The following is a 72089-nucleotide window of genomic DNA, read 5'->3' on the forward strand; positions in this document are numbered from 1 at the left end:
GAGTGGGGCTGAGAGACTTCAGAGAAGTGTGACTAGCCCAAGGTCACCCAGCAGCTGCATGTGGAGGAGTGGAGATGCGAACCCGGTTCACCAGATTACGAGTCCACCGCTCTTAACCACCACACTGTGTTGGCTCTCAGATAACTGACTTTACATGCAAATTCTGGTGAGGACTAGTTTGCAAACTCCTAAAATAGAATTTTGAGCCTTTTAAACTAGAAGCTGCTCATGTCAAGTCTGCCAAACCTTACCTATCGTGCTTAATATAAATCAGTTTATCGCAGCAACAATAAAACAGACCTGTCATAATGAAGTTAATAGCAGGAGATAGCAGTAAAAAATAGCTGACAGCTGGCCTGACTTCAAAGTACTCATTTATACCTATTTCGAACATACAGTCATGATTTTATACTTTATTTAGCTCCTCTGGAAATATATTTCTAGCCTAAATGTAGGTTCTCATGAGAAAACCCAGTGGTTGTACAATAATGTTCCATATTGCATAGCTGTCAACTGATTGAACAATTTTAGCTGATTAATCACCTGCCATTTGACCCATTAACTGAACACTTAATTACATTTAAGAATATTTGCATATTGCCCAACAATGTCCTTTTGAGACAATGAAGGTATGAGAGAACTTTCAGTATAATAAGCAAAAACTACTAGCTGCTTGTAAGAACAGAACCAACGTTCAATACTTTTGATTCATTCCATATTATAGTAATAACACCAGTACCAAAAGTAGGTACAAAAATACCCTCAGCTCTCTGCCTTGCTGATGAAAATTGCCCCTTCCAATTAATCAACTTCACTGATTAAATTGATTAAAACTTGCAGACATAATAAACACAATGCAAGGTGCAAATCTGCTGTTTAATTAAAAGCAAAAGAGAGAGTCTTGAAACAAGCAAAGACTCTTTCTTTGCCGCAACTGTTAAATAAAAGTAGCAAGAACTGTAAATTCTATGTTGCAAACCAGATGGAGAAGATTGGGATGAAAGGGTAGAGGACACGATCTCTAGATCAGTGGTACGGGACCTCTTTGCTGGCCTGTCCAAGGAAATTGCCTCATACAGCTAAAGAGCCCTTTTGTTCCACACCAATGAAAAGAAAGACCAGGTGCCCAGGTCCAATAGCGGACAAGGTCCTGACTACCATTTTTTGGCAGGCAGCAAATATTTGGATGAAAGAAGGAAAGCCCAGCGGCTTCCTGCAGCAACTGAGCACAGGAGATCTTGGAGCTTTATTGTGGGGTTAGTGCTACCCTTTCATACCATTTCACCCCATCATCTTCAAACCATCATCATCATCAAAACAACAACCTTTTACTTCTTATTTTTACATTTATTCCAGATTTTCTCTTATGGTAGAAAGATACCGTACTTAAAAACTACCTGCTATGCATCTGCAGTCATCACTTGGTGTGCAAACTTGTCACAGACATGGGTGTGGTGATTTCTGTACTACCCCATTCCCAGATTCTATTTGCCCTTCATCGGAACACAACCTCGCCATTTTGTTTCTGCCAACCAAAATAATACAAGTGTGCTAATTTCCATTACCTCCAGCATTTTGAAAGCATGCTGGAAGTTCAGCAACACAGTTTGGAGGTGCTATCCTGTCAAGACCATAACACATCTGGAGGGAAGGTATCTTGGTGAATTTAAATGCAGCACCTACATCAAGACTTTTTTCTTTTATATTATTTATTGAAAAATAAAAAGTACAAAATTACAAGTGCTTAGAGTAAAAAAAAAGAACAAGAAATAGTACCCATGTAGAAAACAAAACAGAACCCCCCCAAAAATAAAGAAAGAAAAAAGGTATTGTGTACATTATAAAAGGGAGACATGTTATTGTAGTTAAGCAGACCTTAACCGAATACAGTATTTTTCAAAAACAAACATATTTTTAATATCGAGATCTTGCATGAAACCTCTTTATCAGAATTACAGTATTGCCACTCTGAGACATAGTGAAAAGCTGGGTATAAAATGACTAAGATGAATAAATAACCAATAGCTATATATCAGTCTTGCACAATATCTAATTATTATTTGTTTGTTTTGTTTAAAATAAATAAATAAATGGAATGGAATGGTTGTTGACCTTTCTCCTAAAAAGCACAAGACTCTATTGTGCCCAAAGCTTATAACATTTGCTCTTTGAAACATCCTCATTTTTTAATTTATTTTTTAGTGTGTGAGCACAAGTACAGAAATACCGGCATACATCTCCAGTACAGGAAATGGTTGTAGGGCAGAGGAGAGGTCAGAACACGCATTGTGGTAACATTCCATTAAGGACTGCCCAGTGATATGGTCCAGAAACAGTGTTATAGCTAAAGAATTAAACACAATACTCTAACCACATAGTGTGTCAATCTTGCACACAGTGATTGGGGGATGATGGAAGATCAGGCCACCAGATGTTGATGGGCTTCCCTGGTATAGACATATGATCCCAGGGTTTCCGATTTGAGACCAATCATGTATTGAAACCTTGGTGCTGCGGCAAATTCATTATCTGATGTGCTACTGTTACTTAGGGCTAAGCTAGAAATGTGATGTAAATGTGTCAATCCATCACTTTAACATTTTTTTTTTTTTTTTGCATATGCCAACTGCAGAGGCAGGTGTGAAATGGACTAGGTCTTCCTCCATGTTTTCCAGATAAAATTCTGTTGCACCCAGCCACTATAGATGCACAATCATTTTATACGGGCCTTTTCACACTTGACATTTCTAGTATAATTGCTGGGTTTCCCCCAGATATAGATAGATAGATAGATAGATAGATAGATAGATAGATAGCGTGCTGCCACACAACACCGTCTATATTCAGTGTTCCAGAATAATGAAATCAATAACCAAACATTTTCCCGTCTACTGCAAAAGGAAAGAAACAAAGAAAGAGCCTGACATGTGTACAAGCATCAACCTTGTTTTTGTGTGGATGGCGTAGGGATTGATTTGGGAGATGACTGTTTCATTCCACTTCCTTCTGACCGGTTTGAGCTGTCATTCTGCAAACTCAGTTCAGAGGAGTGATCTGACAGATAGAGACACTGGTGCTGAGTCAAAGTACTGCCCATGGCAGCAATCATTAGCTGCTGACAAAATGTCATCACAATAACGAGGTTCACCATAGCTCAGGCAGACTTGTAGTTCCTCTCCTCATCATCTATATGCCCATGAGATTAGAATTACAGAAGACTAGGTATTAAGGGGGTGGGGGAACCCTGCAAAAGAGCTGTCCCCATCTGCATGCTCATAATTCTGACATGTACAGTGGTACCTCAGGTTAAGTACTTAATTCGTTCCAGAGGGCCGTACTTAACCTGAAACTGTTCTTAACCTGAAGCACCACTTTAGCTAATGGGGCCTCCTGCTGCTGCCACGCCGCCAGAGCCCAATTTCTGTTCTCATCCTGAAGCAAAGTTCTTAACCTGAAGCACTATTTCTGGGTTGGCGGAGTCTGTAACCTGAAGCGTATGTAACCTGAAGCGTATGTAACCTGAGGTACCACTGTACTGGCTGAGAGGAACATAAGGGTGCATTAGGAGTGTAGCTACAGCCATAGCACTTTTCTCAATTCAGGCCCAACCTACCAGTGCAGCAAGGAAAGCGCTGCATTCACTCTCTAATTATGGTGACATTTGACCCAAAGTGCAGACAACCAGCTACAAATCTGTTCTTAAAAATGCTGCATCAAACAACAACTATACCACTATAAATGGGGAAAGCCGCTTGAAGAATTGTTGTGTGAATGAGCTTGTAGTGGATGCCTTTAAACTATCTGAGAAGCCTGATTTGGAGGGTTTGAGGCACAAGCTTGCTGGTGCTCAACATTCCCTCCGTATACATCTCATCACAAGGTAATTGCAAATTCATGTTGTCTAAATGCAGCTCTCATTTTCAGAGGCAAAGAAAATATTCTGAATTCCATTTTATAATAATTTATTCCGTCCCTTCATAAACGCTTGACTTTTCTATTTGCTTTATTTGTACACTTTACAATATAGTTCGAGTTACTGTCACCATGGAAATTCTGCATTGTCTTTTGTAATATCTTTTTCCCTTGGTAATTGCTTTTAGCTGATGGTTGTGCATAAAGCACACTAGTATGGAAAAACCACAACAGTTTCCCTGCCTTTTCTTCACTTTCTTACTACAAAACACTCCAGCTCCTGATACTATGAACACTTAGTTCTATTTTCTAATAACTGAAGTAAAATATATAAACAACCCCCCCTTTTTAACATAATTTTCTAAATTTGATCTATATCTCTGTCCTGATTTTAGTAAGTTCCACGAAGGCTTGTAATTTTCTGTCTCATTTTGCGCACCGGTGTCTAATGCATCATATTAGTGCCTACATCAGCAATACCTCTGGCTGGAATATTGTATTAAATCGTGTCACACTTCAGAGTCTTTGAAATCCCTCATTAACCTTTTGGTAATGCAGCTCATTAGATTTAAAAGTAAACTTGTCCTTTCTGACTTTCATCACATGTCATCAGAAACCATGGCTTTAGGCCACCCTAAGGAAGACAGTTTTGGGAGGTTTTTTATAGCATTTTTATAGCATTATTTTCCAGCATTCAGGATCTTCTGAGTTTCTGCTCTGGTAACTTGCATTGCATTTAGTTTCTAGCACTATTTTTCAGTTCCCTGCCCCAATGAGTATGGAGTAAGTGTCCAAGCACAATTCAAAGTGTTGGTGCTGACCTTTAAAGCCCTAAACAGCCTTGGCCATGTATACCTGAAGGATTGTCTCCACACCCATCGTTCAGCCCAGACACTGAGGCCCAGCTCCGATGGCCTTCTGGCAGTTCCCTCACTGTGAGAAATAAAGTTACAGGGAGCCAGGCAGAGGGCCTTCTCAGTAGTGGCGCCCCGGCCGTGGAATGCCTTCCTATCAGATGCCAAGGAGATGAGTAACTACATAACCTTTAGAAGACATCTGAAGGCAGCCCTGTATAGGGAAGCTTTTTAATGTTGGAAGGCACCAAGAGTGGCTGGGGCAACACAATCACATGGGCAGGATCCAAATAATAATGGGGAGAATTAGAGGATATGCACACATAACAGTCATCTTTTTCACTGATGAGTCTTCTATCTGTTCACAAAAACAGATCCTGTACTCAGTGGCAGAGTCTTAAATATTCAGATGCTTGCTCTTGAATATATTTAAGATCACTTTAAAAATAATAATCAGTTTATGTTCAGAGTATTTGACATGGTTTACTTTAGCTGTATCAATGCAGGTCAAACACACACACACACCCCATTTGTGTTCAGTAAAGCAATTTGCATCTTTGTCATGTCCGGTGAGTACCAAGTCCAACACTCCCATTTGGCCAATTTGAGGCAACTGCCTCAGGCAGCAGACTTTTGGAGGGCAGCCCCCAGCTGCTGCTCTTGAGCCACCCAGTTATTATCCCCTCTGTCGCCACATGGCCTGTCTTAATGCCCCTAATCTGGCCAGCTGCCTCAGGTGTGCTAGAGGACACAATTCCATCACTGGTGTTGAAGTAAGATGCAGCTGTTAGTCCAATTGACTTCCACATACAGAATGGGATGCATGCCACCTTGTCCTTTGCCTCAAGAAATAAAACATCTTGGTCTGCCCCTGGTTACTGCACAGGCCAGTAACCTGTAATTATTTAGAAAACACTAATAACCAAGGCTGCAACACTTACTCAGGAATAGGTCCTGATGAACTCAGTGGAACTTACTGTTGAGTACACACAACTGAGATAATTGTGCTGATGTCTATAAGTAGCAAACTGGGTAGAAAGGTTGTTGAGAATTAATCAAAGACAATCTAAGAAGGAGGGTTATATTCCACCCCCTTTGTCTTCTTAACTACCGGTAAGTCCCTGCTTTTATAACTTGAATAAACTAGATTGATTCCTTATAGCCTTCCATTCATGAAAATGAAAAACCCTGCTCATAATATTCTTGTGCTAGCCACATGCAAGGCAGTCTATCAAATATTCCAATGCAGATACCCTAGATTATTTTTCTTGTCTCTCGTATGTTCATAACCCCCGTGGGATAAACTGAGAAATAAATGTGCACAAAAGCAGGTTAACATTATTGAGCTGTGAAATACAGTTGATTTTTTTTTACTTGACATCTTAATTATATAACTTCAGAGTTCATGCATCTGAAATACAAATGGCCTATACAGGTCACATAGGCTAGTCCCAGAGATCTAGTAAATGCTTCAGATCTTGTAAATGATCACTGTTGAACGTCCAAAGCTGAGAGAAGCATCTGATTTATCATATAGCTATGGTGAAAACATCAGAATTTATACACAGGCCAATAATACATTTAACCATTGGATGCCACTGTTACTGCTTAGGAGAGATAAAGTTGAAAGAGAGCTGTCTTGGATGAAAAATGTTCTTCTTCAGCAAGAAGATTTGCAAATCATTTTCTGGGATTCATATTCATTTTACCTACTACTGCTACACCTATTCCTCCCCCCCCCCCATAAGAGCAGTAGAAAAATGAGGGGGGAATCAAAGGAGATTGGAGAGTAATTAATCTAAGTAAAGGGAAGGAAAACACTGTGGATAATATGCACTTCATATCCAGATTAATCATTAATCTAACCCCCCAAACCTGTTAAATGCTTTTAGTTAAGAATTTATTGAACATATTTTTGATGCATTTTTCTATTATGAGACCAATTGTCACACAAGCATTTCAAAGTTGGCTCGATTTTAAAGGCAATGAATGGTTACATTTTGGTCTAAGACCTCCTGAAGAGAAGGCAGGGGTTTTTTTTGCAAGAGGCATGTGGATAGATGGAGATTCAAAAATATTGATTTTTTTTTTGATTTGGAGAAGAAAATGTTTCCTAGTCTAACAACAATAACAAAGTTGCCAAATAAAGGCAGTAATACTAGAAATTTAATGTGTGTGCATCCTACTAGCTTTCCCCTGCATGAGCTTCCCACAATCTACCGCAGGGGGGCCAACTTGAAAAAAATATTGGGATGGAGCAGGTAAGTCCAACCCCACATAATGCTGATCATATTATGTGATGCATGTACACTATTTGAATGGCAATGCCTATCAACTTTTTTTGGGGGGGGGTCCAACCCCCTCAAATATTTTATTAGGGAGGCCAAAGACACCTTGGTGTGGGAAGGTTTACTTTAGCAGAGTTAAACAATCCCTTTTATAAGTTTATGCAGCGATCAGCTTCTTGCTAACTCTTCTGAGTTCTACTAATAAGGATTCCTTCCTGGTTAAAAATATATTTGGATCCCTCTTAAAGAGTACACACACAAATCTGATTCATGTTAATATAAAACTATTTTACTCTCAGATTCATTCAGGTTTACAGAACTGTACCTGAAGGCAGGCTTAGGTTACATAACAAGCAAATAAACTATACCAGAGGGAAGTTGGTCCTGAGGTGACTGCAGCTGAGCAGTTATCTTTTAAAATTATCAGCAACTGACAAACTGGTTGTCACAGCAGCCGATTAGAACATGGAGGCCGTTAGTCCTCTGTTGGAATGTTGCGCCTTTACATCCCACACTTTGGAGTTGGCTCCTATGATCTGCAGAGAAGAAGAAGAAGAAGAAGAAGAAGAAGAAGAAGAAGAAGAAGAGGAGAAGAAGAGGAGGAGGAGGAGGAGGAGGAGGAGGAGGAGGAGGAGGAGGAGAAGTTTGGACTTGATACTCCGCCTTTCACTCCCCTTAAGGAGTCTCAAAATGGCTAACAATCTCCTTTCCCTTCGTCCCCCACAACAAACACTCTGTGAGGTGAGTAAGGCTGATGAACTGAAATCAGAATGGGCCTCAAAAGCCCATATGCTTTGGTAGGGGTCAGACAGTCCTCCTTCCCTCTTTCCCTGGAAAATGGATTGACTCTTCATTGTTGTTGCAGTTGCTACATCATTGGAATCAATAGCAAGTAGGTTGCCTGGAGATGTTCCATGGCACAATGGATTCTGCAGTCAAGGCTTGATGGAATGAAGCTCCTCTTACCTTATGACATGCTCAGCTTAACTACTGTTGGAAAAGACACTGCATTTCACACACTCCTGTCCCCAACCGTTAAAGGCGAGCTCTCCCGCGTGCCTCGCCCGGAGACTATGGATCAGCTGATTAAAGCTGCGTTAGCGATAGGCGCTCGCCAGGAAACGCGCGCTTTGAAAAGGCGGGAAGGGAGAGGAGAGCGTTGCCCTGACTACCACATTCCTGAGATGCCAAAGCAGCCTCACGATGACGTGGTGCCAATGGAAATCGATGGGGCGCGTGCGCGCGAGGTGCTGAGCGCCCACCAAGGAGTCAAAAGGGAGGGAAAGGCTGGGAAAAGCACCAAGAAATGTTTCCTCTGCCAACGGCCAGGACACTTTGCCAGGGTCTGCCCACAAAGAAAGGCATGGCAGGGAATGGTGGGAGCCGCTGGAAACGAGGGGGGGGGGCAGAGGAAAAGGTGCAGGGAAACAACAGCGCTTGACTGCCCACAGGGGGGTGCAGCAGCCAAGCGAACAACTAAAAGGAGTGCCCCAACCGGACCCACCCAAGGTTTCTATAGCGATAGTGGTGGTGCTAGAACTGCCAAATGGACACCCAGTCAAGGTGAAGGCAATGCTGGACTCAGGCAGCTCCTGTAATTTTTTTAGTCAGGAGTTTGCACTGGAGCACCAGATCCACCTGCTGCCACTTGATTTCCCACCCCAAGTGACCACGATAGATGGCAGGGAACTGCTGGGGGGGGGAGGTGACGCATCAAACCCCGCCAATGAGGATGAGTGTGTCCAGGCACACAGAGACCATTGCCTTTCACGTGGCCACACTGGCGGGACCCCCGATAATACTGGGCATGAGCTGGTTAGTGCTTCATGACCCTGTGGTGGCTTGGCACCAATGGACAGTCACCCTCGGGTCAGCGCACTGTTTGGAACACTGTCTAGGGGGGGAGAAGCCCAGAGTGAGGTTGGCCAGAGTGGCAGCAACTACAGTGAAGCAAGGAGCGGGGGTGCCGCCACAGTACGCGGACTTACAAGAGGTCTTCAGCGAGAGGGAAGCGGACAGGCTGCCGCCACATAGGCCCTTCGACTGCCAAATCAACCTGCTCCCTGGGGCGCAGCTATCGGTGGGTAAGCTGTATGCCATGTCAGACCGAGAGATGCAGGAGTTGCAAGACTTTATAGACAAGAACCTGAAGAGGGGGTTTATAAGAGAATCTAAGGCAGTGGGGGGCAGCCCTGTGTTTTTTGTGGATTAAAAAAACACGGATCAGCCGAGACTCGTCATAGACTATCGAAAATTGAACCTCGTGTCGGAACCTGTGACCTTCCCTATGCCCAGAATCGATGATATTCTAACTAGGGTAAGGAAGGGTAAGATTTTTACCAAGCTGGACCTACGGGGAGCATACAATTTGATTAGAATGAGAGAGGGGGACGAATGGAAAACCACCATGTTCACCCCCCTAGGGGCCTTTGAGTACTTAGTTATGCCATTTGGATTACAGTCGGGCTCAGCCTGTTTTCAAAGCTTCATGCATCATGTGCTGGGTCCCCTACTGTACAAGAACTGCGTAGCATTTCTGGACGACGTCCTGTTCTATTCGGACAATGAAAAACAGCATGTCCAGGACGTCAGGGAAGTGCTGAAGAGGTTACAAGAGCACCAGCTGTGGGTCAAGCTGGAAAAGTGCCAATTTCATGCCAAAGAAGTGGAATTTCTGGGATACAGGTTGTCAGACAGAGGCCTAGCCATGGACCCCAGCAAGGTGCAGGCGGTGCTGGAATGGAAGGCCCCCAAAACCCGGAAGGATGTGCAGAGGTTCCTCGGGTTCAGCAACTTCTACCAGAAGTTCATCAAGAATTTCGCCCACTTGACCGCACCCATCACGGATTGTCTCAGTAGCAAAAAGAAGTTCGTCTGGACGGAAAGTGCCCAACGGTCCTTCAAAAGGGTAAAGAAGGCGTTCGCCTCGGAGGAACAACTCCTGCACGTGGATCTGCAGAAGCCGATGAGGCTAGAGACCGACGCATCGGGCAGAGCGGTGGGAGCGGTGTTACTCCAGCCGGGACGGGGCCAACACACCTGGAGGCCGTGCGCCTTCTTCTCAAGGAAGTTGAACAAATCGGAACAGAACTACACGGTGTATGATCGCGAACTGTTAGCTATTTATGCAGCATTTCGCCAGTGGAGACATCTCCTAATAGGGGCTCAGCACAAGATTCAGGTTTGCACTGACCACAAGAACCTGGAATACTGGAGAACAGCGTGAGTCCTCAACCAGAGACAGATTCGGTGGGCACAGGAGTTCTCCAAGTTCTTCTTTGAGATCAAGTATGTGCCAGGAGAAGAGAACGTGAGAGCAGACGCGCTTTTCCGGAAGCCGGAGTACACGGAAGGAGAAGGACCACCGGAAGCTCGACATGTGTTCCCTGAGGAACGATGGGTTTGTGGGGGGGGCGTTGGTTGGGAAACGAGAACTAACCGAGCTGATTCGCCAGGATGAATTTGCCCAAACCAGAATCAGGGAACTAAGGGAAGATGGGAGAGACCGTGGGGACTTCGAGGAAAGGGAAGGGTTACTGTATTACAAGGGAGCTATGTATGTGCCGGGGGGGGGGGGCTATGGGAAAGGGTGCTCAAACAACTTCACGACAACCCTACAGCGGGGCACTTTGGGCAACACAAGACTATGTTACTGGTCACTAGGGAGTTTTGGTGGCCAAAGGTGAGGGAGGATGTACGAGAGTATGTACGGGGGTGTGATCGCTGCCAAAGAGCCAAGGGGGAGCGGGCAGCCCCGGCAGGGCTACTAGAACCCTTACCCACGCCGGGAAAACCCTGGGAGGTGGTGTTGATAGATTTCATGACAGATTTACCCAAATCCAGAGGTAAAACAGCAGTCATGGTAGTAGTAGATCTGCTAACCAAAATGTGCCATTTTATAGCATGCTCTCACGCGGTGACAGCAGAGGAAACCGCACAGCTGTTCGTCAACCACATATTCAGGTTGCATGGGGTCCTTCGAGGGTTATCTCAGATCGAGGGAAACAATTTACCTCGAGGTTCTGGAGGAGGCTTATGAACTTATTGCAGGTGGAGGTGGGATTCTCGACGGCAAGACACCCGGAGACTAACGGGCAAGCAGAGAGAGCGAACAGCATATTACAGCAATATCTCCGCTGTTACGTCAACGAGAGACAGAACGATTGGGTAGATAAACTAGCTCTGGCCGAGTTTGCATATAACAATGCGGAGCATGTGTCCACGGGGATGAGCCCGTTCTTGGCTAATTATGGGTGTCACCCCAGGGCATTTCCTGGGAGGGGGTAGGAAGGGTGGAGTGTGCCCGCAGCAGAGCAATTCGTGGAAGAAATGGAAGCACGGCACCAGCAACTTAAGATGAATCTGGACAGGGCCAAGGAGGAGTACAAGAGGCAAGCAGATAAGCGTCGCCGGGAAGGGGAGACCATTAGGGTGGGGGACCGGGTGTGGTTATCTACTCAAGGATTGCCCTTCAAGGGGGGATGTAAGAAACTCAGGCCGAAGCGGCTGGGACCATTTGAGGTGACACACCAAGTCAACCCGGTGGCATTCAGGCTCAAGTTGCCGGACAGCATGAAAATCCACCCGGTATTTCATAGGTCACTGCTCTCGCCGTACAGAGGGGAGCAGGGGATCCGGGGGGTAGGAGGAGAAGGACTCACACACCCACCACTGGAAGAGAGGGAACACCACCACCAGGTAATGGAGATCCTGGACTCGCGATGGCGGGGACGGCAGGTGGAGTACCTAGTGGCTTGGGAGGGTGAACCCGAGTCAGAAAACACATGGGTTCCAGAAGGGGTAATAGATGATGAGTATCTGGTGGGAGAGTTCCACAACAGGTATCCGAGGAAGCCCAAACCCCTGGGGAGGTTCTGGGAGGAACAATTTGCCACCACCGATGAGGAGGAGGAGGACTTTGTGGGTTTTCCAGCGTCCCAAGAGGAAGGAAGAGAATCGTCAGGGGAGGAGGAATCAGATTGGGAAGCCCCTCCCGTTAGAAATTGGAGCGGGTGGGAAGCGGGGTTTGAGTCCTCGGACGATGACGGCAGCTCCTTTCGAGGTTTCCCTGCATCGTCGGCTGAAGATGGGGACAAGGTCACGTCTCCGGGTCAGGCCGGGGGTGGAGGGGGGCCTGGGGGGGAGGTGGATGTCAGGGAACTGACATCAAAGGGAGAAACGGAGGCAGGGCACCAGAGCGATGCCGGGGAGGGAACCAGCAGAGGGGAAGGATTTCAGCATGACACCAATAGAGAGGATAGGGAGATGGAGGAGGCGGTGTCAGGGCTCCAAGACCCTTCAAGCGAAACTAGCGGAGAGAGTGCTGGCACGCCCCTGCCTTCCCCTTACTTGCGCAGACGCGTTCTGCGCAGAGAACATAGGAGGAGACTTGGGGTCAAACAGCTTTTATGCTGGAAGAGATTCAAGAAACGCCCATTGACGGATTCTGCAAGTGACTAACAGGTCACGGAGGGTGAGCTCTAACCCTAAACCAAGTCGAGCAAACGATCTAATTGAACTGAAGGCAATTTACACACAAGTAACCTCTTACAACCATTACAGTCCCTCACACCTTAATTAGAAATACCGTAAATAGGGAACAAGGCATTTGCCTTTTCCATAACTGGCAAGAGACACTCTTGTAGCTACAGGATTACAGCAGGAGATCAGCCCCAGCTAACAAAGTATCTTGACTTCAGTGACAAAGTGTAAAGGGAAAAGAGAGTTAGGCAGTTGTGTGAGGAGAGATTGAAGCATAATGGTATTTCTTTAAAATATTACAAAAACCCCTATCTTTCTTGCAAACTGCTTTGAGCTTTTCTCTACAATCAAGCAGTATATAAATTTTATGAAGTAAATAAATAAAATGTCACCTAAGATACATATCAAAGGCATTGGGTGCTAGGATGTAAAACTTGAAAATCCCTTAACCTAAATCCAGTGGGTGATAAGATGGCAGAAACCCAGTTTTCAGTTGTATCCTAGCAGGGCAGCCTTGAGGAACCACAGTAAAACGGAACCAGAAACCTAGATTAAATTCCGTTTTTAAAGAAGGGGTTAATGGATGCAGAGTTTGAGAATTAAGGACATAGGTAGTTGGATTTCCAGATTGCATGTTGACCTGCCTTTCTGGAATGAGGGCTGCAGATGGTAGACAAGGCTAGTGAGGAGTTAGTGGTCATAATGCATGTTGGCACCAATGAAGCAGGGAAACATTATGGAAGCAAAATTTAGCTTGCCAGGTAGGAGGTTGTAAGCCAAGGCCTTTCTCTGTAATGCTATCGGTTCTGCGCACAAGGCTGGCTAGATGGGGAAAGCTGAATGCATAGCTGAGACAGTAGTTTCAGGAGGTGGAATCTGCATTTGTTAGGCAGTGGGGAATGTTTGGGAATAAGAGAAACCTGCTGGGTCAGGCCAATGGCCCAAATTGTCCAGCATACTGATCTCATACCCCTAGCCAGTTCATATTCCCGATAAATAATTTCTTACTTCCGTCTCTGAGCTTAGTGTTGTCTACACGGATGATTGGCAGTGGCTGTTCAGGGTTTCAGGCAGGGGACATTATCAACCCTACTTGGAGATACCAGGGGTCAAACCTGGACCTTCTGCATGCTAGGAAGATGCGCTGCCACTGAGCTATGAACTATGATTGCACCTTAAGACAATAAAACAAAAACCATGCTGTATAGCAACAATGTGCATTGACATCTGAGATCTGCAAGACAAAAGAAAAGAATAATATTGGTAATTGTGTTTCTTGTTTGTAGCAAAGAGAGGCAGCAAGCATACTGTGTAACTCTCCTTTTTCCTATCCTATAAACAGCAATTACATGGCCTGTGAACAGCTATGCCTAATGGCTGTAAAATAAATCTTGAACAACAAACTATTGAAGTTTTCTGTTCCCTTACCAAGCTAAGAGGAACTGTTAATGGTTGCTTGTAATTCAAGGGAATGGCTTAATGTATGCCCGGGAGCTGGAAATATTGGCAAAAGATCTCAGTGTCATATGTTGAAATATAAATCAAGGGCAGGACCTTAGCTCAGTAGAGAACACCGAGCGCCAAGTGTGGTGTAGTGGAGTAAAGGTAAAGGTAAAGGGACCTCTGACCATTAGGTCCAGTTGTGACCGACACTGGGGTTGCAGCACTCATCTCGCTTTATTGGCTGAGGGAGCTGGCGTACAGCTTCCGGGTCATGTGGCCAGCATGACTAAGCCACTTCTGGCGAACCAGAGCAGTGCACGGAAACGCCATTTACCTTCCCACTGGAGCGGTACCTATTTATCTACTTGCACTTTGATGTGCTTTCGAACTGCTAGGTTGGCAGGAGCAGGGACCGAGCAACGGGCGCTCACCCCGTCACGGGGATTCGAACCACCAACCTTCTGATCGGCAAGTCCTAGGCTCTGTGGTTTAACCCACAGCGCCACCCATGTCCCGACCAGGGTTCAAATCCTCACTTGGTGACCTTGGGCCACACACTGCCTCTCAGCCTAACCTACCTCACAGGGTTGTCATGGGGATTAAACAAGGAGGGCGAGAATCATGTATGCCACCTTGAGCTCATTTTAAGAAACAGGTGGGATATGGATGCTAAAATAAATAAGTACAAGGTTCAGTCCCTGATAAAAGGTAAAGGTAAAGGTACCCCTGGCCGTACGGGCCAGTCTTGACAGACTCTGGGGTTGTGCGCCCATCTCACTTAAGAGGCCAGGGGCCAGCGCTGTCCGGAGACACTTCCGGGTCACGTGGCCAGCGTGACATCGCTGCTCTGGCCAGAGCCAGAGCCAGAGCCAGAGCCGCACACGGAAACGCCGTTTACCTTCCCGCTGGTAAGCGGTCCCTATTTATCTACTTGCACCCGGAGGTGCTTTTGAACTGCTAGGTTGGCAGGCGCTGGGACCGAGCAGCGGGAGCGCACCCCGCCGCAGGGATTCGAACCGCCGACCTTTCAATTGGCAAGCCCTAGGCGCTGAGGCTTTAACCCACAGCGCCACCTGCGTCCCCTCAGTCCCTGATAGGTCCATTTAAAAAATGTGTTAGCTTTTGACCCAATAACTTTCAGAATGGAGATAAGGGATTTTGTGCCTATTCTCCTCCCAGAGCTAAAATTATCAGGGTTGTGTAACAAATCAATCCCTCTTCTCAGAGAAGTCTGAGAACTGTAGCTCTGGGAAGGGCTACAGGAATAGGCATCTGGAAATAGGCATCTCCTAGCAACTCTCAGCACCCCAAGCAGGCTACAGTTCTCAGGAATCTTTTAGGCATTGGAATGTGTTGTTGGTGTGTGGAAGGGCTAGGTGTGGCCATCGCCTACCCCTTCAAATATGGGTATTCCGTTAAAGGAATCTGGTGGTCGTGGATCCTGTACGATGCCTGTGTGGCGGGGGCCCATGGCACGACCCTCGGTGACATCAGGGAAGAGCTTATAGTTTTATTAGCACCAACAGGCTCCACCTTCTGGTGAATAAACCCCTTTTTGGGCTCACCCCTCTTCGAGTGGGTGGAGTCAATCTGTCGTGGTCCAGTGCCTAAGCCAATACCTTCTCACTTGCTGTAATCAATAAAGTTGTGGCCTTTTCTTGCCCATTAACCTTATACACTGTGTCTGTGTGCCTTCATTCCACAAAGCGGGGACCGGGTCCTCGAACCACAACCATGACTGCTTAAAGTGATATCATAGTGCTTTAAATGTAGAATTTGCACTGAGGATGACAGAAATATTTCTTCTAGAGATTTAAGAATGCGTTCTTTTAGCTCTGCTTCCCCTCTTAACATTCCTCAAAATCTTATTATCCTAATGTATTTTTGGTCACAGGGAGAGGGACACTCTCTAGCTTTCCTCAGTTCAGCATTTGCTTGATCCAAAATTTCCCCTCTGTCATTGCATGAGCTTTCTGATTTATAGTTTATTTTCACGTAGCCCTCTCAAGAGATCCCTTAATAAGATGGTAATAAATTCAGAGGCCCTCAAATGGTGATTGAGGTTCATTGCAGATTTCAAGAGATAGCTGGTATAGAGAGAAGATGACTGTGCTTTTCTTATTTACAATTGTACAGAAGCAGCGACAACTGGCAGCTAGTCAAAATTAATTTCATAATCCTGTTCTTATGGGACCCAGGAGACCTAATGAAAAAGAAATGAATTGCAAATCAAATGTAAATAAATGTTTCTAATGAGTTGGTAAATTGCTTGCTTTTCTCTCGGATATCAGACCACCAGCACTTTGTCTTTTAAGAACTCACTGGGCTGATGTTGTCGAAAGAACCCAATATTAACACACAGTCCGGTTACTACTAATCTTCCCTCTTCCTCACTTCTAATATCTAGTCATAATCAGAGTCTATTTTCATTTTCTTGTTTTATTATTGAAGAAGGTCTCCACTCAGGGCTGCTCTAAATTTCCATAAAAAATTAATGAATCTAGAGTTTATATTAAAGTCTTCACAAGACGACAAGTTATGATCAGTGGGTTTCCTTGGATGAGGATGGCTACAGAAGCTCAAATTTATTAATGCTAGCAGGAGGTCTTGGTGCCCTGCTGCTTCATTAATCAGTTTCTCTTCAGATGTACACTAGGTTTTAATTTTAAAAATGGAGGATTTCCTCTGTGCTCATTCCATCAGCCTGATGCCTACTAACATGGCAAGCACCATATATAATGATCAGGGTGAATTCAGCAAACCTAAAATGAGCAAGGAATAGAAATAGAGTAAGGGCAGGTTTCTCCCCTCCCCTCCCCTCCCCTCCCCTCCCCTCCCCTCCCCTCCCCTCCCCTCCTCTCCCCTTCCCTTCCCTTCCCTTCCCTAGACTTGTCCCTCTTGTCTCTTGGCATTTGATCCAACCACAGAGAGGAAATTGGGGGGAGCCGGGACACTTGCTTCCCATTCTTCTAAGCAGCTTCATTTCTGAACCCCACTTAGAAAAATTCCTGCCTCATCCCTTACTGCTGAAGCCACAATGACAAGGACTGCTTACTGCCAGCTTGCCCACAGCTGCAGTCAATGGCATGAGAGCTAGGGGGGTGAGGTTTGGAGAGAGGACCAGAGAGAAAACTTCTTCCCTCTGGACCGTTACCTGCCAATATAGCCAGTTACACTCAGGACTCAGGGGTTGTTCCATGGCAAAGCCTGTGTGTTGCATGCATGCCTGATGACCCAGACTCATTCCAGATGGATAGGATGGTGGAAAGCTGACCAATGGAAGAGAAGCTTGAGCAAGCTATCACAGTCTCTAGGGATGATAGCAGTGGCACTAGAAGCAGTCTTATCTTCCTAGGTTAGCTTCACTGGGGCAGTTATTTGCAAGAGACCGTTGATTCCCTGCCACTGCCAAGAGCTGAAATCACACCAATATTTTATGGTGTGAATTAACTCCTAAATTGAATCTGAATGCTGTCTATCAACATTCATGAGAAAGTCATTTTTGAATCTTGTTAAATATTGGCAACCCCTGTACGAAAAGGAAGTTTTCATTCTCCCTATAAAAAGTGAACATTCTGATTCACAAGACGTTCGCTACAACCTTGTTAAAAGTTTGCCGAGGTGCCAGGAGAATTTATAATCCTGTAATGATATTAAAATTCAATTATCACTCAGATGTATTTTTAGTTTAATTTAAAATAAAAAATACACGTTACAGAGGTTACAATACAGATATAATTGAAATAGTTCTGAAATCCTCGGTGCTTCAAGAAAAGAAGTGCATCACGAGACGCTGCTTTAGATCCTCATGGGAGAGCAACTGTGTCTCCAAAAAACATCACTGCATTTGCAGGGAAACTTATGAGAACTACTGTGTTTATTTTTCATTTACACCATGATTCAGGGAGCAAATTCTTCCCATTATATTTTGCTTTTTGTAGTCTAGAAGGGTCTAAAATAGGATGGAGTCCATCACCCTTTAGGTAAGCTGAACAAATCAGGGTACCCCATTAAAGGGGTCCAGGGGGAGGTGTTTGCTTCCATCCTGACACCCAGACAGCTGTTGATGGGCCAGGATGCATCCCCAAATGATGATATTAGATGAAGGCCTGGCCAGGATGCAGACCGGTCTTCCTGTTATATCCTCTCAGCTTTACGAGGCCAATGACCCTCACCTGAGCTTACTCCAGCTCAGGTATCACACACCTACTTCCCAAGCTACCAAGCCCCACCTGGGCTTTTTCACTATTCAGGTCAACTTTACAAGGTTTCATTTCCATTCCTCTCACCAAACCATTTTTTGGCAGGCCTGCTATAATTCTCATTCCGGAGCAAAGCACTCAAGCCCCCACCTAAATCCAGCCCTGATCTCCCCACGTACTCTTTCCCCGCCTTCCTGTTTGTGGTCGTACTTTTTCTAGGCCTGCAATGAGAAGACTTACAAATACAGCACAAACAAATCAGGATGGATGCTGATTGTTGTAAAAGCTGAGGTGCACATCATTTTCCAGCTCTTACTTTCTGTGGAAAAATCCAGCAGAAATGCTTCCATTTTACAGTTTGGTTGCAAATGTATATATTTATTTGTGCACAATTATGTCTAATTGCACCGAGAAGAGAGAAAATGGAGGCAAGTGATGATTGCATCACAATAACAGGCATTTGCTTACTATGCAGAGCTACTCAGGGTTCTTTTCCAAGTGGCACACTATATTTTGCTTGATCATTTTTATTGGAGTCAAACACTGGCTTCAGCCTTGTAGCCAGAAATTATGTTCAGGAAAGGAGGGCTGAGGGTGAGGAGGAATCATGAAATAGCAGGAGTCTAAATACAAGACGATCAAACCTATCCATTCTTAAGGAAATCAGCCCTGAGTGCTCACTGGAAGGACAGATCGTGAAGCTGAGGCTCTAATACTTCGGCCACCTCATGAGAAGAGAAGACTCCCTGGAAAAGACCCTGATGTTGGGAAAGATGGAGGGCACAAGGAGAAGGGGACGACAGAGATGGTTGGACAGTGTTGTTGAAGCTACCAATATGAGTCTGACCAAACTGTGGGAGGCAGTGGAAGACAGGAGTGCCTGGCGTGCTCTGGTCCATGGGGTCACGAAGAGTCAGACACGACTAAACAACAACAAAATACAAGGAGTTTAAAGGAACGTCTGATTTAAAAGTATTAACTTATGAAAAGTAATTGCTGCAAAATTAAAATGTGTCAATTGCCCAAAACATTGCCAATCATTCCATTGTGTCACAGGAGAGCTTCTTTGTATTTGGGCTTATTTGCCAAAGTATTAGACAAACAATCTAATGATAGTGACAGACTTGAGAGGGGCCTTGGGCAATGTGCCCCCCACCCTCAGAGGCTTTTCAGGCACTGATGGGGAATAGTAGGGATGGGTGGTGGTGCTCAGCCCAGCACTCAGATAAGAAGCACCAGGCAAAGCGGCTGCAGGCCATTGTTGCCCTAATATTAGGGATGTTCGAGAAAATTTTCCCAGTTCACATTTATGCATGGATTTGGGGTGTTCTGACACACTAACGTCCATCTTGGAATGAAACCTGCATGTTCATGGTGAATTACTGCGTGTTTCTTGACTCTGCCAAAAAGGGTTTTGGTTTTGTAAGATAATCAGTTTCGTAACATCATCCATTTAGTGGACATTATGCTGATATTACTGCTTCCAAACAATATCCCTCACCATTAGTTCCTATGTCAACAAATCATTTACACCCGGCCAACTCTTTCATTATGCATACAGCCATTATCCCAACAAAAGAGAAATGTGCCAGGCCATCTACTTAACAAAAGAGCTTTGACCATATTTGGTTCTTTTCTGCAGGCGCAGATCATATGCCCTGTCTCCTATGCCCTTATGTGTGAGTAAGTAAGCTTTATTCAAGGCTTGTAACAGTACAGATCAGGCTACAGGTCATCTATGGTATGGCTATGGAGTTCAGGAATAACACCAGGGACTGGATGAAAACCATAGCAATGTATCATTGACATGCCCCTCTTGGCACCTTTTCAAAGGAAGATGAGCATGCTTACTCATGAGACTCTCTCTCCTTACAAGAATGGTGGACTTGGAGGTGCACCTTTCTCCAAGGTGTGTGGGTCTGCTGTCAATGACAGAAGCAGCACCAAGTTCCTAGTGATGGGAATGGGAGTCAGCTTCTCTGGTTTCTCCTCCAGCTGTCTAACCATCCCTCCTTCCTGGCTGGTCCATGCCTCCCCACTTTGATCCTCTCTGTGGATGGAGCAGGACATCGTAAGTACCAACAGGCTTAGATTCATTGGGACACTTCATCCATGATAAACACCCTCTTTGTGTATAGTACCCACAAACATCTGTACATCTGCAGCCAAATTTTAAAAAAGAGGGTTCAAGAGTCTCAAGAGGCAATTAGTACTACACTGTCATTACCTCTTGCAAGTGTCATCTCAGTCTCTGACTATTAACTACTATGGCAACAAATCACTTATACTTGGCCAGTCTTTTAGTTATGCTAAGGCCCATTCTTCCAGCAAATGGGAACGTGACAGAATATCTACTTGACAAAATTAGCCAGCTCTTCAGCGTGATTCCATATGTAATGAAAATGTAAGGAAAACATCTAATTGGATGTGTACAGAAACAACATATGATTTGCCATGGAAAAAGAAGAAGAGACAGGAAAAATTCTGCATTTGCATGCTAGACAGCAAAGTACAGTTTCATGCATCCCTACTCGCCCAGTAGTATTTTGAGCAAATTACCGGTAATATAGCATCTGTGTCCACACACAGCTCTTCTTTCCACATCACCAGGTTGATGTTTTTAAAAAAGATAAGAGAGAAGGATGCTGCTAAATTTGTCAACCCTCACTCTCACCAACATATCCTGCCTGTTCTCCAATGAATTTCATTCGCACGCACTTCCAAAATGTAATATAGCTGAACATAGAAGTTACTTGAGTGTTAGGAATCTCTCTTATACCAGGTCTTCTATCTAGACCAGCACTGTGTAGTTTTGACTGGCAGCAGCTCTCTAGTGTCTTGGCATACAGCTGTCACATCACATACTCCTGATTCATTTTTCTAAAAAAACCAAACAAAACCAGGAGGAGCATTTAACCTGGGATCTCCCGCATGCAAGGCATGTGGCTCTTTCTCTGTGCAAGAAAGTCTTCCCAGGTTTTAAACTTGACAGTTTTTGCATCCTGTGAATTTATGATTCACTGTGATTACTTTTGCCCATAATATTTTAGCTCGGATGCCTTATTTATATAGATGATACTCCTTAAACATTTGGAAGTGTTTTTTCTTTTGGTAGAAAGATAAAAACACTGGATTTGACAGTCATTATGGGCGATTCTGACCCAATATGTTGAGGTAACGAAATTAAATTGAATATAATTGCTAGAGATGCATATACAGTGGTACCTCAGGTTACAGACGCTTCAGGTTACAGACGCATCAGACTCTGCTAACCCAGAAATAGTACCTCGGGTTAAGAACTTTGCTTCAGGATGAGAACAGAAATCATGCAACGGCAGCAGGAGGCCCCATTAGCTAAAGTGGTGCTTCAGGTTAAGAACAGTTTCAGGTTAAGAACGGACCTCCGGAACGAATTAAATATGTAACCAGAGGTACCACTGTATGGATATTGCAAGACTCCATCTTACACCAAATTGGGCAACTGGTACACCTAGCCTAGTGTTTGAAGGTCTGAGATTCAGTTCCTGGCAGCCCCACACCCAGGGGTGTGAAAGACAGATGTCTGAAATCCTAGAGTGCTGCTACAAGTCTATGTAGGCAACAGCAGACTACTGTGAAGTTTCAAACAAGCCTATTTTCCACCTCTAGGGGTATGTGTGTCAGGAATTGAATCTGGAACCTTCTACATATGAAGAATATTCTCTACCCCTGAGCTATCGTTCTTCCTTCATGATTTCCTATTGAATACAAAAAAGTGTCCCTAGTTCCTGTCAGCCATCCCTTGGGCAACTTTATATAACAAATACCCTTTTTACTGGGAAAAAGTTTATGGGAAAAGCTTTGATGTGTGCTCCCCTCCTCCCACATTTCTGAACAAATTCATCAAGGCAGTAAATACACTGATGGACAGAGTTTGAACTAAAAAGAAAAGAAAAGCTGTGATTTAAGGGAACAATGAGCATTTAGGGAGGAGGAATTAGAAAAGAAAATAATTCCCATTGTCCCATATATTTTATTTTATGACATGGTGGCTCTTTTTCCATTATGCATAGGCACACTTCCATGTAAATTTGGGTTGTTTGACTATTGTTTATGCCTAAGTAACATGCAAGGGTTTTTGGCTATAAAAAGTACCTTAAATGCTTTTTGCATATTCCATAAGCACTTCCCACAGAGCTTTTAGTAATAAAATACTGAGTTAAAGGTTATAGGAGTGGCGATAAATCTGTGTTAATGCTTCATTCTGTGTTCTGTAATATCATGGCCTCTAGGCAACAAATTTGTTAGTACGAATAATAGCAAATAGCTGCATATCCTCATCTCATTAGGAATGTTGAAGAAGCGGCATAATACTAACGCATGCTTAATGTAGCACTTTTGAATAATGTTTTGATACATCATTTCCAGAATTCTCTTCCTATGTATATAGAGGTACTAAGTCTGAACATAAGACCCCCCACAAATTTTGCTGATAGGCATCATGAATCTGTAAGGACAACAAAGAGTTTCTTCTTCAACTTGGCTATGATTGAATTGTGCATTTCCTCTGAGCCCATAATGTTGACTTATATAGCTTCAGCTTATCTGGAAGGTGAAAAATGAGTCCCAACTTTTCTTTTAAGTTGTAGCCTGGAGCGCAGCCTTTGTTTTGATTCCTCGGTAATTGAGAACTCAAGGATCTAGAAAAAGGAGTCATAGTTCAGTTCTAGTTCATGGCTGCAATTATTTACGCACCACCACCAACGTGCCTGGTACCCATTCAGAAAATCCACCCCCCTGTTCCCTGACCCCTTGTTTGTTTTGAAATATTGAAAGCTCAACTGATATTCTTTTAGCAGGGGCTTACATTTGTGGCTGCTTGATTTCCATTGGAAGCAAGACATCACAATATGGCACTGTTCTCTGTCTCAGGGATCTAATGTCATAAAACTTGGTTTCCAGGCCCTTGGTGATCTTGGTTGCCCTCCTCTGCACATGTTCCAGCTGGTCAACATCCTTCTTAAATTGTGGTGCCCTGAATTGGATGCAATATTCCAGGTGTGGTCTGACCAAGGTAGAATAGAGTGGATTCTTTAACCAAATAGATACTTTAACTGGATATGTCAGGGACTGAGTCTTTTACTCCTCGGAGGTCCTCTTACTGAACAGATTTCAGTATTTCAGCATGTTAATTTTTCTGATCAATTGTTGTGTGTTTTTAGATTTTAAGAGCCATTATTAAGTGCTCAGTCTCCTAACATTTTTGCTTTTGGTAATTTGAGTTTGCATGTGTAGAAAAAGGGAATCGACCCACTCTTGAGTATATAGCTAAGCTGCTGGTTTTTTTTTTAAGGGATTATAAAAGCCATAGGGCAACGATCAAGAACGAGTAGGGGCCAGATGAGCCTCATGAGAAAATAATATTTTTTATTGATTTTTTGAAACCCATTTTGCCCCCTTGGTGAAACAATGTATTTCAGCTTTATAGATCCTAGGACAACTCATCCTGGCTGAATTAAATCCACATATCACCACTTAAAGCCGAATGACATTGCTTGGTTATAAAGTCAGTATTAAGGTAAAAAGACATTTTCAGGGAAATATCAAATATGTCTGTACATTCAGCGCAATCTTCCACTCTGTAATGCTTTGATGCATTTTAAAATTCAAGCATCTGAGATGTTTTGTTAATATTTATTTTGTGAATGGTCTGCACTTGCAAGCTTTTATTGGCTTCCTGATATCACTCTGAATTTCTTCAAGATCTCTCAGGATAATATTGGCAAAGCAATGTTGCACTTTTGGGAAAGGTTTTATAGCGAGACTATATACAGAAAGATTTCTGTCTTGTTTTTTCGTAAGCATTTTTGAAGGGGAAAAAACGCTGCAGTTTTAATGTATCGTTCACAAGATGGCTATAAAATCCAACCTCAACAGCAAAATTCTCAGCACCCAAATAATTATTTGCAGGATCAGTCTCGGGCAATTTTATACCTTTGATGAAACCTTACAATGGCTTCTTCCCCAGTTATACACCCTAGACCCCCGCTGCCCATAGTGAGCTGCTTAGACCAGTGGCTTGTCAACCAGTCACATTGAATGCTCTCAGTTGTCACAGGGCAGGGCCATCAATAGGGCTGGGGGAGAAATTCGACTTGGTTCATCTTTAAAGGCAAGGTCAGAGCATGTGGGCCTTTGAAAATGTAGCTTCCTACGTATGTTCAACAGGGATAAGATGGATAAGACTGGACAGCTTAGTTGGTTATAACATTGTGCTGATAACACCAAGATCTCAGGTTCCATCTGCATATGGGACAGCTGCATTTAGCAGGAATGTGTGTTTGAATGAGCAGCAGTCCCATAAGGTGAGAGGTCTCATGAGTGAGCTCATACAGTCTCATCTTTAAAAGCTTGGCGGAAAGGATGTGATAGCTGTTGGGACATCTTCATTGCTTCTGTTCAGTTTTGCATCTCCTGCCTAGCTCATGTATGTTGGAATCCTGGTTTCTGGACCCAGCGCTTGCTGCTGAGCCTGTACCATTACTAACATGAAGAAGATATCTTCCTTGCCCTCATGTTAGAGCTGTTGTTGTTGTGTTTCGGGAAGGTAGTGTGCAAACAGGATCGGTGTCAGCTGATATCCATTTGGAACAGGCACAGCACAAATAAAAAGAAAAAACCCACCTTGTTACTATCACATTTAGGTATTAAGGAAAACCTTAAATCTGTCCATGATAGATTGATAGATTTTCATGAATCCCTGCTTGCTGTACTCAGGCTGTATGTCACAATTGTTTGCTTTCTCTTTCTATTGCAGGCACTTTGTAAAAAATATAAGATGTATGAGTTGAACAAAAGACAAGGGAATTTATCTTATTCATCACAGCAAACAAGATTTTTCTTTTCTTGGTTAACAGATGATTTGTGCCACACTCTGAATTATTAGATAGTAGCAATGAATTTATTAATGTCTTCCTTGAAGCTTTTAAAATAATAATAATAAAAAAAATGTGACAGTAGTTCTTGTCAAAGCATTTATTTATCTATTTTTTAAAAAAAGAAGTGTCCCTGATTGAGGAGCAAAAGGGAGAGAGGGAGGCAGGGGCTTCTCAGGTCAAATGGTTGTTTCCGACTCAGCAATTCTTTATTATTGGGCACAGGAAACCTAAACCCCTGGGAAGTTGCCATCTCTGTTTTCCCAGTGTTCATTTGCAGTTCTTAGTGTCGAGAGGTGCTCTCTCGCTCTCTCTTTAATTGATTCTGGCTGATGTTAATTTCTGTCCCTATAGAGCATTCCTCTATAATGTTTTCTCTGGGGCTGTGTTGTCATTTGGAAGAGATGGGTAGAGACAGAAGGATGCTGGTGTGTAGATGGGGAGGCACAGAACAGAAGCAGAATCATTCGCTTTAGCACATCACACGCTTTCATCTTCCTAATGTGCCGTTTCTCATTCCCTCATAGCAGATGCATGAGGAGAATGGCAATGAGACTCTACAAAGAGCAACACGTTCACTTTAAACTTACATTAAACATTAAATGAATACTCACACAATCTTTTTGGAGTTTTGCCTTTTCCCCTTATTGTTGTAACCCACTACTTTTTAGCTAGCCTGGAGCTATTTGGAAGCCAAAGGCCACAAAGTAAAATGGAAAGCCCCCTTATTAATCTCCTCAGATCCCATTGAAGTCAATTGGATTAAAGCATCTTCAGCTGGCAGTTTTAGTCTAAAGCTGTAATCTTTAGCCGGACGCTCATCCACATGCAGAATGTATTCACATGGCAGTATATTCTATATTCCATTTCCCTGACAGTTCCCTAAGTGTTAGCTTCTGCATTACATTCGAGCTTTCACATGACATAAAACCTATTTCCAGAAATCTAACGGAATACAGAGCATGTTTAGTGCTCATTTCCATGTTGTTTGCTTCCAGAAAAGATCTGTTTGCAGCCCCCATGACATGTAAATTTACAGGAGTAAAGTGATGAAATTTGGGGTGGCATACAGTCCCCCCCCCCCCCGCTGTTTTCATGTGGGAATCATAGGGGAATAGAAGCAGGCATGTGGAGAAAGGCAGCAACATCGCCTGTTGTTGTGTCACGCCATGCCCACAGGTGTGAATGAAAATTAGTGTGACATGCTGCTATAGCAGCTAAAAAGCTCCAGCATGAAAGGAACATGGGAAAAATGGAACAAAAGTGCTAGCATTATAATAATGAAAACTAACACCATATTCCCCATGTCTCAATGGTCTCAATGCACCCTCCGTCTATTCTTCTTGAGAGACATGACTCGAGAGAACAAAAATTATCAATAAATCTATGACTTTGTTCAGCCAGTCAGCACCCATGGGTGTCAAACACATGAAGGTGTTCTCTAGTATGCAGCTGTATAGCCCCATCTCCTAGATGCTGACAGACAGAGAGAGCTGATTTACATTTGGCATCAGCCTAAGGGCCTCGCTTCCACAAATATTCTGATATGCATATGAAGAAGAAGAAGAAGAAGAAGAAGAAGAAGAAGAAGAAGAGGAGGAGGAGGAGGAGGAGGAGGAGGAGGAGTTTGGATTTGATATCCCGCTTTATCACTACCCGAAGGAGTCTCAAAGCAGCTAACATTTCCCTTCCTCCCTCACAACAAACACTCTGTGAGGCGAGTGAGGCTGAGAGACTTCAGAGAAACGTGACTAGCCCAAGGTCACCCAGGAGCTGCATGTGGAGGAGCAGGGAAGCGAACCCAGTTCTACCGCTCTTAACCACTACACCACACTGGCTCTCTACTACTACTACTATTAATAATATTTATATCCCATCCATCTAGCTGGGTTTTCCCAGCCACTCTGGGCAGCTTACAGCATATCTAAAAGCTTAATAAAAACATCAAGCATTAAACATCATTAAACATTCTATGCAGCACAGAGGTGTGATCAGGGTTTTTATTTTCATGGTGAGAGCCCTACATGCATTGATCTGTATGTGCATGGGACCACACTCAGAGTAACATTGGTTGCAAATCAGTCAGCACAGAATGGTGTTTAGGGCATGAGGTGAGATGAAGGGTGGTATAAAAATTTAATAAATAATAATAATACTTAGTCATATTCTCTAGCCATTTTTTATCTGGGACGCAGGTGGTGCTGTGGATTAAAGCCTCAGCGCCTAGGACTTGCCGATCGAAAGGTCGGTGGTTCGAATCCCTGCGGCGGGGTGCGCTCCCGCTGCTCGGTCCCAGCGCCTGCCAACCTAGCAGTTCGAAAGCACCTCCGGGTGCAAGTAGATAAATAGGGACCGCTTACCAGCGGGAAGGTAAACGGCATTTCCGTGTGCGGCTCTGGCTCGCCAGAGCAGCGATGTCACGCTGGCCACGTGACCTGGAAGTGTCTCCGGACAGCGCTGGCCCCTGGCCTCTTAAGTGAGATGGGCGCACAACCCCAGAGTCTGTCAAGACTGGCCCGTACGGGCAGGGGTACCTTTACCTTTACCTTTTACTGTTCCTTTGGCAATGGCCCCCGGGCAGTGATCCTAATAGAAGAAGCGTTACATCAAGAATCTTCTCATTTGCCAAGTAAAAACTCAATCCGGCCCTCTGAAACACTGACTATTCCATTCCATTGACTATGCCCTAAAGCAACCACTCCCAAACCCCATAGAAGGTTATGGCTCAGTTGTCTCCTCGCATCAGTTAAAATGGTGTCACTGCTTGTAATATTTATTCTCTAGCTTCATGCATTTTTTCTACCATAATCAATATGCCTCTGAAGTGATTGATGCACTTTTCAAAGTTTAAGCATTAGGGACAAATAGAACTGCATAGAAGGGAATACCTTCTTTTTGGATTGCAAAATGGACAGTATCTTCGCTAGTATATGTGGCAAAGATATGCAGCTGAAGCTTGGGGATAGTGCATGCCACTATTTGATGTTTTTGCTGTTTATTTATTCTCTGAAAACACTTTTTCAGAAATCTGCCATCATTCTGTGGAAGTATAATTGGTTATCTGCTAAGACCTTCACATTATAATTTGTGCAGCAATTGATATTCTACATCAAAACAGAGCAAAAATCCAGCATGGCACACACCAGCTACTCTCCCTTTGCTTTTTTTGTGGCTGTTTGTGGCCACCATAATCCACTTCTCCACTATTCCATGCTCTTTTGCAAAGAGGACCTTCCTACATTGTGAGGTTGCACAGCAAACCTTCTCAGCCCAAGGGCTGCATTTCCCAACCTGCCAGGGGTCAGATGACAGTGGGGGGTTGGGCCAGAGGAAACAGTGTGTGGGACAACTGATGTAAATTTTACCCTTGTACAATAAGCTAGATTCTACACACACACACACACACACACACACACACACACACAGAGCCCCCTCTGTCCTCCATTCAGGATAGAAAGAGGCATCGCCAGAGTCCAAGGACACATTCCAGACAGTTAAAAGCACTTAAGGGACTCAGCTACATTAGTAAAGAAAAAGTATTTTATATGCATTATAACACTGTGACACCTGATGGGGCTCTGGAGTCCCATATTTTGCCACCATGATTTCCCATAATGAAATGTGTTTTCCTGAAATGCCTTTTTGATGTGTCTAGATCCAGCCAAGGAGGCCATGAAGTAGTTCTGGTGAGCAATGGCATGCGATCAGTGGACTAGGGGGACTAGGCCAGTTCCCTGAATTTTCCTGGTAAATTAGAGCATTAAAGTATTAAAGCCTGTTGTCTCCTTCCCAAAGCCTGGGAAACTTCTGCCTGGCCTAGGAAGGGAGTTGTGAGGCTCACATGTGTGATGTTACATTGTCTCTGCCTCCAATCGCTCTTGCAAGCTCTTACCTCTGGCCCTAACTGTTCCCCTATGGAAATTTTTACCACACACCACTGCTGGTGAGAAATATGGCCCGGTAAGGGGTGTGTGCGCCCTGGTAAGAGGTCTGGTGCCAGTTAGAGAAGCTTTGGGTGGGGGCTCATTTTGCCCCCCCAGGCCTGTGTCCACCACCCTTGCTCTGAGCCATGTAGCTTCCCTCAACTATCTTTCAACGCTGTAGTTCAAGTGTTGCCTAGGCTTGTTCACACGTTATACTAAGCACAGTTACAAACTCTATCCATGTGGAGGGGTCTGCGTTAAAGAGTATATAGGTGCTGGTTTGTGCGCTTCAAATTTTGTGTGGACATATTGTGCACTCATTGAACATTACATGTGAATAACTATGTGAGTGTACAGCTCAGCCATTTGTGTATGCAAGAATACAGATTATACACTTTATGAATGTAAAATGTGAATGCCCTTTGTGGCAGGTGCTTTATTATCCCTGCATAATGTGTGAAAATTGTCCAGTTTTTTTAAACCCCGCAAATGCCTACACAGAGCTTAAACAGTAGCGAAAATGTAACCCCAGAATTGGCTCTTAGGAGTCTTCTATTTAAGTATGTAAATAGACTAGAGTGGGGGAAACACATTTATTCTAAGCTACTAAACTCAACTTGATTTGTGAATAGTTAAAGAAAAAACAACCTTCTGCTGTTTGAGATTTTCCATCTGGTTTTGAGCAGAATATTACGGCAATCAGCAGTGACTTCGAGGCAATCTCTGTGCACTGGGACCGACTTTAGTTTCATTTAACAGCCTTGGCAGGAAAGTCACATATTAGATGGGTGAAAAAAGAAGGGGAAAAAAAGAGAAGAGGGTAGTTTGAGACTTACATAGCATGAAGAGAGACAGAAGAGTAATCAGTACATACTGCGAGGAAGCGTGGAAATTCATTCTTGCCAGTAGGACCCAATAGGCAGGAATGAGTTTACAAAGGGGAGACAAGTCTTTTCACAACATTTTCATTTCAATTTTGGATGATTGTGCTTCAGTGAAATGGGAATACACATAAAATCGGAAATGGCCATCTTGCTAGATATTTTGCATGTCACCGTGTGCTAGGAAATTCATCTTGTTTCAATTCCATTGGTTTTTAGCTAAAATACTATGCACTGTATTTACCAGGAACTCAGTGGCACCTAATTCTGAGTAAATATGATTGGCCTGTTAGGGTTTTTTTATGATTGATGACTTCTATAGCATTTAAAAGACTTCTATAAGCCTCTAGTATTTGTTGTCGGAACGATCCTGTGATATAGGAAAACCTTCTACAAATAAGGAAGTGAATGGCACGAAAATGTCTTACCAATCCCAATTCACCAAGCAGGTGAACTCACAGTGAAAGCAGATCTTGATCTCAGATAGAGAATCATAGAATTGTAGAGTTGGAGGGAATCCTGTGGATCATCTAATCCAGCCCCTTGCAGTGCAGGAATATGCAACCTTGGCCTTATCAGCGCCATGTTCTAACCAACTGAGCTAAATGGTGTCATCTCACTATTAAATCTAACAAGCTGGATCCTTCCTAGAGCACATTAATGTTTCCTGGACCACAGCGGGGATGGAATTTGTTAAAATCTTAAATAAATACCCAATTCGTTCCAATGAGGCAGTGTGGTGCAATGGTCAGGGTGGCAAACTGAGACTAGAGAGACTTGGGCTCATGAAACTCGCTGGATGTCTTTTGACCAGCTGCCATCTGTCGCTATGAATCTACATCACATTACGCATGTGGTGATACAGTTGGTGGGGAGGGAGATAAGCATGGATCTCATCTTCATCTCATCAGAGAAATGGCAGGACATAAATATAACAGATAAACATCAAGCGTGCAAGTTTGCATTGAAAAGTGAGCCTACCTAATATCCACTTTCCAAAAAATACACAAGTGAAATCCTAGCAATCCTTTGAAATGTGTCAATTCTCTGAATTTTGCATCGTCAAATAATGTGTACATAAATGCTGGGATACTAGAGTAAAGCATTGTCCTCAGAGTAGACCCATTGATATTAATGAACTTGACTAAGTTAGGCGATTAATTTCAACAGGTCTGCTGTAACTGGACAATAGGTCTCTCGTTATGGCAGAAGGGCAATAGCTCAGTGATAGCACATCTGCTCTGCATGCCAGAAGGTCCAGGGTTCAATTGCCTACATCTCCAGGTAGAACTGGGAGAGACCCTGTCTGAAACCGTGGGGAGCAGCTGCTAGTCAGGGGTCAGGACTTGATATATACTCTGAGTTGAATACTGTCCATGTTAGGAGCCAACTCCTAGGGGCAGAGGACCCTTCACCTCTCAATCAACTATTTGAGGGTGAAGCTCCCCACAAACTGATGGGCATTGCTTCACCCTCAAATAGTGTTCATGCCATGGCTTGTGATTGATTATGCAGGGAAGGGGCTTACCTGCCCCCCAATATTTTATTCAAGTTGACACCCCTGCCATCCATATATTAGTGAAAATAATATGCAAAAATGCATTCTATTATGGAAAGTTCCTCTGCAAAAATGCACATATTAAGCAAAATTGCATACCCATATATATATATATATATATATATATATGGAAAGATTTGCACCAAAATCGTGGTGAATTTTCACAAGGCCCTTAGAAAAATAATAACTGCAAGCTAGTGTGGAATTTGGTGAGTTAGATTTGAAAAATGAGAAACTATGAGAAACGAAAACCAACAGATTCTTCCATCCCTACTCTGGTCTCCCTGACAAAACACGAAACAAAACCCAAACAAGCCAAAAGAAAGCAAAGCATAATGCTTAAAATAATCCACAAAATAGTTCACTTGGAAGCTTTGATGTGTGGGTAAGTGTGATACCTGAAAAAGAATTCAAAAAAAGGAGGATTTTATTTTCAAAAGCACCAACTGCTAATTTCATGGCAACTCAGTATAATTTGGACACTGGGTTTGTGTTCCTCCCTCTTCTTCTGAATCTGAAACCCCACTGACCAAATGTTGACTTTCGTGTGCTTCAACCATTATTTAATAATTCTTTGTTATGAACAAGATTCTTTTGAAAGGGAGAATCAAACAGAATCAGATAGTGTTGCACAGATGGCAAAGTGCTTCTCTGGAGCATGCATCTGTAAGCCTCTTAAGATCTGCTGACCTAAGCATTAGCAGGTAGATAGCCGGAATAGTCAAAGGGCATTTGTCTTAGGCTATTTGAAAATGAATTCATGTGGAAACTGCTCCCCATGTGATACTGGTCTTATTTGCATTGTGTGATCAACACTCCCACCCGGAAAAGGAGCCTTAAAAGCAATGCAAAAACTGCCAGAATGATTCAAATAACAACAACAACAACAACAACAACAATTTTACTATTTGTGCACCACCCATCTGACTAGGTTGCTCCAGCCACTCTGGCCAGCTTCCAACATATATAAAAACAATAAAACATTACACATTAAAAGCTGCCCTATACAGGACTGCCTTCAGATGTCTTCTAAAGGTTATATCTCTTTGACATCTGATGGGAGGGCGTTCCACAGAGTGGGCACTACTGCCAAGAAGGCCCTCTGCCTGGTTCCCTGTAATTTTACTTCTCATAGTGAGGGAACCAGAAGAAGGTCCTCAGTGTTGGAGCTCAGTGTCCGGGCTGAACGATGGGGGTGGAGACGCTCCTTCAGGTATATTGGGCCGAGGCTATTTAGGGCTTTAAAGGTCAGCACCAACACTTTGAATTGTGCTCAGAAACATACTGGGAGCCAATGTAAGTCTTTCAGGACCAGTGTTATTTGGCCCAAGTGAAAACTCCCAGTCACCAGTCTGGCTGCCGCATTCTGGATTAGTTTTAGTTTCCAAGTCACCTTCAAAGGTAGCCACACATAGAGTGTGTTGTAGTCCAAGCAGATTCTTCATATGAGGCAGCCTTCATCTACTGCTGGACATTTGCATGAGTTTTGAAGGGTTTTATCCTATTCTAACTGTGTGTGTTAATTAGGAAATGCCTAGGAAGTTTTTGTTTTCTTACCATTTAATTTTGCTCATCCTTTCCTTTTCATCAATAACAAGAATGGAAAATGGTCCCACTTTTTATTTCTGCTGTAAGTCCTGTCTCATTCACCTTTTAGATTTATTTGAGAGGGTCAGCAAACATATACATAGAGGTGATATATTGGAAGCTGCCAAAACATCCTTTAATCTACTCCTGAGCTTTGTCATTCCATTCTCATGCTGTGGAGTCAGAGGAGACATTCTGGCAATTTTAGGTGGTGTAAACAGAATACGGCATGGAATGAAGTTGCTGGCAGCAAAACAATCATGATCCTGCTACTGGTATGTAGGGATGGACAAATCTTTCAATTTTTTGTTCTCTCTGTTTCTTGTTTTTTTCAACCTTAAATTCAGTTGTAAAAAAAAAAGTGTTCAAGGAAATTCATCTGCATTTCAATGTGAATTCCCCATATACACATTTTTGTATGCAATTTCACCAAATTTACCTATTTTGCAAGCAATTTTATCCAATATGATTCCTTTTTGTATGTTATTTTCACTACAGGGGTACCTCGGGTTAAGTACTTACAGTGGTACCTCAGGTTACATATGCTTCCGGTTACAGATTCTGCTAACCCAGAAATAGTGCTTCAGGTTAAGAACTTTGCTTCAGGATGAGAACAGAAAACAGGCTCCGGCGGTGTGGTAGCAGCAGGAGGCCCCATTACTTAAAGTGGTGCTTCAGGTTAAGAACAGTTTCAGGTTAAGTACGGACCTCCGGAACGAATTAAGTACTTAACCTGAGGTACCACTGTAATTCGTTCCGGAGATCCATTCTTAACCTGAAACACCACTTTAGCTAATGGGGCTTCCCTCTGCCGCCCTGCCAGCAGAGCATGATTTCTGTTCTCATCCTGAAGCAAAGTTCTTAACCCGTGGTACTATTTCTGGGTTAGCGGAGTCTGTAACCTGAAGCGTATGTAACCCGAGGTACCACTGAACTAACTTTACCCTAATATTACTGTACACATTGCTTGGCTGGAGAACTGTACTGCAAAATTTGGGAAAGTGAAGATTTTGAAGGACAGTCACATTTCAGTTTGCATGTTGCTTTGCAAAGTATGAATCTGGTAAGTTCACATTTAAATGCAAACAGACTTGCATTCTCTCCCTGCCCCCCATCCATACTAGGTAAAGGTAAAGGGACCCCTGACCATTAGGTCCAGTTGTGACCGACTCTGGGGTTGCGGCGCTCATCTCGCTTTATTGGCCGAGGGAGCCGGCGTACAGCTTCCGGGTCATGTGGCCAGCATGACTAAGCCGCTTCTGGCAAACCAGAGCAGCGCACGGAAACGCCATTTACCTTCCCGCCGGAGCGGTACCTATTTATCTACTTGCACTTTGACGTGCTTTCGAACTGCTAGGCTGGCAGGAGCTGGGACCGAGCAACGGGCGCTCACCCCGTCGTGGGGATTCAAACCACCGATCTTCTGGTCGGCAAGTCCTAGGCTCTGTGGTTTAACCCACAGAGCCACCCATCCATACTAGTGGTACCATTTTTCTTTACCAATCAGGTTCTAGATCAAGGAATTCAGGAAACCTTGTCCTCCCTCTGGTTCAGTTTCATCACATGATCTTTTCCTAAAAGCAATCAGATGGAGGACAATGCTCACCAAAAAGAGGAATTTCCACAAAAATGCGCACCATTTGGCTATACATCAATCTTCCCTCATAGCTGCCTAACTCCTTCATCTTTTAATCGTTTTATTGTTATGCGTTTTGAGGGAAGTAGGCTGAAGGTCAAGAGCCTTCTAATGCCTGGACTCCCCTTCTAATCATTGGAATAGTCAGGGCATCCTGGTAAAGACCCTGTAAGTATGGGTCGTTAAGGGAACAAAGGGAGTGGTTCTCTGCCAAAGGCCAAATGGGTGGTCCTCCTCCCTCAACTGTCTATTCATTAGAAATAAAAAAAGGTAGAATTGTATTGCAGTAAATGTGGGCCAGAAGCAAAGCAGCAAGCTGGAGAGAGAGTCTGAGCAATGCTTGATTTCTGCTTGAATCCAAGGCTGTGGTGTTAATGCTGTGACCCCCTCCATCATAGGCTCATAGGGACACGGGTGGCACTGTGGTCTAAACCACTGCGCCTCTTGGGCTTGCCGATCGTAAGGTCGGCATTTCAAATCTACGCGACAGAGTGAGCTCCCGTTGCTCTGTCCCAGCTCCTGCCAACCTAGCAGTTCGAAAGCATACCAACGCGAGTAGATAAATAGGTACCACTGCAGCAGGAAGGTAAACAGTGTTTCCGTGAGCTCTGGCACTCATCATTGTGTTCCATTGTGCTAGAAGCAGTTTAGTCATGCTGACCACGTGACCTGGAAAAGCTGTTTGCTGACAAACTCTGGCTCTCTCAGCCTGAAAGCGGAGATAAGTGCCGCACCCCATAGTCGAATTCAACTGGACTTGACCGTCCAGGGGTCCTTTAACTTTTTACATTGTATATATGTATAAATAAACCATATATCTTAAAGACACCACAGTCTCTACTGTGCCTCATTTCCAAAAGGAAACTCAAACCCTGGAACCCCTGGAATCTTGCACTGCTTGGAGATTGAGGTGGTGTGCAACATTACATTTTATCTTCTAGGCCTTCTCTTACCACTGCCGCTCTTTCTTGGTCCTTTCCCAGCTTATCAATATCCTCTGTGAACCATGGTGAATGGAGTACTCCAGATGAGCTCTGCTTGAATGCCGGTGTGTGTCACAGCTAAAACAGGGCAAGAGCAGATGTAAAGGAAGTAGCTGTAATGCAGATTTTTTCCTGATGCAATGACAGCTCTGTGTTCCGAGAAATAGAATTTAGACCGTATGGTGTAATGGGATCATCCTGACCGTAACGTTCTCTTGGCTACTCACCACTTGATTGCCAGCCACACAGCATCAGTAGTACTCTGCTCTTGACTCCTGCTGGGCAAAGTGACAGCATGCTCATCTCTTTGCAGCTGAAACTGTCACATCAGAAAAAGCCTCCCTTCCTATTTTGACACCACAAACAGTGGCAGCCTTCCTTTTGCCAGCTGCCTCCAGTCCCCTTAGTTAATTTATTGCAAATTAGAGTTACTATTTTTTGCAAATGCTATCACAGAGGGGTCTGCAAGCTGAATCGAGTATTTGGGAGGATGCCAGCATGCTTTAGAGCCTGGGGATGGGCTGCGTTTAATTATCTGACTCTCTTTTGGACAAATCATCCCTCCCCACCTCCGCCACTGCTCTACTTCTTGTCTGAATCTGGAAATGTCTTTGCTGCTGCAGCAAATCTTTTTGCAGAAATGTCTTGAGTCATGACTTACAAGAGCTCTCATATTTCCCAGCAGATGGGACTGTTATCACAAATAATAACATCTCATGTTAGGTGTTTAGACTCTCTAGTATGGGAAGTGGCTTCTGTCCTTTCAAACAGAATTTCATTGCCATAAATCAGGATTTCTGTTTACATTACCAGTACATAGCGCACCAGACACCTAAGGTGAAATAAACAGTGGGATGTATGGGGTGTTAGGGGGAGGGGTAGTACCTCTGGTTGGGGGGCACATCGTGCTCCTTCTGGGGTAGTTTGTCCACCTTTGCACCCCACCCTGCACTCAGCTCTCACCTGTGGCTCCTAGAAGATGTCAGAATGTGACAGAAGCTACACCCTGGGAAAACACTATTTAAGAGAAGGAATCCTTACCCTGAGCATGGTCAGGTTCAGAGTGCACCAGGAAGAACATGGCAGCAGGTTTATTACAAAAAAACTCCTGATTGATCCTTGGAAGCTTTTAGTCGAAGAATACTATGGGCCATCTCCTAGTCTAGTAACCTCCTGGACAGCTTCCCGGTTGTCCAACACTTGGCTATCTACCTGGTGACTATCTAATGTTTATTGGATGGATTTCCCCCAAATTGATTTTTGAACTTTGAATTTTATTGTTATTCATGCTTTTATACTGCATTCTATGCTGCTTCTATGTTGTATTATAACTAAGTGCTTTAAATTTGTTGTTAGCCACCCTGAGCCCGGTTTTCTGAACCGGGAAGGGTGGGGTATATATAAAAATTTATTTATTTATTTATTTATTTATTTATTTATTTATTTATTTATTTATTTATTATTTATTATTATTATCATCATCATCATCATCATCTGATTCTTGATAACGTTGCTGGCAGTGCTAGACAGTGTCTCTGCTGTTAAGTATTCTGACTGATAGATCACTAACTCTCAGCTGACCTTGCTGGCTGGTGGTTACTCAAGTATCCCTTAGTAATGAATGGCCCTGGTGTTTTCTCTGTTTGTCCCTTCCAATAAGTCACTCATGTTCATAGGTTAGATGCTCAGGAGCAGTGATACCACTGGCAACAACTATTTGCCCTTCCACACCAGATTAAGATGAGTGCTGGATGATGTCCTCCCCAGAATCCTATATTCTGCTGAACAAAATGGCAAACTGTAAACATCTTACCACATTCCTGTAGTATGAAACCTTCTGTCCTTGCTACACATCCTTTTCTAGACATTATTACGATTGCTTCTTGAATGCTTCTGCTAGTTCTAATGCCTTCCCTCACTGTCCTATTTGTTTTAAAGCTTAGTATAAATTGCTCCCTTTATCCCAAAGGGTATACTTTTGCCTCCTACAGTAATTTGAGCTATGCTGAGACTGTGGATGTAGTCCCTCGTTTGTGTGAATCACTCATAGCATAGCAGCTGATGAAAAACAGAGCATAAGCTTTGATCCAAAGTACATTAAGATTTCCATGGAACATAAATTCCAAGTACAGTAAATGCATTTAGGTTTGTGGCTTTAGAGAAGCATAATCCCCACCAGAACCTGCAAACATGTCCCTAAGATATACGAAAACAGGTTTTCTTAGACACAAAATGGCCAAACAGAATTTATATAGAAGATGCCTCCTAACAAATTTCATCATGCTGGTCAGCTGGGGAAAATCGCATGGCTTAGTAGGGGTCGCAATAATTTTGAACCACTTCCTTCGGCATCACAATGAATGGTAATTAAAAGAATAAATTGAACTTATCACATTCTTCCAGGTGGAAAAACAGCTATGTGTTCTACAGCAAGAACTGTCGGCGAATGTTTGATAACGGTAAGACACAGCCATTTGTCCCAAGGCTTTTACCAAATGACTAATTCCTTATTTGCTACACAAAGGTACAACTTCCACATCCTGCTCCTTGTGTCACGTCAGAGGTATCATGATAGGGGTGAAATTCGTAAGCTCATCAGTATGTTGGCTGAGAGATATTATGCTAAATTACTATATGAGATCATTACTTTTCATTAGAAAGCTAGTGGAAAGTTATGGCACTTTCAACTACAGCTGACACAGTTGTTGTTGTTTAGTCGTTTAGTCGTGTCCGACTCTTCGTGACCCCATGGACCAGAGAACGCCAGGCACTCCTGTCCTCCACTGCCCCCCGCAGCTTGGTCAGACTCATGCTGGTAACCTTGAAAACACTATCCAACCATCTCGTCCTCTGTCGCCCCCTTCTCCTTGTGCCCTCCATCTTTCCCAACATCAGGGTCTTCTCCAGCGAGTCTTCTCTTCTCATGAGGTGGCCAAAGTACTGGAGCCTCAGCTTCACAATCTGTCCTTCCAGTGAGCACTCAGGGCTGATTTCCTTCAGAATGGAGAGGTTTGATCTTCTTGCAGTCCATGGGACTCTCAAGAGTCTCCTCCAGCACCATAATTCAAAAGCATCAATTCTTCGGCGATCAGCCTTCTTTCGCCTGACACAGCTGACACAGAGCATGAGCTAATTTTGCACATGTAGCTTTCCAAAGCCTTGTTTATTCCTTACATCCCTCCCCATTGCATCCCATGGCATCTGGTACATGTTTGGAACAATACCTTTTAAGAGTTGTAGTAGCAGTTTTTCTGTATAGCTAGCTAGGAATAGGGGATAAAGTTGAATTATTTAAAGACAAACCTACCCAACCCACACCCTCTAAAAACAATATGCAAACTGAAACACAACCACAGTTCAAAATTCAAACTTCTCCAAGTTTTGCAATCCTGTTCCCCAGCAAAGTAATGTTTACAAAAAATATATTTGCCAGGGCAAAATGCATTTATTGAAACGTGCATTATAATGGGGAAAATGGCTCGCAGAATGTGTAAATCAGGCAACATGGCATACAAAAATGTGTATATGAGAAATAAGTAAAATACGTATGAATTTTCATGAGCGCTTTTAAAATATAAAATGCAAACTGGTGTGGAAATTTGGAGAACTGAAAGCAAGAGAAAATGACGAATTTGCCCGTCCCTGTGTACAGCCCCTTCTCGATCTCTCCCTGCCCCTCAGTTTCTAGATAACTCATTTCTAATACAAGTCTATCATCACCCTTGTCAACAGATATTGCTTAAAAAGACAGCCTTTGTTATCAGCTGCACTCATTTAATAAAGTGTGATCTTTCCAGATCAGAAAGTACCTTGCATTATGGCATCTTAGGTGATAGCCAACTAAGGGTACAGTCTGTAGCCTCTCTTACTTGGAAGTCATACTTGAGTCATAGAGACCAACTCTAGGGGGCAAATTTCCCTTCTCCCTGCATGTTGAAGACAATTGGGGGTGGAATTTATAGGTGCCAACTGTAGGGGGCTTGGATCCTTTGCGTGCCCCCAATAATATTATTATGGGGCATAACCCCTCCTCCATGTTAAGGTTGATGCAATGAGCCCAGGGCTGCTCCCCCCTCCTTCTCCTCCGTGGCAGGAGGAGGAGGGGGGAGGGAAGTGTAGAAGTGTGTCATGCCGGCAGATGCAAGGGGCAGATTGTGTTGAGTCTTCACCCAGACCACTCGTTGTTTTGTTTCCATTGGAATCAGGGCTGTTGCACCCAGGCCAGCCAAGCCATTCCCATTCCATTTCGCTCTGCCTCACAGCTTCAGGGCCTCTCGCATCCCACCTAAACCACACACTGCTGCCTCCCTCCCTCCCTCTTCTGAAACCTGCCTTGCAGTACCCCGTGCTAAGACTGAAGCTGTGAGGCAAAGCAAAATTGGCTGGAAAGGGCTTGAATGGTCTGGATGCAAGAAGCCCCGTTTGCCTTCCAGGTCCCACGCTCAAGTGGGATCTGAGCACCACAAAACGAAGAGTGGTCTGGGTGGAGCCTTTGCCCAGACTGCTCTTTGTTTTGTTGCGCTTGGCTCACTGCTGCGGAGGAGAAGGAGTGGGGAAGCAGCCCTGGGCTGGTGGCAGTGGCAGGAGGAAGAGTCTGGGTGCCCGTGAGAAGGAGCTGCCTGCCACTGAAGCCACACCACCACTGTGGTGCTTCTGCCTCATCCCAGTGTCACATGTGCATCAATGCATGCATAACCACCCCCAATCTTCTGCTCAAATTGGCACATATGCTTGGACTAGATTAGGGCCAGCCCACCCATAAGGCAAGGTGAGGCAGTCACCTCAGACAGTAGATCCACTCTCCGAGGAATGTGCTGGTTACTGCTTCCTGTTTCTTTTTCTTGATGTATTTTTATTAAAGATTTTCTTGGTTTACAAAAGTATGTGCAATGTCTCTCTCTCTCTTTTTTTCTCCAAGTAACATTTTTTACAGATCAGTTTCATTTGTTGAGACATTAGGAAGAAGAGGGGGAAAGGGGGGAAGGGAGGAAAAACATGGGTGGGGTTGAGTGTTGATGTCTCTATTATACTTAATATATGTGAGGTTTTGTGTCAGCGACACTTGTGAAGTTCTCTGCTATTCACTTGTGTTCCTTTGGTGGTGAGAGAGGTTGGGGTTGGCCTAGGGTGTGGTTGTTTGTTTGTGATTGGCTGTGGTGATCTTTGTTTTCATGTGTGAGTAGGGTGGGTGGGTTACTGCTTCCTGTCGTCTGACGCCATTGCTGCAGCCTCCTCCTCTGCTGCCCTCTACTGCTGGCTACCATCTGCTCCCCTGAAGCTTCATTTTAATCCCCCAGCTCCTTCAGCATGGTGCAGGGCTGCAGCAGTGGCAGCGGGGAGCAGGTGGTGTTATGCCTCAAGCAGTAAAATGTCCTAGGCCAGCCTTGGAACAGATCCCTTGATATCAATGGGAAAGTTACTAAGTCCTTTGATTTCAGTGGTTATACTTCACAAATAATGTTGGATGTCACCCTTAGGGGTCTATTCAGTGAGAGGACATGGATCTTTACCGTATTTGAATCTTGTTTGGTTTGCTAGAGCTGTGCTGCATATTCTCCAGTTCTGTTTTATGCAGAGAAACTAGCAATTTCAGTAGGGTGCTAGTCTATTTTCCTCCAGAACACTGAGATTATGTTTATATTCGTCATTTGAAAAATCCTGTTCAGTTCCATTGCTTCATCTGACTGCTGCTGCTGCTTTAATAAAAAGTTGCAAAAACGAATCTATCTTTAGACTCAAATTTAATACAACAATCCCTTTAAAGTGATATTCTGACATTTATTCTTCTATAGAGAGAAATACAAATTAGGATATATTCTTTTTACTTTCAGAGTCTAACCATCACATTATGTGGAGGACTAGTATAACAATGCAGGCTATAATTATCACATTAATAGTCATATTACATACTATCAATTTGAATGTCCATATTTGATTATCACAACCAGAAGGGGGCAATATTATTCTTTGTAAAAATGGGATATTTCATTGTGACTTCTGTGTTCTGAGGGTGGTTGTCTATAATTTAGCGATGACTTTGATACCATGCCAGCAAGCTTACTCCATCCTTGTGAATTTGCTGGAAATATTTTTGGGAGTAAACCAATTGACCTACTTGTGTCAGTACAGCAGGGTGTTTTCAGATATTTTTAAGCTCTGTGTTTGTTTTACAAGTTGTTGTTTTTTAAAACGACAGCATTGAATGTAAAAGTTCAGTTCTCTCCCTAAACCAAATACTCAATGTACTTTAAAGTGAGGGAAATTTGGGGAGCAGGTAAACAAAAGTATCCAACTGTTGAAACTATTTTTTGATTTGAGCAGAAGAAGTAACTGACAATACTTTATAGGTGTCTCATATGCAGCAGAACAGGATACATCATGGGCGGGGGGGCAGGGAGCTGACAAGGATTTATCTACTTGGAAGTCAGAGACTTAGGACCTGGGTCAGCTATAAGCACTGCATTTTGCCAATGGCTGATGCATTCCTTGGAGGCCGGATCTGCTGTCCCTGTGGATTTTGCCGTCTGAGGCAGTTGACTCACCTTGCTTCATGGGTGGGCCAGCACTGGTCCAATGACTTATCAGGCTTCCCACCCCTGGCTTACAACCTTTAGCAACTAAACCTACTGGAGGTGACAGAAACCCCACCTCCCCATTTTCTATGGAAGTTAACAGTCTTTCTTCATCAAGGTAGACAAATGGTATAAACATTACTCTTATGTAGTACACTAGAAAGACAAACTGCAGGTGGACAAACATATTCTAACACTGATTAATAATATAAACAGCAATGATGTGTTTAGTCACTGTCCTAACTCAAGAGGGTTGGTGTGATCCAATATATATTCTTCTAAGGCAGAAACAGCTTTCTGTTTTGCATTCTTAACATCAATAGATTTGAAAGAAGGCAGCAGAAGAAGAGACGTGGAATACTGTTCTGCCCTGCTATCAACACTACAGTCGGATTAAGGGAACTATTGCTGTGAGCTGACTGCATACAATTCTTACCCCTCTGTTTTTAATTTAAATTCTTCTACTTTTTAATACCCTCCTGCTTATGTCAATAATACTTTTGCATAATCCGGTATTAGATTTTTATCCTTTTTTATATATAAAAAATCAAGCTCTCTTCGTGTCAATGAAACGATTAACGGTGCAAACCACTTTTAACTGTGCTGGGGCACTGGAGCCACAAAACTTATCACAGGGAAATCTGAGAAATAATTAAACTGACAGAGGAAGAGTGGGAAGAAACCAATCTTTTAAAACTCTCAAAAATACTGTTTTGACATAAATCATTGACTTAAGGAAAATACCAGGTATCTCTGAAATCACCAAATCTTTGACCCACTGATACTGCTTGGGTGGGAATCGGGTTTGCCTGGGGCCCTTGCCTACGTCATTTTGGCAGCAGATAAAAATGTACTTCTTTTTTCAGGCCTTTGATGGACAGCAATGATGTTGCTGGCTGTAAATTGTGCTGCCAAAGCATACACCCACCCACACACCCACACACCATGCTCTTAACAATGCTAAAAGTTCCTTCAAAACTTTTCATGTGTAACAAGTAACTAACATGTTTAAAGATGATGATGGCACTTGATTGTATCCGATAGTAGTATGTACTTTGCTCAACGCAACACTCTTCAGCAGAAAACCACACGTCCAATTAAAGGGCCAGGGTGAGGCAGTCTTGATGGTGAGGTCATGATGACCAGCTCTGTGTATGACCTTCACACACTCAGCTGCGGCTTCTGTGCCAAGGGTCTTCTGCGCAACTCCTGCCTTTTGTTCATCACATAGATTGTGCAAATGTGTGCATTAACAACCCAGCCAAATGCATGGCGGCCTGTGGCACTTCGGGCTTTGTTAATGAATGGGTTCCTCCCTCCATTTCATATCGCCTCCCTTTCTGTGTCTACAGCTCTCATTCACTATGTATTATGGAATTTGCAGAGATGAATTGAACTGTAGAACTAGATTGACTATGAAGGTATACTTCCCAGAGTCCCTCAGAAGTAGAGTGTCAGAACCCTGGAGCCATGGGAACTGCAGGGGTAGCTGGGAGGAGTTTTGCATGTTGGCACCAACTCTTTCCTGAAATATGAAATGAGTCAACAGGCACATTATTGCAAAAGTTAATTGTGACTAAGTCCCATTGAATGACCATTTTCTGGACAGGAAGGAAATAGCCATACGCCATTGGGAACTAAAGATCTTATTGGTTCAGAGGAACAAAAAAACATGTACCCATCCAATCACTGATTGATTAGATTTTAAACTCCCAGGTCTCAAGGTGAGTAACAAATTACAACATATTTTTAAAGTATCAGTAGAGGACTTGTAGTATCCCCTATCCCAGGATCTACTATCCTAGTTCTGAGGTGGCAAACATGTTGTACCAGGGCAGTATGAAACAATTGCCTAATGTGGCACATGTTTTTTTGGGGGTAGCACCCCACCCCCAGTCAAATCTTTGAACACCTCCATTCTCCTCAACTGGAGATGAGGAGCATCCAGTCATGTGAATTCTCATTTGCAATATGAAGTAGTATAGTCCAATCACACTTCTGTGAGAATTAAGCCCCACTGTGTTCTCTCCAGAGTATGTTGAAGGTGGGATAATAAGGAACTCAAAACGCTGAGTATGCATGCACGCACAGAACCTTCTTTTGAATATCTGCACAATTTAAATATCTGGTGAGAGCAAGGATGCCCCTACTGCAGGTCACTATACAGTGGTACCTCTGGTTAAGAACTGAATTTGTTCTGGAGGTCCATTCTTAACCTGAAACCATTCTTAACCTGAGGTACCACTTTAGCTAATTGGGGCCTCCCGCTGCCGCCGCGCTGCCATCACACAGTTTCTGTTCTCATCCTGAAGCAAAGTTCTTAACCCGAGGTACTATTTCTGGGTTAGCGGAGTCGTCTGTAACCTGAAGCGTCTGTAACCCGGGGTACCACTGTACCTCAAAAACAGATGAATTGGAGGAATATAGAGAAACACACCTCTTATTTTCTTATTTATTTGTTACTTATTTTTTTATGAATCACTTCCCATAAAATAAACCCAAAGCAAGGGTGGCAACATTAATAAAATGGGGGGGGGGGCTAGGTAACCCTTGTCCTGTCTGATGGGGTGAGTTCCTGTCCTGTCTGACAGGGTCCCAGCTCCTGCCAACCTAGCAGTTCAAAAGCACTCCAGTGCAAGTAGATAAATAGGTACCACTGTGGCAGGAAGGTAAATGGCGTTTCTGTGCTCTGGTTTCCATCAAGGTTTCCGGTTGTGCCAGAAGCAGTTTAGTCATGCTTGCCACATGACCCGGAAAGCTGTCTGTGGACAAATGGTGGCTCCCTCAGCCTGAAAGTGAGATGAGCACCGCAACCCCATAGTCACCTTTGACTGGGTCCTTTACCTTTACTTTTTAAAAAACCTTTTTGTCCTGCTCTGCATAATTGATCACAACATGTGACACAAACATGCCCATTTGAATGACCGTGCTCATGGACTTGGGGGGGGGGGAAGGACAGAGGCTAAAATATTTTATTGGGGAGGGGCCCAAAAGGACCTCAGCCCCTAGGAGTTGGCTCCTATGACCTGAAGCAATTTAAAAATTAAAACATCAACAATAGAAACAATTTCAGTACAGAGATAGAACAGGATACAACTTTCCGATTTGAAGGCTTTGCTGGAAAAGGAAAGTCTTCCACAGAGATAGCAGAGATGGTGCCTGCCTGATATGTAAAGGGAAGTCGTTCCCCTGGAGCAAAGAGAAAGATAAAAACATTTTACTTACTTTGATATTTTAAATAGCGGATTGATTTAGGTTGTATCCTTGAGAACCCTAAGTGGATCAGGAAAGTGACACAGATATCTTACAAATCAATAAATTAATATCGCAAGAGCCACCAGCTAATCTGACTTTCTAGATTTATGCTATTTGTTGATAACTTACTATTAGTAAGTTACTCCTAGTAAAAAGGAACAATTCCATCCCCTCCAAACAACATTTCTATTTGGATAGTTTAATGTGACCCTCCCCATTCATTCATGCATGCATGCACCTTTCCTGATTGTGTGTACGTGTGTGTGTGTGTGTGTGTGTGTGTGAACACAAAAACTGACAAAACAGTTTTGGGCTGAAATGTTTAGATTTTTCTTGCAATAATGTTTGATTAAGCACAGAGAAGGAGTAATAATGCAATGACTGACAACAAAGAAAAGATCTGTATAATGAGATGAAATTGGGTTCTCTGCAGGAATTAAACTAAAGTCTACCCTAAGGCTGCAGAAGCTTAACTTATGAATGTGAATTTTCTTTAGTTTAAAGGTTTAAGGGATCAACTGAAGAATTATTTGGCAAAAAGATTTCACTTAGATGGCTTCAGAGACATTTCTTCCCTGTAAATTTTGTTTCCATAGCCTGAAACCAACTGTGGGCTAAGACCTTTTATCTAGAGGGAATTTTGTAATAAAGTACAACAATATGTTTGTACCATTTAAAATGCAACTATTTGTAAAGTGATAAATAATGTGTTGTGATTAAGGGATGAAAAAAGAAGAATACTGTATTGCAAATGAACAAACAGCTGCCATTGCAAGGTTTTGGAAGATGCATGGATATAGTTTAACAGAGCAGCTTCGTCACGCTGGCCACGTGACCTGGAAGTGTCTCCGGACAGCACCGGCCCCCGGCCTCTTAAGTGAGATGGGCGCACAACCCTAGAGTCGGACACAACTGGCCCGTACGGGCAGGGTTACCTTTACCTTTACTATGTAGACTGCATATATGTATATATATGCAATATATGTATATATATATAGACCAACATGGCTACCTATTAAATCCAAGACTTCATGCGAGGTCAGGGCAACTCAGGCCTCTAAATCTAGGGGGCCTTGCCAACCTGCCCACTCCCCAGTGCCACAGTCTCCCCTCTCCCAAAATTGCAAACCCAAGACTTCATGAAAGGGCAGGGCAACTCAGGCCCAACAACTATGAGACTCAGGGCTAGCCTGGGGGGCCCAATTTGAAGCAGTGGGACACAACTTGAATATTTTTTTTTTGTAGGGCCCCAGTTCACAGCCAAAGTCTGCAAAATCTTACAGATATAAATAAAATCCATCTAGATTGCCCTGGTGCGGAGGGCCCCTTAGGAGCGGCACGGGACCCCCAATTTGGCCAAACTGCTCCAATTGCCTTAAGGTCAGCCCTGATGAGACTGTGCAGGGGTTGGACTGACAAGCCCTGCATCTTCTAAGTCCCTGGTGTCACTATTCAGAGCACAGACTCAAGGACTTGTTATGAAAATAAAGGGAGGGGACACTTATTGGAAATCAGTTTTGTGACCTCCCCCCCAAACCCTGAGAAAATGAGCCCAGCCACCTTTTATTCACATTCGCATAAGCACTACACTACAGCATGGCCATAAACCTATATGTTCAACCACTGAAATATACACCCAATATGTAGCAATAGGGAACTCTAGAATCAATTGGGTACTACCAAACAGCAACCCCTATAGCTGAAAGCAGGTTACCTGCAGGAAACGCTGTAGCTCAGCCTTTGCACTGTTGACTGAACACCCTCTACTGTTCAGATAATGGAGAAAGTTCATAAATTGTATCCCTTCTGGCATCCTGGTCAACTCTATTATGTTGGTGTAAACTCTGGTGCACCAGAAGCCCAGAATAGTAGCAAATAAAACATGCTCATACGTCAGCGACTGATAAGACTTGTCAACCAGTTCTTCCAAAGTCTTCCTAAATTATAAAGCTCCAAAATACAGGCCAAAAGAGAACAGGTCTGGGAAGAGTGAGCCATATAATGGGCACCATCAGTGAAAAGGCCCTGCTCCGTGTAGCTCCTGATAGGGTGCCCACTTGCCCTCCTTCTTAACATGGAATGCTCTCTATTGGAGTCTCTTTCATTACTATATACTGTGCCTTTTTATGGAACTAATTTTTTTTACCTTGTGCTTTTGGCTGTTTTAAGCGCCATGTTATTTTGATGAGTGGATGGAATGCTTTGCTGATTGTAGCAGAAACTGCTTTGTGAACATCTACAAATCTATAAACAGTCTATAAATATTGGGAATAAATAAACAATTGCTTCAGAGAAGTCTGGAATAAGATCCAAGGACCCATTTGGGTTTCATTTAATACTTAAAATTTATTATTTGCTATTTTAATTTTTGGCATAAATTAAGCTCCAGAGCTTTGGTGCAGTAGACCTCAAGGAGAACTTACCCTGCTAGAGTCATATGTAGGGATGGGAAACCTATGACCCTCTAAAAATATTACTGGACTCCAAGTCCCATCAGCCCCAACCAGCACGGTCAATGTCAGGGGTCATGGGAGATGTAGTCTAACAACATTCAGAAGGTCACAGGTTCTCCATACCTGAACTTCGTACTTATCCCCACTAAAAACATATTGTCTGCATTCTTGAATGTTACTTGAATATAAGTCACCCACTGCCCCCCATTTCCACTTGTCACTGGCCTAAATTCTTTTTAAAAACGTGTCTGTGCCTACATATGGCCTGAGAAATGGGACTTCCGGGTTGGCGCCCCCGGCAATGGCGGAGCTCCTCCGAACGGGAGGAACTTGCTCCGTGGAAAGTTGGGTCTGAACCGCCACGGCGAAGGCGGAGACCCATTGAAATCACAGGTGGAAGAAGCTTGTGAACCTGGGATTCGGCTGGCACCTTTTGTGCCTCCCCTACTCGCAGGGAAACCCTGTTTTGGGGATCCAGAGCGACGTGGGGTGAGCGGCATGGTGCTTTGAATCGACCGCTTCTTTCACGGAGTGAAGCCACATTGCTGTTGCCGGAGAGCGCTGACTTTTTCTTGTGGACAATTGGATTTTAAAGAACAAGCCGTGAGTAAAACGGAAAATTGGATCTTTAAATATCTTAATTTGGCATCGAACGGGGAAGGTTCAAAACAGGAAGTCCACCTTCCCCTTTTGTAAATAGACTGAAGCAAAGAGCTTACAAGTTAGGGTCTCGGAAAGCCTTATGTAAAGGATTAAACTTCCATTGATTGAAATTATTAGACCCCCCTTGGAAGCAGGAGAAGAGGGGGGAAATTTTGGACTGTGTATCCTGCAGGAGAGAGTGATTAAAATTAAATTACCACTGCTCTGAACCTGGGAACGGGCTCCCAGTGATTGACGTTTCGGGAGAGTTCATTGACAGCGAAGAGAACGGATGTTGACAGTCAGTTAAATAAGAGAAATATATTGTTTCCATTGTCCGCTTCTGCGTTTAAAAGGGAGGAAAAGTATCTGAAAATTGAAACTATTTTTATTTTTTGATCTGTGTTGGAAAAGATTGATACAAGTGGAGACTGTTCCCCTCTAGAGGGAGCTTTTGAAACTGTTACAAGAGTGGAGCTGGGAAATCTCCAGCTGCTTGATAAGAACTGTGAGAACTAGAGATTGACCTTGGATATTCAAGAATGTTGACAGGAGAAGCCTTATGGACTGCATTTTCTAAGATAAGCCACTTGTTGGAACAGCTTCATAAAAAGATGGATGCTATGACTACTAAAATTGACATTTTGGAACCAAAAGTGAGCACCAATACAGAAATTATTCAGGATTTGGCACAGGAATCTATTTCAACAGGACAAATTGCTGGAAAGGAGAAGGAGAAAGTTGCTGTTGTCGAACCTAAAGTAATACAAGGGGGAGCCTTAGCCTTGCAGAGGCAAATTGAGGATTACAAGTTGAGGCCCTTTATGATTGAGACTAGAAAAAGTCAGATTTTGAAGATTGGAGCCTGGCCTGGACTAGAAAAGGAAAGTTGGAAAGATCCCTCTATGCAGGGATTAACTGACTTTTGGAATATGGACTTGGGTCAGGAGGAGATTATATTTCTGGGGGCCTTTGGATTTGGAGGAATTTTGAAACATGCCCGGAAATACTTTATGGATCCTAGTTTTAATTATGGAAATCTGACTGACCTGTCGAGAAGGAATAAAAGTATCGTTGGATTGGAGTTTCCCCGAGATCTGCTCTTCAGCATCAAAGAATATGAAGAAGACTGGCAGAAGGGACGTGGAAAAGAGTAAAGAGCCTCGGACATAAGATCTCCAGGTTGATGGACTGTATGGAGTTGACAGAAGTGGCTGGTAGAGTCCGAGACTGGGGAGAGGAGATGGTGGAAGAAGATTGGAAATTTAAAGTTTATATATAGAAATATTGTAAAATTAATGAGTGATAGAAAAATGTTGGAAGGAAATTTTATGGCTTTAGCTGAAATGCTATAAGGAGTTAAGCTTAAATAAGTATACTAATTTTAATGGAAATAAGATGAAAAATATGTTAAGACATTTATATGATAGAAAATAGAGAAAGATGGAAAGGAATTGCTGAAACAATTAATGGAAGTGGAATACAAAGAGGGAGGTGAGAGGAGGTCAATGATACAAGGGAATGAAAGATAGAATATGGAAAAGGTATGATGTATGTTTTTAAATTGTTTTTGTTTTGTTTGGTTTAGTTTAATGTGTTAAGGTTGTGTTTTGTATTGTTTATGTATTGTATTGTTTTTTCTCTTTTTTGTTCTTTCTTTTCTTTTCTTTTGTCTTCTTTTTTCCTTTTCTTTTTTGTAAGCTTTAAAAGTAATAAATATATTTTTTTTTTTTAAAAAAAGAGAAATGTATGGGGCTTCATACGTAGCAGCAATGTAGCAGCATACTAAAAACTCAGCAATTCTCATCTACTATGGTCACTAGTCAATCAATCAATCAATCAATCAGTTATAAACTACAGCCATGTTTGAAGAAAGAGGCTCAGTAATGGACGATGAAGTGAACATGTAATTAATATCTACTTTGGAAAGCTTCATCAAAGGAATTTTCAGAAAATGTGGACTCAGTTTGAATTTAGAAACTCAAATACGGTGAATTTTGCAAACTCATAGTTTGCTACAGAGATGTAGCCATATTCGAAACATAATGTGGACTTCAGCCATAGTAATACTGTCCAAGTTTGCAAAGTTGAAGTAAGGATTTCTGAGCAAGGTCTCAGGGCAGAGATGTGGCCTGAAGATGTTCTAGGACTACAGTTCCCATCATTTCTGACCATGGGCCATGCTAACTGGGGATGATGGGAGTTGCAGTCTAACAGCCCCAGAGGCCCATGGGTCCCCCATGCCCTAGGACATGCTCTGAAGACATGCTCTAACTCCCCAAGATGATCTAGATTTGGTCAGTGCCTGGTGGGAGGCTGAGTATTCTATATTTAGCACCTTGAAATCCATAATGGGTGAAAAGTGGAATGTGTACGAATGAATGAATGTTGTATGCAAAGTGCTTCCAACACTTTATGCTCTACATAATGCCAGTTTCTAGAGGACAATAGACACAAATATCTGATGTTGGCAGAATTCTAGCTGACCTTGTGATAATGCAGAATAAAACACTGCCTAGCAAGAGATGCAGAAAGGTTTGTTCAGAAATCCTGTTTTGTTTCCTTCTGATTGAAGGGAAATTGGTCATTCATTAAGTGCTCGGCTATTCAGTGGATATGTTTTTAACATTCCTCAATCTGCAGATAAAAAGTCTAATGTGGAAAGAGTCATTGTTTCAAATATTCAAAGCATACAGCCTCAACAAACGTTAGACCAATTTGGATTATTAAATCCCTTGTTGGCCAGCTGTCGTGCTGTGCATAAGTGGCTATTTTCAAAAGTAGGCACTTACAAAGCACAGCTGGGGACTGAGTAAAAGAGTCCAAAACATCCAGATTTCTTATCTGTGACTTTGGGTAGATAAAAAAAAAAAATCACTACAAGCTCAGTTGTTAAATTTTCTATGGCATTTGATGCAGTAACAGCACTTCAGACACTGCTGAGTGAATATGATATACCATGATTCTTGTGGAGGATACTTAACAATGACTAAGGTTGTTGGCCTGATCCACAAGTGAAGGCAAGGTATGCTGCCTCTTCTTGACAAGCAAACAGAAGCATTTATTCATACAACATGTAATCAAACTTACTATATAACTCATTTCCATAGGGCATTGGAATGGCAACAAGCGTGTTCCTCTTGTATACTGTGGTAAAAGGTAAAGGGGACCCCTGACCATTAGGTCCAGTCATGGCCGACTGTGGGGTTGCGGCGCTCATCTCGCTTTATTGGCCGAGGGAGCCAGCGTACAGCTTCCAGGTCATGTGGCCGGCATGACTAAGCCGCTTCTGGCGAACCAGAGCAGTACATGGAAACGGTGTTTACCTTCCCGCCGGAGCGGTACCTATTTATCTACTTGCACTTTGAGGTGCTTCCGAACTGCTAGGTTGGCAGGAGCTGGGACAGAGCAACAGGAGCTCACCCCATCATGGGGAGTTGAATGACCTTCTGATCGGCAAGCCCTAGGCTCTGTGGTTTAGACCACAGTGCCACCCACGTCCCTGTATACTGTGGAGGAAGCTATAATTAGCTGCATAGTGACTTCTTCTGAAAGTCAAAGGTGACACCCCATCCTCTCTTTTTAGAAATCTGACTCCTCTAATATCCAGTGTTTTTTTTCAGGGGGCACTCAAGAGCACGCAGCACCAGTACCAGAATGGCACCTACTGTAGCAACTTCATGGTGAATACCGGCACTTATTTATCTAGAAAAAAGCACTGCTAATATTATATGTCAGGCATCAAAAAAGGGTTTATTGTTGTTGTTGTTGTTATTACTACTATTATACACTATTTGTGAATTTTTCTGAATTATCTGTTTGGTCTGTCAACAGCCAACATGGTGAGCCAGCAAGAAAATTGGTCTGATTCTTTCAAATTAATCCCTGTTTTACCCCCACTGGCACTCTATGGCTATATCCTTTCAGCCCAGCATTCTCAGAAACTATCAAATGTTGACCAAGTTTATGACACTTAGCTGTGCAAATGTGGAGTGAAGGTGGTGTTGCTACATTTTGCACACATAATATAAAGAGGCTAGGCATATCAGATTAGGCCCCTTCAGATTTCAGAGCAAATAACTATTTTAACCCATACAATATGATGCACGGAAATTAAACGTGGAAAATTGTAGCACTTACTGTTATTTAGAAGTTCATTTCAGCTGCAACTTGGCATGACCCTGACCTATGTGACCATTTTGGCTCTGCCCTGTGCTTTGAGTGTGGTACCATTTGAAAGTAACAGAGGAAGCAAACCTTCTCTGAAGAAGAATGACTTCCCTAAGTAGCACACACATTGTGAACATGCCTATGTCTAATTCCTGGGATGTTTGCTTGATCTATATCTACGTATAATAACAGAATGCCACTGTCATCCCTTCCAAACCACATCTTTCTACTTGGAATGAGTATGATTTTGTGTTCCCTGAGAAAATACCAACATGTGGGGTACCTCAATCACCTGAGTGTGTGTTCTGGTTGGCCCAAGAATACCTCATTACCAATCTGCAACTCTGCAATATGGGGATACCCATATTGTTATACATGCGGACAACTTGGTGCCTATATGTTTTGTCATTTAATGTCCCCTTCTTGGACTATACTGAAATGAAATGTTCATGTAAGCCTCACACTGGGTTTTCTTTTTCTTTTTCTGCAGTTACGCGCTATACAAATCCTGCTAAATACAAACCAATAATGAAATGGCTCTTTGTATTAGTAACCTATGCCCATGTAAAACCCTCTCAAAATTGTTTACATGAGACTCTTCCATACTTCACCTTTTTCTTCTGTAAACTGTATTACCCTCATGAATGACTGCAAGAAGAGATATTTTAGCCTTAGCTAAGATTCCTCCTCTATGCCAGGATAGACTTAGCACAAGGGTGACCTGTGAAAGCTGGTCTACTTTAGGCTATCCCATCTTTTCATGAACTGGATCTAGTTGCTTGGTGAAAGAGAGCTGGCTTGCAACCTGGTTCTTTTGCTCAAAGATGACTGACCACCACAGAAGCTGTGCATAGCATTCTCTAAAGCTCCAGTGTACAGCTCAGACCCTTCATTCACAGGTCACGGTGTAATTCAGAAAACCATGTCCTTCTTCCTCTTCTTCAGGATAGGTGGCTGTTGGTGTCTTATCTCTTCCTCTGACTTCTACTCCCACTTCTTAAATCTTGAGGGTTGTTTTTTTTAATCCTTGCAATGAACCAGCATTCCTCTGGTTCATTTAGACCGATTTTAGGCCTGTCAAATACACTGTGCCCTCCCCTGAAGCTGCACTTCTGTGGGTGCACATGTGATCTTCAAGTTTATTTACATATATAAATGTGAACATGGGCAAGTCTGGTAACAAGTATCCATATCTGTATTGGAGAATGAACAGAAGTAACCAGGCATTCATAATCTGGCAGCTGAACCGGACTTGATTTTTCTTTGGAGATGTAGCATATAGTAACAATGCAGGCAAAATCAGTAAGCAAACTGGAAAATTAAACTCTCTCTAGTGTGTACAGATATCATTTTGATAGATGTGTTAATGCTTTTATCTAGATAGAGATTGATAGAAGAACTATAATTTAAAGAGCTTCTTTTCTTCTATATTCGTGACAACAATGCATTAAACAAGCACATTGTTCCATTTCATTGTTTGTATTGCAGAAACTGATCAATTTTAATTTACAAGTCCCAGGTCTTTTACGATTTCTTCTTGTTAGAATTTTGTTGGTTAGCAGTTCTCATTTTCATTTTAGGAAAAGTCACTTCTCTTGCAACCAGATGCTTCAGAGCAAATAGAAAATTATTGGAAGACATTCTTTATAATAAGCTGCCACTGTCTGAACTTTCGCATTATAAACTATAATTGATTTTGGGGGGGTTGGGGTGGGGATCCAGATACATTTTTGACTAGCTTAACTACTATTTTTTTCCAGAAAAGCTACTGATTGTGGGCCTAGCATCACACTTCAGAACTGATCAGGAAATCTGATCTAAATGATTTTACTATTGGCCAACGGGGGAAGCCATCTCCCCACCTTACAACAATGCAATTGGTGCAAGAAGCCACTAACTTTCTCTTCTTGCTGTGGCTCTGTTGGATGAGGTCCTCTTCATCTGCTGTTTACACTGGTTGAGTGACTTCCAGTGGTGCAAATAGGAACTTTCCTTCTAATGCAAAGATGATGCTGATGATGCTGATGTTGTTGTTGTTGATGAAATTATTACCCATCCTTCACTCTGGGTAATCCAGCTACTGCATTATGGACCAACTGAAGTTTCCAAATTGTCTTCAAGGTCAGCCCCACAAAGAGCATGTTGCACCTGAGCTTCCAGTGACAGTGCTGAATTCAGGAGCACCCCCAAACTCCGGACTTGTTCATCCAACCCATCACTACCTCCAATCACTGGTCTAACACATCAACCACCTTTCCTGATGCAGATGGAACAGGGAGCTGGAGCTGGGTGTCATCTGCATATTGATGGCACTTTGCTCCAAATCTTCCAGTGACAGCTCCCGGAGGCTTCACATGAATGCTATATAGCCAGGAGGACAAGAAAGAATCCTCTGGAACACCACAAGACAATGGTGTCAGACAATAGCTGCCCATAACTACTTTCTGGAAGCAGCTCTGGAGGTAGGACCTCATCTTCGGATTATAGACTGTTTGCATTTTGGGGGGAAAAGTAAAATTTTGAGCCACACATGTATGATGTTTCCCATTGCTGACCATCAAGGACAATACCTGTGAGAAATAAGGCCCATTCGTTGGCCAATAAATTGCAACGGCGACAACAACTATGGAAAGCAGAGCTGTTTATAGAATGTACTTAGAATGTGTAATTGGAAACACAAGTTGGTTTCCCTGCACTTCAGCATATCTGTGAGAATACTTTAGAGGAGATGATTTGTGGCTTGCCTGCTAAATGCGTTGTTTGATATTAATAGGGTTAAAACAGAAGAGGAAAACATTGTTGACAGTCCAACTAGGAAGGTGCCTGAACTGTTTATATTAAATTAACAATGCTTCACATAAATAATATTATGCAATGTCTTTATCTGCAATGCACAGCTTTTTAAAAGGAGGTTGTTATTGCCCTAGGAAGAAGAAAAGGAATAGAGTAGTTTTCTTTTCAGAGACTTCTAGTGATTTTCAGTATTGGAAGCATAAACAAACCCATATGAGACAATGACAAATGATATTTAACACACACACACGAAATTCAATGAAACACAAGCATTAAAAACTGCTTAGTAATGAATTGGTTGAAATAATTTTTTAAGACGGCAGCCATGAAAATTTCAACAGTGACATTGCATGATTTTTTGTGATTCTTTGATTTTGTTGTAAACTGTTCTCTGGCTTTTGCAAAAGGCGGCATACAAATCATCAAAATGAACAAATAAAATAAATACAGGGCACCACCTTCTTCTATTCACCACAGCCTCACTTCAGAAGGCAGAGGGAGTCAGAGGAGTGACCTGAGTGACGAATTTAAGCAGAGTCATGTGGCAGAAGACGGCGCCTTGACTCTTCTGAATGAATCATGCTTTGAAAAATACTGCTTTGAACAATTACATCCATCAAACACCCTATGTTTGAGAAGGAAAAAAGCATCTCTAACTGAAACAGTAGATTTATACCATATTTGGTTGTTTAAGCTTGAAATCTAGTTGCATACCGCAACCCTGATCCCGAGTCGCAGCTCACTCCTGACCTTCAGATGAGTAGGAAGGTCTGAAGGGGGCTTCTAAGGGCTTTGGGGTGAACTTTGTGTTTTCAGAGTTCTCAGTTGCAGGGAGCCTTCTAAGCAGGTTCAGGTGAATGTGCTATGAGGGCAGATCCACAGCATACATCTAAAACACATTCCCTGCACATTCCCCTGGGAATTGGAAACAGCCTAGGGTGCTGAGAATTGTAGCTCTGTGAGGGAGAAACTACAGTTCTCAGAATTCTTTGAGGGAAGTCATCTGCTTTAAATGTGTGTTGACCGTGCTTTAAATGTATGCTGTGGCTCTGCCCTCAGTATCCTCCTTCAGACCTTCCCATTCAACATGAGATCAGGGTTGAACCAGTGCTTTTTCTGATACGCATACCCCTAAACATTTTGTGAATCTAACAGGAGAAGAAACTATTTTTTTAAAAAAAATTAAGTTTATTCTCTAGCACGGTGAATCATCAGTTCCATTACTACCCCTGATAGTGGCTTCATTTCCTTTCAGGGTGATTCCTGAGTCTCAGAGGGAGCATTTAATGTGTGACGTAGGAGTTGGAAGTAGGAAGGAAGATGTTACTGCACACAACCTCATGCCAATGTATAAGTTACTGTGAGAGTTCAGCTGTGTAATGTGAGGTAATGCATGTTCTTTGTACTTTTGTCCATTTACTGTATTTGTTTTTCCCAATTTAAACTATAAAATGGTGATTTTCTTGAGTCAAAATGAGACTACCCCTAAACATTTTTTGTTTTTTAAAAAAGAAAAAAAGCACTGGGTTGAACTATTAGAAAAAAATGACATACAGTATAAACTGAGAACCTGTAGAGGTCAATAAAGTAAGGACAAATTTATTTCTGTTTGGGATCATTTTATTATTGTTAACAATGCAGAGCATAAACAACCTCCCCCCACCCCAGCCTATAAAAGGCTGTGGATGATACAATAAAATAGGAATACATGCAGAGCTTCGCAAACTAAGGTTCATTGAAAATGCAACTCACCCTCCCTCGAAATAAGGGATAGCCTTGTTAATGGTGTTTATATTTTTATAGGCTTGTTATAATTTCTATTATATCAAAAGTCTGGAATGTAGTCAGTCCCCCCATCGAAGTCTCTGCTTCGATGTTTCATATCTGTTTTCCTTCTGTGCTTGATTTTGCATTTTAATTTCTAAAAAGGCTCAAAAAGTAAGTAGATTTCCTAGCCATTGCTAGTCAATAAGTGCTATTATCCCTTGCCTCATTTGCTTAGGGCAGGTGCAAAGCAAGCATGTGTCTTAGGATCCTCTCACCAACAACAATACTTACTGACAATAAATGGGATAAAACAACCAGCAAATCTCTATATCTGACATTTTGCTAGCAAACAGCAGGCCAGTTGTGAAACTTACTTACATACACAAGGGAAATATAGCTTGCAATCATCACAGTCAAAGGTGCCAAATCACTTTCTTCAGTTAAGTGACAGACAGATGTAAACACACTTCTTGCCGACTGTGCAAAGTAGCCCACTTGAGTCTAGACAGAAAGGTTCTTAATAATTGACGGTTGTTGATAGCTAGCTTCTATCAGTTTGTGTAACCCCACACTTGTCCGGCTAGTGGATGAAACAACAGAATGTTACTTTGAAAATGACAGAACAGGGGAATGAAGCTTGAAGGATATGGTTGCTCAGAGATTTGTGGGAAGGGCCATAAAGGTAAAGGGACCCCTGACCATTAGGTCCAGTCGTGACCGACTCTGAGGTTGCACCACTCATCTCGCTTTATTGGCCAAGAGAGTCGGCGTACAGCTTCTGGGTCATGTGGCCAGCATGAATAAGCCGCTTCTGGCGAACCAGAGCAGCACATGGAAACACCGTTTACCTTCCCACCGGAGCGGTACCTATTTATCTACTTGCACCCCGTCACAGGGATTCGAATCGCCAACCCCTTGATAGGCAAGTCCTAGGCTCTGTGGTTTAACACAGCGCCACCCACGTCCCCGGGAAGGGCCATAGCTCAGTGGTAATAATAATAATAATAATAATAATAATAATAATAATAATAATAATACCCTGCCCATTTGACTGGGTTGCCCCAGCTACTCTGGGCTGCTTCCAACAGATATAAAAACATAATAAAACATCAAACATTAAAAACTTACTTCCTGCCTCCGGATGACTTCTAAACATTGTATAGTTTAACCCCATACATCTCCAGGCTGGCCTGGGAATATCCTGCCTGAAATGCGTGAGGGCAGCTGTCCATCAGTGTGGACAATACTTGAATTTGATGAACCAATGGTCTAACTCAGTATAACATGACTTCCCATGTTTCTCTGCAGTGTACTTAGCATTCTCACTTCTCATTGGGTTATATATTTTGGGTGGGTTTCTTTTATTTTCTTTTTTTGCTCCCTTTGCTTTCCTTCCTAAAGAATTTCGTGTACTTCTGCAAACATTGGGGATCCCTCAAACATCTTTGTACATTGTTTCTCCCCATTTTGCTTACAGTACTGTTGGCCTCTCCAGCTGAATTTGTTATTTAGAGGAAGTGATGCATTCTGCTGGGAAATAAACCCCTTTTATAATGCAGTCAATGTGGCAAAGAGTGTTCCCATGTGGACCCCAGTTTCAAATCTTCTAACTTCCCAGTGCTAACAGCTAGTTTCTTTGTGTAGAGGCACTGATGTGAACAGCCTACATGTCCACGGCAAATTGTTCTTTTCTATTTTAATAAACGACACTTGCAATTCTTGGAAATGAAAATCTCATTGCTTTAGACACTCTATACCTCTCTCACAGTGCTCCCTTGATTTAGCTGTCTTCTGCAGTCTGAACATGTTTTTCATTCTTTGGTCATATCCATACCATACATTTTATATGCCTTTCCCACAGAAAAGTCCCATGGCAACTTGCAAAATCACAACTACTTCCATACCACTCACAACCACAAGTCACAAGCACACCTTTCAAAGTTGTTCATTGTCTGAGACCAGAAGTTTACTTTTGGATAAAAAAATGAAACAAAGAAGGTAAATGCTTCAGAGTGCTGTAAGGGCCCAATGAAGATCTGTGGCCATGTGGTAATGACTTCAGAGGCATGGAGTTTCTATGCTTTTATTGATCTTCCAAATTGTTAGGGGGAAGCTTTGGCACAGAAAACCTAAGTATATGCATTATAACCCCAGCAGTTTCAATACCTAATCAGTTTTTCCATGTACTTTCCTTCCGCTGAAGGATGAGATATGATAACATATACAAACACCATCTGTTCCAATAGGAGTAGATGTTTCTCATTTCCCCATTTATTCATTGAAGCCCTGCATATTTCCCCCCCTTTGATAGATAGTTTCTCTCAGCTCTTTCTGTTTGAAATAAATTCTGTGCAGACTGATGTTTACAATCCCATTAAATTAGAATATTCCCCACTTTAGTTCACTTCATTCTGATGTTCTGCCATTCCTACCTTTAGAAATTGAGGACTGGAAAAATGAAATCCTTTCTGCACAACCTTGCTGTACAGTGTACTTTATTGTTTTCAAGAGGCTGTAGGTCTTGGAATGGACAAATGATGCACAGAAAGAAAAGATAACTCTCTTCACACACCTTCACATGTAGAATCTTTCTTTTAGAAGTGGAGTTTTATGCAAGGAGTTCATAATGCCTTCTCTGTGCATCATTCCAAGATTACTTTTTGATGCCATGAATATTGTCAAAATCAATGCCGGTTGCATATCCTCCAAGCAATCCGATTTTCTAGGGACAGTCCTAGAATTATGAAAGCCAACCTGGCTTCTGATTTACAGAGGTACCTAGTGTTGCGTAACCTCCAGGTTACAGAATCTTCGGGTTACAGCCACGGCAAACCCAGAAGTGTATACACAGTGCTCAATCGCGCTGTGTGCATGTGCAGAAGGGCACCTCCGATTACGAAGTTTTCAGGCTACGGCAGGGCCTCTGGAACGGATCCCATTAGTAACCGGAGGTACTACTGTATTTTTTTAAAAAAAAATTTAACGTATTTTTTATTAAATATTTCTTGGTTTACAAAAGTATGTGCAATGTCTCTTTCTTCAAGTTACATTTTCTACAGACCAGTTTCATTTGTTGAGACCTTAGTGTTACATTAGGAAGAAAAGGGGGAAAGAGGTGGAGGGGACTATGTTGAGTGGGGGCGGAGTCGGGTGGCAATGTTTCTATTTTACTTTATGTGTGGGGTTTTGGGTCAGTGTTGCTTGTGCGGTTTCTCTTTACTATTCACTTGTGTTCCTTTGGTGGTGAGAGAGGTTGGGGTTGACCTAGGGTGTAGTTGTCTGTTTGTGATTGGCTGTGGTGAACTTTGTTTTCATGTGTGAGTGGGGTGGGCAGGTGTTTTTGTATCAGGTTAGCCATATTGATTTGTATACTGTTGGCGGATTCTTGTCGTTATCTTGGTGGGCTGTGTATGTGATAAAGGGGAGCCATAACGGGGTGAAGGCGTCTTCTTCCATTTGTCCCCGTGTCAGTTTCAGTTTATTGGTTAGTTTTTCTAAGAAGGCTGTTTCCCTTACTATTTGGTACTATTGGTCCATGCTTACATTTGATCCCAAAATGTCACTATTTCACCTGCCTGTGCCACCTCCACTGAGCTCAGGGGGGAGAATAGGCTGGCATTTATCCTGAGCAATGGCAGCGATCCCCTTCATGGATCACTGGCTTGCCGTGGTGAAGGGGCTTGAAAAACTCAGAGAAGCTATGAACTATGCCAAGCAGGGCACCCAAGATGAACAGGTCATAGTGGAGAGTTTTGACCAAACGTGATCCACCTGGAGGAGGAACCAGCAAGTCACTCCAGTATCCCTGCCAAGAAAACTCCATGGACAAAGACAACAGGCATATAAAAGTTATGATGCTGGAAGATGAGCCCCTCAGGTCGGAAGGCGTCCAACATGCTACTGGGGAAGAGCGGAGGGCAAGTACAAGTAGATCCAAAGCTGATGAAGAGGCTGGGCCAAAGCCGAAAGGACGCTCAGTTGCGGATATGCCTGGAAGCGAAAGGAAAGTCCAATGCTGTAAAGAAAAATATTGCATAGGAACCTGGAATGTAAGAACCATGAACCTGGGTAAGTTGGAGGTGGTCAAAAATGAGATGGCAAGAATAAATATTGACATCCTGGGCATCAGTGAACTAAAATGGATGGGAATGGGTGAATTCAGTTCGGATGGCCATCATATCTACTACTGTGGGCAAGAAATCTGTAAAAGAAATGGAGTGGCCCTCATAGTCAACAAAAGAGTGGCAAAAGCTGTACTGGGATGCAATCTCAAAAATGATAGAGTGATCTCGATACAAATCCAAGGCAGACCTTTTAACATCACAGTAATCCAAGTTTATGCACCAACTACTGGTGCTGAAGAAACTGAAATTGACCAATTCTATGAAGACTTACAAAACCTTATAGAAGTGACACCAAAGAAGGATGTTCTTCTCATTATAGGGGATTGGAATGCTAAAGTAGGGAGTCAAGAGATAAAAGGAACAACTGGCAAGTTTGGCCTTGGAGATCAAAACGAAGCAGGGCAAAGGCTAATAGAGTTCTGTCAAGAGAACAAGCTGGTCATCACAAACACGCTTTTCCAACAACACAAGAGACGACTCTACACATGGACATCACCAGATGGGCAGCATCGAAATCAGATTGATTATATTCTCTGCAGCCAAAGATGGAGAAGCTCTATACAGTCAGCAAAAACAAGACCTGGAGCTGACTGTGGCTCAGATCATCAGCTTCTTATAGCAAAATTCAAGCTTAAACTGAAGAAAGTAGGAAAAACCACTGGGCCGGTAAAATACAATCTAAGTCAAATCCTTTATGAATACACAGTGGAAGTGAGGAACAGGTTTAAGGATTTAGATTTGGTGGACAGAGTGCCTGAAGAACTATAGATGGAGGCTCGTAACATTATACAGGAGGCAGCAACGAAAACCATCCCAATGAAAAGGAAATGCAAGAAAGCAAAGTGGCTGTCCAATGAGGCCTTACAAATAGCAGGGGAGAGAAGGCAAGCAAAATGCGAGGGAGATAGTGAAAGATACAGGGAATTGAATGCAGATTTCCAAAGAAATCTTAAACGAGCAATGCAAAGAAATAGAGGAAAGCAATAGAATGGGAAGAACCAGAGATCTGTTCAAGAAAATTGGAGATATGAAAGGAACATTTCGTACAAAGATTTCCATAATAAAGGACAAAAGTGGAAAGGACCTAACAGAAGCAGAAGACATCAAGAAGAGGTGGCAAGAATACACAGAGGAATTATACCAGAAAGAAATGGATGTCTCGTATACCCCAGGTAGTGTGGTTGCTGACCTTGAGCCAGACATCCTGGAGAGTGAAGTCAAATTGGCCTTAGAAAGCACTGCAAATAACAAGGCCAGTGGAAGTGATGGTATTCCAGCTGAACTATTTAAAATTTTAAAAGATGATGCTGTTAAGGTGCTACACTCAATATGCCAGCAAGTTTGGAAAACTTAGTAGTGGCCAGAATATTGGAGAAGATCAGTCTACATCCCAATCCCAAAGAAGGGCAGTGCCAAAGAATGCTCCAACTACCGCACAATTGCACTCATTTCACACGCTAGCAAGGTTATGCTTAAAATTCTACAAGGAAGGCTCAAGCAGTATGTGGACCGAGAACTCCCAGAAGTGCAAGCTGGATTTAGAAGAGGCAGAGGAACCAGAGACCAAATTGCAAACATGCGCTGGATTATGGAGAAAGCTAGAGAGTTCCAGAAAGACATCTACTTCTGCTTCATTGACTATGCAAAAGCCTTTGACTGTGTCGACCACGGCAAACCATGGCAAGTTCTTAAAGAAATGGGAGTGCCTGATTACCTCATCTGTCTCCTGAGAAATCTCTATGTGGGACAAGAAGCTACAGTTAGAACTGGATATGGAACAACTGATTAGTTCAAAATTGGGAAAGGAGTACGACAAGGCTGTATTTTGTCTCCCTGCTTATTTAACTTATATGCAGAATTCATCATGTGAAAGGCTGGGCTGGATGAATCCCTAGATGGAATTAAGATTGCCAGAAGAAATATCAACAACCTCAGATATGCAGATGACACAACCTTGATGGCAGAAAGTGAGAAGGAATTAAAGAAACTTTTAATGAGGGTGAAAGAGGAGAGCGCAAAATATGGTCTGAAGTTCAACATCAAAAAAACAAAGATCATGGCCACTGGTCCCATCACCTCCTGGCAAACAGAAGGGGAAGAAATGGAGGCAGTGAGAGATTTTACTTTCTTGGGCTCCATGATCACTGCAGATGGTGACAGCAGCCACGAAATTAAAAGACGCCTGCTTCTTGGGAGAAGGGCAATGACAGGCCTAGACAGCATCTTGAGAAGTAGAGACATCACCTTGCCAACAAAGGTTCGTATAGTTAAAGCTATGGTTTTCCCACTAGTGATGTATGGAAGTGAGAGCTGGACCATAAAGAAGGCTGATCGCCGAAGAATTGATGCTTTTGAATTATGGTGCTGGAGGAAACTCTTGAGAGTCCCATGGACTGCAAGAAGATCAAACCTCTCCATTCTGAAGAAAATCAGCCCTGAGTGCTCACTGGAAGGACAGATCCTGAAGCTGAGGCTCCAGTACTTTGGCCACCTCATGAGAAGAGAAGACTCCCTGGAGAAGACCCTGATGTTGGGAAAGATGGAGGGCATAAGGAGAAGGGGGTGACAGAGGATGAGATGGTTGGATAGTGTTTTCGAGGTTACCAGCATGAGTTTGACCAAACTGCGGGAGGCAGTGGAGGACAGAGGTGCCTGGCGTTCTCTGGTCCATGGGGTCACAAGGAGTCGGACACGACTAAACAACTAAACAACAACAACAACAATGACAGTGATGGTGGTTTGGCTGTGAGGGAGCATCCTGTTGCTTCTCCATAGCCTCTTCATGGTGGCTGCTGCTGCTGGCATCCTCCGTTGGGCAGCTGCTAGCAGCTGCTGGACAGCAGGTGAAGAGGAGGGGCAGGAGGAGAGATTGTGCTCACCGAGGCCAGTTCTGTGTGATGAGTTGGCTCTGAGGGGCAGGTTGAGGGCAGGGCCACCCTGAGCAGGAACAAAATGGGAGTGGAGCAGAGCAGAGTGCAGGAAGTCTCTCTCTCTCTCTCTCTCTCTCTCTCTATATATATATATATATATATATAAATAAAATGCTTTGCAGGACAAAAAACTGGAGGGGGGTTGAGAAGGGTCAGTTGTGGGAGGAGTGAGAATTGTCCCAATTTTCATCCGAGGAATGTTGGAGGGTATGAACTTGGTCCTGAGTTGAAGAGCTCAGCATACAGCAGAACCTGACCCACAGCACCAACTGTTGTAAGTGCTGATCATATGCTTCAAGACAGAGACTAGGAAAGATCCCCCTGGAGGCTGGTATGATTACAGCATTGCCCAAACTGACAAGTGTCACAATCTCTTATGTGGGTGTTTTGTTCCCATGTCTGCTCCAAAGCCACACAGGCAACGTGGCATCCGTAGCCATGCATCTACAGTACCCATTGGTCTGCCTCATCACAAAAGAGAACAGATTCTGACAACATCAAAACAGTGTTGCATTATCTTGACTATAGATTATAATATTTGCATATCAGGCCTGCACAACTAGTGACTCATGAGCCAAATGGCACATACACGGCATGTATTGTGGCCTGCCAAGTACTTGGCAACCTCCTCTTTTTTTATAATTTGCAGACAACAGATGTTTTGAGCCTCTGATGGGCTGAGTTCTTCTTGATGGGACAAGGGCTTGCTGTTGGTGTCAAGGCAGCAATGGTTCGATACACCTAATATAGGTTTTTTAAGGCATTTGGCTCTTCTTACAGCCATCTTATCTGATGTGCAAAGAGAAATGTGCTCTGGTGTTTTCATCTCATGCTTGTTTGTGCTACATCCAACAGGCAGTCCCTGCCCCATTGTCTTCCTTATCTACATTACAAAGAAAATGTGTTTGGGAGCTCTTCTGTGGAATTCACCATTCCAGACAGAGAGAAGCACTGTAGCAGAGCTCTGGGAATCTTATGCACATATCACATTAACATTATAAAAGGCATATGCAATTCTTTATATTTTGCTATGAAAAGCCATCCCTTATCTTGCCTCGTTGTGCCACAGATTTCTGCACATCACATGGCTGAAATCAGCACTGATAAAAATGAAACCCAAGGAGGCCTAAACACTGATGCATTTGCAGCTGTATCTAAATGCTGGCTAGAGTTAGAACAGGAGGTAAAAAATATTTGTGAACATTATTAATTAATATGGCTTTCATGTCTGGAAGCTAGAAGAGGGCAGAAGAACTGCACAAAATACGGCTGTATCACATATACCAGAAGCATACGGTAAATAATAGCTTTGACCTCACTGAAAAAAAATAAAATCCGAAATTCACAGTCAGGAAGCAACCAAAATGACGAAAAATTGTGGCAAGGTTTTGGGTTTTTCAGAACTCTTCAGCAGGCAAGATGTTAGACAAAATAATATGTGGGGAAGAGAAATAAAATATAAAAAATAGGCACTATGTATGTTTCCGAGCACAATTCAAAATGTTGGCGCTGACCTTTAAAGCTCTAAATGGCCTCGGCCCAGTATATCTGAAGGAGCGTCTCCACCCTCATCGTTCAGCCTGGACACTGAAGTCCAGCTCTGAGGGCCTTCTGGTGGTTCCCTCACTGTGAGAAGTGAGGTTACAGGGAACCAGGCAGAGGGCCTTCTTGGTAGTGGCACCTGCCCTGTGGAATGCCCTCCCATCAGATGCCAAGGGAATAAACAACAACAGTGGTACCTCAGTTTACGAACTTAATTTGTTCCAGAAGTCCGTTCTTAAACCAAAACCGTTCTTAAACCAAGACACACTTTCCCTAATGAGGCCTCCCGCTGCCGGTGCCCTTCCACTGTTTAGATTCCGTTCCTAGACCGAGGTAAAGTTCTCAAACCAAGACACTTTCCTGTTTTGCGGAATTTGTAAACCAAATCTTTCTTAAACTGGACTGTTCTGTTTTTAGTGTTCTGTTGGGAGCTTCCCAGAGTCGCTGGGGAAACCCAGCCAGATGGGCTACTTCTTTCTTTCTTTCTTTCTTTCTTTCTTTCTTTCTTTCTTTCTTTCTTTCTTCTTCTTCTTCTTCTTCTTCTTCTTCTTCTTCTTCTTCCTCTTCCTCTTCCTCTTCCTCTTTCTCTTCCTCCATGATTATGTGCATTTCATTTAAGATGTGGGACAGATATGGGTTTCAAGACAGTCAGCAACCTCAGTTGGCAATCTCTGTCTTGGAACTGGGTCTTCAAGTTGATCTCATGCTATAATACCCAGCCTAATTTTTGTACGTTTTTGTCTTTGCATCTTTCATGCCATATCAAAAATGCCAGCATTTCAATTTTATGAATACAAGAAACCTACTTTAGTATACAGTGGAATTTGTGGATGCCTTTGAGGGCTATAAAAGTATATAGGGAAGTGGGAAATCAAATAATAGAAGGATTACTTCTGTTCTATTTCACTGAAACAGCTCAGCATAGGGGAATATTAGTTCTGTTTTAAAATAATCTTATTGTGGCTCTTTTTGTTTATCTTTGGTACTTCATTTGTCTGTGCAGAAGCCATCAATTGCCTTCAGCAGCATTTATTTTATATCTCATCCAGATGTATTAACAGCTCAGCAAAAGCTAATAGAATCCTTTGCTCTTAGACCTTAAATCAAAGAGAGAGATAACGAAAGGAAGTCTGCAAACACTCTTTGGCTTTATTTTAAGTGACTAGCAATTCTTGTAACCTCAGCTGTGAGATGTCCATTGAAAATCCACTTCAAATTCCCTAGTTCATTGGCTCCCTGTCTGGGAGGTAATTAACTTGCCAATGCTCAAGTTTAATGTGATTGGCAGTGGTGTACCCAGCAGATCACAGATGAGGAGCCAATTGACCACAAATTGGACTAAAAGATTATTACTATTCTTCCATAGTGGGTGGCTCTGTGGTCTAAACCACAGAGCCTAGGGCTTGCCAATCAGAAGGTCGGCGGTTTGAATCCCCGCGACGGGGTGAGCTCCTGTTGTTCAGTCCCTGCTCCTGCCAACCTAGCAGTTCGAAAGCACGGCAAAGTGCAAGTAGATAAATAGGTACCGCTCTGGTGGGAAGGTAAACGGTGTTTCTGTGCACTGCTGTGGTTCACCAGAAGCAGCTTAGTCATGCTGGCCACATGGCTGTACGCCGGCTCCCTCGGCCAATAAAGCGAGATGAGCACTGCAACCCCAGAGTCGGTCACGACTGGACCTAATGGTCAGGGGTCCCTTTACCTTTAATCCGCCATAAGATCTTTGAACTTATGGTATCTTCCACAAGTTCAAAGTACTTTCTTCCATTTACCCTAAATCTTCTAACATTCAGCTTCCTTGTAGGCCTCTGAGTTCTAGTGTTGCGAGAGACGGAGAGATACATCTCTCCATCCACTTTCTCCACAGAGAAATCAACAGTGTAATAATAATAGTAACAGTGAATGCACAGTTATTTATATCATTGCTTTCCTAGGTGCTTAAAATATTTACCCTGCACATTGAAGCATGTTTTACAGCTAGGAGAAGCAGGTCTGACCCTAGGGATTTTGCCACCTGAAGCAAAGAAGCAAAGGGTGTGGTGTACCCCAATCAAGGTGCGTAGTACCCAAGGCCAGCCAAGTTATCATGGTACATGTATTCCTCAACATTCATGACTAGTCACCGTCACATCCTTTTGTCAGATCTGATGTTCACAATGTGAGCCTCATTCCCAGAACCATAATTTCTTTGATTTTTTTTTTAAAGGGTTGTCATCAAGATCCTGGTGCCTGTGCAATTGTCCCCTAGTTGTATCTTACTGAGAACTGGTGCCATTTCCTTTGCAGTGCTGTGGCACTAAACATTTTATAATTAAATGTTATCTGAATGTTATAATGAAATGTCTTGCTCCAGAGGTCAGGAGGAGTTCCCAAGTCCATAAACCATATTCCAATGTGTCTTCTCTGTACCATTAGATATTTTGGCGGTGTTGTTGTTCCTTTCTGTTGCAGACACAATGGGGTGGGTGGGTGTTTTCTGTTCTCTGAAGAATTATTCTCAGGTATACAATTAGAGAGAGGCAGATGGTATTGAAACTGCACTGGCCTTCATCCTACAGACTGCCTCTCCTTTGTGTCTGGAAATAACAGATTTTATTTTGCAGGTCTGAATAAAATCTCCTGTCATAGGTGTCAGTGCAAGCTGCTGTTATCCTCTCCTCAGGCCTTGGCCCTTTCAAGGAAACACTGCTTAAGCCAAAATGGGTGGTACCACAGGAATAAATTCCTTTTCTTTTTTAAAGGCCCAACAATAAAGGAAGAGCAGCAACTTTCACAAGTGGAAAATACTATCTATGGTCTGATCCGAGAATGTGCTTATCAGAGCTGAGTCACACATACATGACTACAAAAGGGATAGGGCAAGTGAGCGAAGTCTGGCTTTCCTCCCTCACACAATCGGGACCGTGTGGTTGGGATCATGTGAGGATAGCCATTCCTTATCACTCACTCCAGGCATAGGCAAACTCTGGCCCTCCAGATGTTTGGGACTACAATCCCCATCTTCCCTCACCACTGGTCCTGTTAGCTAGGGATGATGGGTATTGTAGTCCCAAACATCCGGAGGGCCGGAGTTTGCCCGTGCCTGACTTACTCAATAAGAACCTCCCTCATAACACTGCTTATCACAAATAAAACTGGTCCTGGACTGTATATAGTTACTTTCAGGCATGTGGTGTGTTGCATTAATTTTCCTAATTATAATGCTAGCACTTCAGTGCCATTTTCTAATGTTGCTTTTGCATTGCACTGATCTGATGGAATGGGTGGAAGAATCGTGACACCAAATACCCAAATGAGTACTGAGCATGCCCAGTGTTGATGGGATTCTGGCTGACTGTTAGATATAGGATAGAAAATGGCAGAGGGAGTTTGGGTGCAATCCTAAACAACGTCTCTCCACACTGCAACAGTTATATTTGTATCCCAACTTTCTGCCAAGGAGCTAAAGGTTGGACACACAGGACTATATTCAGTGATGTTTTACTCAGAAGAGACCCATTTAATTGTGTGGTCCTAAAATAGATTCTGTCCATTTATTACAATGGGTCTACTCTGAATAGGACTTACACCCATGGTTCTTTCCCATTTTATCCTAACCACTACCCTTTGAGGTAGAATGGACCGAGACAAACGAAGTGACCCAAAGTCACCCAGTAAATTTGAAAGAGAGGGATTTGAACCTTGACCTCTAAGGTCCAGTCCTTTAACCACTACTCAACACTGGCCTTTTGTTACAAATCCCACTTGTTTTTAGTGTTAGCCATTAGTTTTTTGTAAAAGGTTTTGAGTCAGGACTCTTCAGCTTTTGTGGCAATTGTGACTGGAGAAAGAGTAGGTGCCAAAGGGCACTCCTTCTTTTGGAGAGAAAAAAAGTTAAATTAACTTAAGCCAATAACCAACATGATGCTCATTCACTGAAGTACTAAAAATATGCAACACACTCATTGCATATACATCGGCAGATGTTTTTCTTTGCATGCACTTTGGGCTCCTGCTTCATTTCAGGAATTTTGAAAGCGCCATATCTTGAAGTACCCTATTGAGACATTAAATATTTTCATCTACATATTTTGCCTGGATGCAAGAACAGCTCTTCTCTGACGTCGCTCTCCTGCTTCCCTCTCATTTAATTCTTGTCAATGAAAACACCTTTAAAAATGGAAATTGGGTAGTTGCAACTCTTTGTTTGAAACGGTGCCTCTAAACATTTTCTATGAGCTCCCTGTTCTCCTTACTTTTCAATTATTATTATTCTCCAAAAAGCTGCTGCCAGAATTAAGCATTAACCTCTGGTTACCCTTTTTTCATCCCATAGGAAGATGTGCATATATGGTTTGAGCATTGGGTGAGAACAAAATGGAGGTTTGCAAAAGGAAAGCGGTGTAGTAACAGAAAAAACAACATTTTCACAGGAAAGTCCCCCCCCCCCTTAAAAAGTAGCAAGTAGCAACAGAAAATGTAATTTAGAGATGTCATTGTAACATTTTCTGCTCTAAGGAAATCTCTGTTTGAGGAAAGAATATGTGTTTGTAGGGCAGAGTTAGGCACCTAAGGCCTGGGGGCCAGATGTGGCCCAATCACCTTCTCAATCTGGCCCGCGGACCAGATTGGTCCGGGAATCTGGTCCGGGAATCAGAGTGTTTTTACATGAGTAGAATGTGTCCTTTTATTTAAAACGCACCTCTGGATTATTTGTGGGGCCTGCCTGGTTTTTTTTACATGAGTAGAATGTGTGCTTTTATTTAAAATGTATCTCTGGGTTATGTGTGGGGCATAGGAATTCATTCTCTCCCCCCCCCCAATATAGTCTGGCCCACCACATGGTCTGAGGGATGGTGGACCAGCCCACCACTGAAAAAGGTTGCTGACCCCTGTTGTAGGGGATTTTATATACGGTACTGCAGATGGCATTTCTCTACTGACTTAAATCTGACAAAACTAGTAAAATGAACCATTTCCTGTAATATTGTATTTAATCCATGCCATCCAATACTGACCTGATCTGATGAAAGGAATGAAGATTCATTTATTATATGTTTCAAAATCATACATCTTTCTATTTGGCATGTCACGTTCCTATCACAGAATACCAGCCAATGAAAACCTGTCAGGAGCAATTCTGAAATGCATATCTTCACAAGCTTGAACACTCAACTTGTGTTATTTGAAGGGGTGGGTGTGACAGTCTGCCTTTGTACCTTTTTGAGTTCCAAATGGGCCTCCAAATTCCAGTGTTTAAAAATTACGCTCAAAAGTAGGAAGTCATATTTACACATAATAAAACAAAAATCTTTGGTACCCATTTTGCAGCATTTGCTATAATCATAGCTGGATAAATTAGAATGTGGCAGCAATAGCCTGTCATTTCCAAAGAACACAGCACTAGTGGGGATTGCAACTAAGAGAGTGGAGTTCTTTCTTTCAGAAAAAAACTGTCAAGATTCTGGTCCCTCTGATTGGTGTTTTATCTGTTATCCATCCCTCCACAAGGAATAAAGTGAAAGAACATTTTATATCAAATGAATACACTTGGGATTTGTTTATGTGTATGCATAATGAACTCTGCCTAGTTGTGAACACTGGCTGAATTTTCCATGAATCCTAAATAAGGCACCTATGCTCCAACAAGAAAATGTAAGTTGATTTAAGGATACTGTCTTTTCTAGTGTGGCTGTGAGAAATTCTGATAATCAGGAATTTAGGATCTGAACAAACAGGTATGTTTGGGAGAATTGATAATAGGACTGGAGGCCACACTTTGGGAATATTATGTATTGCCATGGTATGCTATACAGTGGTACCTTGATTTGTAACCATGTTGGATTACAACCATTTTGGATTACAACCACGTCAAATCCTGAAGTGTGTGTCCCGTTTTTTTGGATTACAACCCATTTTATTTGGATCACAACCAATTTTTTTTGGAGACCCATTGGCAAAAGTGCGCCTTGGGTTACAACCTGTTTTGGTTTACAACCGGACCGGATTATGGTCGTAAACCAAGGTATCACTGTATAAAATAATAAAGCTACATAGACCATCATGGGGTGTCTGTGTGAATTTGATGAGGTATCAGTGCTATGTGGAAAGATTGCTGTTCACAATCTCTTAGATCAGGGATTGGGAGAAATCTTCCAGATCTTGGATTTCTGTTCCCATCAGCCTCAGTCAATATGGCTGAT

The sequence above is a fragment of the Podarcis cretensis genome (assembly GCF_951804945.1).
Source record: "Podarcis cretensis genome assembly, chromosome: 11".
NCBI classification, from domain to species: Eukaryota; Metazoa; Chordata; class Lepidosauria; order Squamata; family Lacertidae; genus Podarcis; species Podarcis cretensis.